Below are 72,089 nucleotides of genomic sequence, written 5' to 3'. Positions count from 1 at the left end.
GTATCTCGGGAACCCTGTTCACATCGTTTGGGGCTGTGAGCGAAACCTCGGCCGGATCTCCTCATGGATGGAACCCGAATAGGCGATAAACCTGGACTAGAGGCTTAGGTGATTAGGTAGGTCGTGGCCGACACCCACGTTGGGCTTCCGCTTGAAGGTTGCCGAGTACATGTCGTGTAAACGACGGTAAGTGGTGAGAGCGTGTATGAAGAAGTACACCCCTGCAGGGTTATCATGATCTATTCGAATAGCCGCGTCCGCGGTAAAGGACTACTTGGTTGCCTATACAGTTCATAGACAAGTAAATGGAAACTACTAAAAGCCTCAAGATAAGTGTGAGTGCCGAGGATGGCTCTTCCGTAGGAAGACGGAGGTGGATCCTCGGTAGTGTATTGAAGTGGTGAGTAGTGGACTCGTGTGCGCAAAACCATTTCAAGTTGGAGTCTCGTAGGATAGCCTAGCCAAGAGTCAAAGCTGGCTTGCTGCAACAACTCCACCAACCCTTCTTGATAATGTGCATGTATGTAGGATCTGATGTAAGTCTTGCTGAGTACCTTTGTACTCATGTTGCTATAATTTACATTTTTACAGAAGACGCTGCAACCCCTTCTGATGGGTTCTTCGTAGACGTTGACATCAATGAGTAGGCTAAGGCCCAGGTGGTGATCCTGAGCTTGTGAAGGACCACGTAGTACAGCTAGGCTTTCCAAGCCTCTTCTATTTTACTAGTTGTCTGTACTCAGACAAGCTACTTCCGCTGCTGGTTTGTATGACTGTATGACTTGAATGCTGGGTCGTGTGACCCGTACCTATGTGTATGTTATGTATGGCTCTCTGAGCCTTAAATAAAGTACTTGTGTCGTAGAGTCATGTTGTGATGCCCTGTTGTATTTGCACATATCGAGCATATTGTGTGTATGTTATTGAAATGCTTGGTATGTGTGGGATCTGACTATCTAGTTGTTTATCTTTAGTAGCCTCTCTTACCGGGAAATGTCTCCTAGTGTTACCGCTGAGCCATGGTAGCCTGCTACTGCTCTGGAACACTTAGCTGGCCGACATGTGTCCTTCTTCGTTCCCGTGTCTGTCCCTTCGGGGAAATGTCACGCATTGAGTACCGGAGTCCTATTAGCCCGCTACAGCCCGGTTTACCGGAGTCCTGCTAGCCCAGTGCTACAGCCCGGACCCACTTGCTGATGACCGACACGTTCGAAGCTGGGTCATGGATGCCTGTCCCTGTAAGTCTGTGCCACTTTGGGTTTACGACTAGTCATGTCAGCCCGGGCTCCTTATCATATGGATGCTAGCGACACTGTCATATACGTGAGACAAAAGGCGCAAACGGTCCCGGGCAAAGGTAAGGCGACACCCGTGGGGATACCGTGCGTGAGGCCGCAAAGTGATATGAGGTGTTACAGGCTAGATCGATGTGACATCGAGTCGGGGTCCTGACACTCCAATATGTTGAGCTTGCCTTTCTGTCTCATGCTAGCCAAATTCTTTGCACCAAGTAGAGATACTACTTGTGCTTCCAAACATCCCTTAAACTAGTTTTGCGATGAGATTCCACCATACCTACCTATGGATTGAGTAAGATCCTTCAAGTAAGTTATCATTGGTGCAAGCAATAAAAATTCTCTCTAAATATGTATGATCTATTAGTGTGAAGAAAATAAGCTTTATACGAATTTGTGATATCGAAGAAATAAAAGCAACGAACTGCATAATAAAGGTCTTTATCACAAGCGGTAATATAAAGTGACATTCTTTTGCATTAAGATTTTGTGCATCCAACCATAAAAGCGCATGAAAACCTTTGCTTCCCTCCGCGAAGGGCCTATCATTTACTTTTATCTTCTACTCTTATACCAGAGTCATGGTGATCATCACCTTTCCTTTTTATACTTTTTCCTTTGGCAAGCACTATGCGTTGGAGAAATCCATATATATATATATATATATCCACTTGGATGTAGGTTTAAGTATTATTGTTGACAGTACACTTGAGGTAAAAGGTTGGGAGGCAAAACTATAAGCCCCTATCTTTCTTTGTGTCCGATTAAAACTTTGAATCCATAAATATCATGTGAGTGTTAGCAATTGTGAAAGACTAAATGATAATTCAGTATGTGGAATTTGCTGAATCAAAGCTCTTACATAGACCCTTCTTGAAAATAAGATGAATTGAAATTGTTTGATGACTCAGAACATGGTTTGTTAGTTTTCAAGAAAGTTTATGGTCTATACCTTAATTTGTGAATAGCTTGTTACTTGATCATGAGAAGTTTTATGATATGAGCTACTGTTTATGCTGAAGAATAATGCTAGACAAAGTTCTTGGAACTTTCATTGATCAAACTTGTGCACTTGATAGCATTCACACTTCATAAACTATTTCTTTTATCATTTACCTACTCGAGGACGAGCAGGAATGAAGCTTGGGGATGCTGATACGTCTCTGACGTATCAATAATTTATGAAGTATCCATGCCATGTTTATAACAATTCTACATGATTTTGGTATGATTTGATTAGAACTGACCCGGACTGACGCCGTTTTCAGCAGAACTACCGTGGCGTTGTTTTTGTGCAGAAATAAAAGTTCTCGGAATGGGCTGAAAATTTACGGAGAATAGTTTTGGAAAATATAAAAAATACTGGAGCAAAAAGATGCCAGAGAAATGTCCCAGGCTGACCACAAGGGTGGGGGCACCCCACCTCCCTGGGGAGCGCCACTCGTCCTTATGATCGCCTCGTGGGGCCTCCTGACGTGAAACTGACGCCAAACGCTCCTTTAAATCCCAAAAACTCCAGAACCAAACCTAGATTGGGAGTTCCGCCGCCGTAAGCCTCTGTAGCCATGAAAAAAATAATCTAGGCCCTCTCTGGCACCCTGCCGGAGGGGGACAACATCACCGGAGGTCATGGAGGAGGAAGCCGGAGGGGTCACCATCGTCATGGAGGCCAAGGACCAGAGGAAGAACCTTTCCCCATCTAAGGGGGAGGCCATGAAGGAGGAAGCACAAAGGGGAGAACCGCTCCCTCTTTCTCTTGGTGGCACCGAGTGCCATCGGGGGAATCATCGCCGCGGTGATCGTCTTCATCAACATCACCATCATCATCACCATCCTCATCTCTTTTACGCGGTCCACTCTCACACACCCCGCTATAATCCCCTACTTGAACTTGGTGCTCTATGCCACATATTATGATCCAATGATGTGTTGCCATCCTATGATGTTCTGAGTAGATTTCTTTTGTATTTTGGGTTGGTTGATGATATAGATTGGGTTGAGTTGTATGTTTTATTTTGGTGTTGTCCTATGGTGCCTTTTGTGATGCGCACACGAGAGGGATGCCTGATGTAGGGTGCCGCAATATGTTCATGATTCGCTTATAGTGGGTTGCTAGAGTGACAGAAGCTTAAACCCGAGTAAGGGGGTTGTTGCGTATGGGATAAAGGGGACTTGATACTTTAATGCTATGGTTGGGTTCTACCTTAATGGTCTTTAGTAGTTGCGGATGCTTGCTAGAGTTCCAATCATAAGTGCATATGATCCAGGGAGAGAAAGTATGTTAGCTTATGCCTCTCCCTCATATAAAATGGCAATGGCGACCACCGATCTTGTTAATAATTGCCTAGGACAATTTCGCACACATATCCATTATTATTCCACACTCGCTATTTATAATATATAGTATTATATTCTAATTTTATAATAACAACATCTACTTTTATATTTTAGTTCTCCGATATCATGCAAAGTTATCCTCTTCATACCCACAACGTAGTTTTATTTCTCGTTTCTAGATGAAAGCAAATGGCCGATGTACGTAGAGTTGTATCGGTGGCAGATAGGACTTGAGAGAATATTGATCTTACCTTTAGCTCCTTGTGGGTTTGACACTCCATACTTATCACTTCCACTTTTGGAAATTGCTACGATGATTCCTTGCACTTGGGGATTATCAGGGGCGCTCCCTCTGTCCTTGTGGCCGCCTCGTGCCTTCTCTGACTTGCACTCCAAGTCCTCTGGATGTCTTCTGGTCCAAGAAAAATCATCGCGAAAGTTTTATTCCATTTGGACTCTGTTTGGTATTCCTTTTCTGCGAAACTCTAAAACAAGGAAAAACAAAAATTGGCACTGGGCTCTACGTTAATAGGTTAGTCCCAAAAATAATGTAAAATAGCATATTAATGCATATAAAACATCCAAAACAGATAATATAATAGCATGGAACAATCAAAAGTTATAGATACGTTGGAGATTGATAACCCACAAGTATAGGGGATCGCAACCGTTTTCGAGGGTAGAGTATTCAACCCAAATTTATAGATTCGACACAAGGGGAGCCAAAGAATATTTGAAGGTATTAGCAGCTGAGCTGTCAGTTCAACCACACCTAGATATTAATTATATGCATCAAAGTGATTATTATTCAAAGTAGTTTGATAGTTTTTATAATAGTGTCAACAACAATGGTAACAATAATCGTGATAGCAGTAGATTGTAGCAAGTGTAACAATGATGATAGCAATAGTAATGCAACAAGATCAATAAGGATAAATTCGTAGGCATTGGATCGGTGACTTCTTGGATGATATTCATCATGAGACAATTATAACCTGGGCGATACGGCACTGGCTCCAGTTCATCGATATAATGTAGGCATGTATTCCGTAAATAGTCATACATGCTTTATTAAAAGAACATGCATGACATCTTTTGTCCTACCCACCCATGGCAGCGGGGTCCATATTGGAAACTAAGGGATATTAAGGCCTCCTTTTAATAGAGAACTGGAACAAAGCATTAACACATAGTGAATACATGAACTCCTAAAACTACTGTCATCACCGGGAGTGGGCCCGGTTGTTGTCACTCCGGGGTTGCCAGATCATTACACGTAGTAGGTGACTATAACTTGCCAGATCGGATCTAGAACATTGATATAATGATGAATTCATAAACGGTTCAGATCTGAAATCATGGAACCCGGGCCCAAAGTGACAAGCATTAAGCATTGCAAAGTCATAGCAACATCAATCTAAGAACATAGTGGATACTAGGGATCAAGCCCTAATGAAACTAACTCGATTACATGATGAATCTCATCCAACTCCTCACCGACTAGTGAGCCTATGAAGGAATTACTCACTCCCGGTGGGGAGCATCATGGAATTGGCGATGGAGAAGGGTTGGTGATGACGAAGAATGAAGACCCCCATCTCCGGAGCCCCAAACAGACTCCAGATCTGCCCTCCCGAGGATGAACAAGGCTTGGCGGTGGCTCCGTCTCATGGATCGCGATAATTCTTTCTCTCTGATTTTTTTCTGGAAATATGTGAATTTATAGTACCAGGGGTCGTCATAAGGGCCACCAGGTGGGTACAACATACCTGGGCACGCCCTGGTGTGTTGCGCCCACCCAGGGACCCCTCTCTGGTGGGTCTTGGCTATAGAAATTCTTATTATTGATATAAAAATCCTCAAAAAGTTCCGTTCCATTCCGAGAACTTTTATTTCTGCACAAAAGCAACACCATGGTAGTTCTGCTGAAAACAGCGTCAGTCAGGGTTAGTTTCAATCAAATCATGCAAATTAGAGTCCAAAACAAGAGGAAAAGCATGAGAAAAAGTAGATACGTTGGAGACGTATCAACTCCCCCAAGCTTAAAACTTTGCTTGTCCTCAAGCAATTCAGTTGATAAACTAAAAGTGAGAAAGAAAAACTTTTACGAACTCTTTTGCTCTTGTTTGCATAAATAAGTTTAAACAACACCCAGGTTTTCAGCCAACATTATAACTAACCATGTCAACAATAACACTTAAAGATTATAATGATTCATATCAATGACATAATCAACTAGCGAGCAATAATAAGATATCTCAAACAGCTACACGTTGTCAAAACAACCATGATACAATATGACAATAGTGGTATCTCGCTAGCCCTTTTTGAGACCGCAAAACATAAATGCAGAGCACCTCCAAAGTTCAAGCAGCGACTAAACATTGTAATTCATGGTAGAAAAGATCCAGTGATGATGCACCCAACATTAGCTACACACAATGCATAAATCATGACCGTTGTGCTCTACTCAGTTTCTGGCGCTTGTTTTAGAAGGTGGTCACACAACATAAAAATAAATAGAAAGTCCCTTCTCAGAGGGAAGCAGTGATTTGCAGAGGTGCTAGAGCTTAGTTTTTAAAACAGAGATAAATGATATTTTGAGACATGCACCCTTCTTATTCACTTCACGACCATCAGTTATCAACATCTTCCATGCTAAGCACGCTAGTGGCGGCTCCCAAGCGGTAAAAGTAAAGGTTTTGACTCCATTGGGAGTTTTTGTTTAATTATTTCAGAGATGAACTCTTTTTCATGTTTGCAGTTTGGGACTGGGCATCCCTATTACCTCCCATTTTCTCGTGCGATGGCGAGTGAATAAACACTCGACCTTAGAATAACCCGCTTAGCATGGAAGATATCGACCACCTCCTGTCGTTCCATGAACGATCCAGGCACACAAAACAAATAATTTTTAGAAGTTTTTAGAGGTGGAACATACAAATTTACTTAGGACGGCAGGGTAATACCGCATATAGGTTGGTATGGTGGACTCATCTGGAATAACTTTGGGTTCAAGGTTTTTGATGTACAAGCAGAATCCCCACTTAGCACAGGCGAAGGCTAGCAATTTAGATTGAGAAGCGGCCAGCTAGAGAGCAACAACGATCATAACCATGCATTATGCATAATTAACATTGGACACTAGCATGAGTACGATATGAACACCATGAACGTAAACATTATGGAGGCTATGTTGGTTTTGATTCAACTACATGCATGAACATGTACCAAGTCAAGCCACTTGAACATTCAGAGGAGGATACCATATCATCATACTACATCAGAATCATTTTAACGCTATGTTGATATCCAAGCTAAATCATTATTAACTCCCAGTACTTATGCAAGGCATGAGAAACTATAATCTCTAATTGTCATTGCAAACATGTTTAATCATAACGGGCTGAATCATGGACGCTAGGTTAAACATATTTACACATACAAGATAAGTCGAGTTCATACAAGTTTCTCTTTGCCACGGCCAGTTCATTGAATGTTGTCATTATTGCCTTTCACTTGCACGACCGAATGATATGAAAATAATAATAGTGCAAGAGTGCCATGGACTAAGCTGGAATCTGCAAACATTTTATTCAACAGGAGAATACAAGGTAAAATGGGCTCTTTATTAGTTCAACAATTATTCACATGAGAGCCACTCAACATTTTCATCATGGTCTCCTCCTCGGTACGACTCGAATAAACAGAAAAAGAAACTCAGAGAAACACACTGAAATATTTTTGGATTTTTTTGGTTTTCTTGAACGAGCAAATAAAAGAGAAAAGCAAAAACGAGAAAAACTATTTACACGGGAAATCTCCCAACAAGCAAAAGAAGAACAAGGAAATCTTTTTGGATTTTCTTTTTAGTACTACTACTTAGCATGCATAGAAATTAAATTAACTACAACTATTTTTTTGGTTTTTCTAAAGTTTTTCAAACACACAAGAAGAAAGTAAGAAAATGAATCTAAGCATGGATGATACAATGAAAAAGTGTGAATACCGACGAATGAAATAAGTAGACATGAATGTAAAGTCGGTGAGAGACACGTACTCCCCCAAGCTTAGGCTTTTGGCCTAACTTGGTAGTTGATCAGTAGCCTGGATAATAGTCGGCGTGGTAGCTCATGGAGGCTCTCGGTGCGGATGCGTCAGCACGCCGTGCCACCACCACTGCCGTGTTATGAGCTCGGGCCTCGCTCTCAAGGACAAAATATCTTTTCTTGCTGTGATAATCAAAGAGAGCAGGCCCATGCAAATATGTGGCCACGACATGTGATTGGTTAAACAACAAATTATAAGTGAAGTTATCAGTCGTTCCCTTGAGAATTTTATGAACTTTCAAAGCATCAAAGTCTAAATACCGAGTGGGTAGGATAGGATCAAAGGGCAAAGGTGAGATACCTAGACCTCGTGCTAAACGTGTGGCATAAATTCCACCATAGAACCAACCAGTTTTAGCATTGTGCTGAAGTCTGTGTGCAACAATCGCTCCAAGGTTATAATTCCTTTCACCAGTGAGAGCGGTGTGAAGGAGGCTCAAGTCTGGCGCACAAAGTATGCTACAGTCTTGCTTGCCTACTATGCATTTCCAGTTAAATAACGCAAAATATTGAATTGTGGGAAAATGAATGCTCTTCATTCTTCCTTGTCTCACTCCCCTATTTTCACCATAGCAAAGGCTAGTCAAGAAAGACTCGTACTCAACCATGGGTAGCTCCTCAAGTGAACCCCAAAATGGCAGTTTGCAATGGTAAGCAAAATTCTCCAATGGGATAGTATAAGGATTATCATAAAGCATAAACGACACCCTAGACTCACGTGGAAAATATTTAAATCCCTTGACAACTGATTCAGTGAGAAGTTGGTGTTGTGCACACTTATTTGATAGGTAGGGACCGAGGCCGGCATTGTGAACATATTGCTCAAATTCCTCCTTAATGCCCACACACACCATATATTCATCGCTAGGCCATAAACATGTCTTGGTGGCAGCATCTTGCGTGGAACTTTCACTTGGTTCAACATAATACCGACGAGCAGAATTGTCACTAGAAGATGCCCCCGGGGATCATCTCCTCGAAGAACTCCTTCCGAATAGGTTCATCCTGTCCGCATACAATTTTCTGAAAATAAAAAAAATTGAGTGACAAAAATTTGTCAACAAAACTTTGTAAGATTGATAGCAACTACTCATAGGGATACATGGAGGCCATAGAAAGCATTCAAACAACTTAGAACACTAAGAATTCAACATGCAAGCACATCTACAACAGCACCAAGAGTAGCTAATTATTCAAAGTATAAGCCACTAAAACAAAAACTAATTGGACAAATGGTGGAGTCACATACCAAGCAACAATCCGCCAAAACAGTTTCGGAAACGGAGGTTCGAGCAAAGAGATCGAAATCCTTGGGTTTGAGCTCAAGAGCACGAGAGAGAGAGAGAGCAATGGGGATTTTTTTCTGGAGGTAAGTGATCATGTGGTATGAAGAGGTAAGTGAGGGGCCCATGTGGGGAACACAACCCACCAGGGCGCGCCAGGGGGTGCTTGCACGCCCAGGTGGGTTGTGCCCACCTGGTGCACCTCCCTCTGATGTTTATTGCACCAAAAATTCTCGAATATTCAGAAAAAAATCGTATTAAATTTTCAGGGCATTCTGAGAACTTTTATTTTTGGCTCATTTTTTATTGCATAGGAAATTCAAAAAATAGACAAAACATGGCATTTTATTTTATTTAACTAATAAAAACAGAGGATAAAAAGTGGGGACAGAAAGTAGAGCTTACTAAATTCATCAACTTCATACTGCTAAAAAATGATCCATTAATAAGGTTGATCAAGTCTTGTTAACAACAACTTCCAATTAGCATGAAACCGAAGAACTTCCGTAAATCACTAAGTTACCTCAATGGGGATATGCATTTCCCCAACAATAAGCATTTCGTATTTCTTTTTGATAGTAGGTAGAGGTATTTGAAAACTTCCAATAGTGATTGTCGGTTTTTCAATAACATCAATACCATTCACTTGGAATTGTTTCTTTGGAAAGTGCACCGTATGCTCATTACCATTAATATGAAAAGTAACCTTGCTTTTATAGCAATCAATAACAACCCCTGTAGTATTCAAGAAGGGTCTACCAAGGATAATCGACATGTTGTCGTCCTCGGGCATCTTAAGTATAACAAAGTCAGTCAAAATAGTAATATTAGCCACAACATGGCACATCCTCTATGACGCCCTCGATTCAATCATACACTAATCATACACTCAAATGTGTACGATCAAGATCAGGGACTCACGGGAAGATATCACAACACAACTCTAGACACAAATTAAAATAATATAAGCTTTGTATTACAAGCTAGGGGCCTCGAGGGCTCGAATACATAAGCTCGAAGACACAAGACTCAGAGGAAGCAACAATAACTAAGTACAGACATAAGTTAAACAAGTTTGCCTTAAGAAGGCTAGCACAAATGCAACATCGATCGAAAAACCTTCCTGGGAGCCTCCTAACTACTCCTGGTCGTCAGTGGCCTCCTAACTACTCCTGGGAGCCTCCTAACTACTCCTGGTCGTCAGCGGCCTCCATGTTGTAGTAAGCACCCTCGTGGTAGTAGTAGTCATTGTTGACAGTGGCGTCTGGCTCCTGGGCTCCACCATCTGGCTGTGACATCCGAGAAGAATGGAAAAGGGAAAAAAAGGGGGAGCAAAGCAAACATGAGTACTCATCTGAAGTACTCAACAAGCAAGGATCTACACTACATATGCAACATTATCAAAGGAAGGCTGTATGTGTGGACTGGGCTGCAGAAATGCCAGAATAGAGTGGAGAGCCTAGTCCTATCGAAGACTAGCATCTTTAGCATCTTCGGCGGTCTTGCAACATTAGAAGAGTGCAGACTAGCATCGAGTAAAGTAGTAGTAGTGTCATCAACCTCGCCTAGAGATCCTTCCTCGACTCCCTGCAAGAAAGCAATCCAAGAGCCATACTACCCATTTCTCATCTCAAGTATCCAGTTCTAGTTGTATCAATTGGGATATAACTCCGAGTGTCCGTTACCGTACGACAGGCTATCGATAGATGTTTTCTTCCCTGCAGGGGTGCACCAACTTACCCACCACGCTTGATTAACTCCGGCCAGACACACCATCAGGTCATGATCGGCCTCGGCCGATCAACACACCGCAGTCCTACCTAGGCTCAACAAAGAGGCCAGCACGCCGGTCTACATCCTAAATGCGAACGGGTCATGGGCCATGGCCCTTTGCAATCCTGCATGTTGTGTACGCGGCCGGTGAGCAGACCTAGCCTCCCTTATACAAGGTGAGGCGTTCCAGTCCAACCCGGCGCGCGCCGCTCCATCGCTGTCATCCGTTGAGCTTTTGGCTGATACATACGACGCAGAGTGCCCATACTTATTCCCACATGATGGTTAGTGCGAAAAAGGCCAGAGGCCCCTCGGATCAAATATCCAAATCGTAGTGGATTAGTAGCACGCGGTAACAAACAGGGACTCACAATCGATGTGACCCCGTCGCCCCGTCTCGAGGACTTGCGGCAAGGGCTAAGAACGCCCGGCCACGCCTCGTAAGTATCTCGCAGGCACCTTGCAGGTCGACCCGACTCCACATCACTCGCAATTAAGCTTGCACGGGTATCCCTCAGGACCGACCCGTCTTTAGTAACATGGTTCAGTGTAAGGTCATAGTAACCATAGTATGTATGTGTCTATCACCGAGGGAACCCTGAGGAACCACCCCCGGTGGATTCCACTCGATGTAATCATCAAGGTGAATGTAAGAGGAACCACCCTCGAGGTTCACACTTGAGGGTTGCACGACAGAGTCGTATCGGAAGTGGTCAAATAGGAATCACCCTTGATGACCATAACCGATAAACTAACCTACAAAGTTGACATCAGAAGTGCTGATGAGGTCTCACCCTCGGCACTCGATAGTAACCCACTAGTGTCGAGCAACTAAGGAGAAAGTGATGTGCGGTGTCAGGGCCTGGACGTCGATCGCGTTGGTTGAGTCATCGAACATAAAGCGGGGCAACTAGCACAAGGTGGGGGTCACTGATGGATCTCTACCCAGCCTATACTAAATAGTTTAGGATAAGCAGGTAGGTAACAACAGCAGGTTACAATAAATAGTCTATGCAGCAGAAATAGGATAACAGTAACAACAGCAACTTCTAATGCAAGCATGAGAGAATGGCATGGGCGATATCGGTAAGATCAAAGGGGGCTTGCCTGGAAGCTCTGCTGCAAAGGAAGAAGGGTCGTCAGTGACGTAGTCGATCACAGGGGCAACATCAGTCTCGGGGTCTACCAGAGAGAAGAGGGGGAAGAAACAGTAAATACGGAGCAATCAGTCTCGGGGTCTACCAGAGAGAAGAGGGGGAGGAAACAGTAAATACGGAGAAAAAGGTGCAGTGCAGGGTTGCCTAAATACATGTCTAAGTTATCTTAATTATTCTAGGCTTAAGGTTGTATTTATTAACCGGTGTATATGCACTATTCATCTACCGGAGTCAGGCTAAAAAGTTGCGGGTTCTCCTAACTAGGGGTTCTGACATGGAAACCGACGGCATGATCAAATTCGTCTCGTCGTTCTGAGCAAGTTTCATGTATAAAGTTTTTCGATCCGAGCTACGGTTTATTTTCTACGATTTTTCAAAGGTTTAGCAATATTCTGAATTTGTTCTAATAACTAAATTCGTCAGAAAATGAATTATGACATCATCCTAGCGTAACCCTGCATCACGGTCAACAGACCAGTTGACTGGTCAACGAGGCCCACCCGGGGCCCACTGGCAGTGACTGGGCGTTGCCTAGTCAGCATCTGATTGGGTCAACGGGACCCAGGGGCCCAATGGTAGAAGCTGTGGCGGGGTCCACGTGGTCAGCCATGTCAGCAATGCTGGAAACGGCATGGGAGTTGTCTCCAGCGACCATATTCAATGGCGGCGCGCTCGAGAATGGTCGGAAATCGGCTACAAGGGGCCGTTCGGCCCCCGCGTAGGCTCGTTTGAGCGAGCATCGAGCCGCGCATCCAACGGTGCTAATGGAAGGGCTCGGGGCGGTCGGAGCATCACCGGCGACGAGCAAGGCGGTGGTGGCGTTCGGTGGCACATGGAGAAGTGGGCTATGGGGGGCTCTTTCGGCGCGGAATCTGGTGCATTCGAACATGGGCATCGCACCGCGTCGAACATTGGTTGTTCAAACGGCCCGCAACGTCGGCTGCGAAGTCTAACTATGGTGGCCGAAGCTCGAGCACGCGTGGAAGCTAACTACGATGCACGGGGAGGAGAAGGGAGAGGGGGGTCGAAGCGGCTGCTCACCAGGCCCTGTAGGTGTGCACAAGTGGGCTCGGGGAAGGCTTGCTGGAGTCAGATTCGTCGGCGAGGTCGACAGCGCCCGAGGAGGAAGAAGAAGGCCGACTAGGCGATGGAGGGGCTTTTGGCTCCTGCTCGTGGGTGTGGACGATGATGCTGACGGCTGTGAAGCTCTGGGACACGCTGAAGAGGGTTGGGAGCAGCGGTCCCTGCGGTGGGCGCCGGTGGGCGGTGACAGGGGGCGCTCGGTGGAGGGGGGATCTGGTGGGGAGTGAGAGAGAGGACGACAGGGGGAAGTGGGCGAGTGGGGAGGGAGCACGAGGCGTCGGGGCTACCCTTATCCCCTTGTCGGCGATGTGGCAGCGCGGGGCACCGCGCCGGGTCCAGCGAGAACGAGCGGGGGTGTCTCGGTCGGTCAAACTTAAGGGGAGGAGGGGATCGAGTGCGGGGAGGAGGTTCTGGGCCGGCTGGCCGAGGTGGGCTGAGGCCCAAGGGGAGCCCAGGGGCTCTGGCCCTTTTCCTCTACTTTTATTTTTCTTTTTTTATTTAATAAACAGAGATGGGTAAGAAAATATTGGGCATCCTACTTACTCTGGAAAAATATGGGAAGTGCCCCTTTATTCCCTGGTGATCTTAGACAGTGTCACAAATATTTTGGAGACCGGAAGAATTCATTTTGTATTTTTTTATAAATAGGATAGCATTTAAAAATGTTGAATTGCTAATGCTCATCTTTGCACAAAAGTGATGTTGTGTTCCTTAACAATTAATTGTTATGGAATTTTTGACAAATGATGACCATTTTTCCAGCAACCTTTGAGCAACTTCAAACTTCACTTGAATTTGAATTGACTGGAATTTCAAATGGGATATTGAACAAAGGTGATTAAGCACTGTTTGGAAAAATGATTAGTTTAATCATAGAGGGTAACTGTAGCATGACGCTGGGGGTGTTACAAATCTCCTCCACTACAAGAAATCTCGTCCCAAGATTTAGGAGGTGGAATAAGGGGGAGAGGTCTGGTTACGAAATTCTAAGGAATCTTCTTGGCCTTGGTTGATCTTCTCCAAGAGGTCGATCCACTACGTTGATGTCTTCATTCCTCTGCTTCAGGTCATCATGATGAAGTCATCATCCTTTCTTCGGAAATTTCATCATACTTATGAAAGGACAAGGGGTAACTTCGGAAGAACGGACCTTACAAGGTTGACTATCTGGCAGATAACTCAGGGAATGTGGTAGAAAGTAATTCTCGAATAGATACTTAAGAAAATATCAACTGTAAAGTAAGAAGGTACCATGAGAAGTTTCCAATGGGCAGGCAATCGTTCAATGGCCTAATCAGAAGGTGAGATGGGTTTAGAGCAACGAGAATAAGTATTGCGTCTGATACCAGAATAGATCACTAGGCCGGTGGCCCGTGAATTATATATGAAGTCAAGCGCGAGGAATAACTTTGACAACAGGGTGTACAGGAGAGTCAGGTTTTGATCCTGTGGAACTGTAGGTTATGGGCCCACCATGTGGGTTAAAAGTAGGAAGGGTGATGATGTCTTGCATGATCATGTAAGCAAGGCATGTCATAGGATATACTATCGGTTATGTCGGCAACAACATCAGTACCAAGGGCGAGGGACGAAGAGAACCATTTTCCTGCTCGTTGAGAAGAGGCGGACCAATAGGCAAGGTTCTCGTCCAGTGGTGGTTACTGGAATGTCATCAACCATAGTAACACGGTCTTACTGATTGAGTAGTACAATGAGGTGCTTACCTAAGCAGGGAATTATCACTGCTCAGCTAAGTCAGATTACAAGAAAGGTTAAACAAACAATGGAAGGAAAATGTGATTAACAGATTAAACAGAACAATGGAAAGGAAAATGTGTTTAAACACATATTTCAAGGGTATATCCTTCCCAAGAGCAAGCAGAGCATGATATCCGTGAGAGGATATACCGTAGAAAACCCTTTAGGAAAGGGGAGAGAATCTTCATGACATTACCCATAGAACGGTGTTTGGATAATTGATCAAGAAAAGAAAAAAATAGCATTGCGCTTCAAATGTTCTTGTGGATGAACGGAGACATTCTTTGAGATAGCATTGACATGGTCACTAGGTAAAGATCAGACTTTGGATACACAAAGGATCCACCAGGAACAACTTATAGAATAAGTCTTACAATTTCCTCATGGACGAATGGCTAACCTTGTAAAAGGATACTATAGCAATAGGTCCTCCGGCCAGGTGTGCTAGGCATGATATCACCTTACTGGGTTATATAAAGACCAATGCTATGACTCCTGCAAAATGTTCCAACCATCATATCTGACCGAGTTTCAGATCTGATTGGTGTCAGGACACCTCAGACTCGGGATGCCTGAGAAGAAAAGGTGCAACAGGAATTGATGAGAAGACATTGTAAGATTATCGAGAAATGAACTATGGAAGCGAGTTACAAAACAAGAGTTCATCATTAAACCAAGGAGAGGATGAGGAGGTGGCTGAGGGACTCAACGACAATCCATCAAAATTTCCAGAAAGATGGATTTTCGCAATCATGTGAACAAGGAGATAACATTAGTTAGATCAAATGATATAATGATGTATGCGCGAAGAAAACATACACAATTAAACATTGGTTGAAAAGGTGCACCCAAAATATGGGCCTAGGTAGCATGATTAATGCTTAGAATGGTGATTCGATAAATGGGCCTAGAAGTTTTGAATTCGCACATCCAAGTTCAATTGTTGGTTTTTTGGTTGGAAACAACATGGGGACCAAGAAGGAATGGTGATGGTGAGAAGTAATACTTGTATCAAGAATTCTCAAGAGGTGGTAAAATTCCCACGACATTCTTGACATAAAAGGTGGTAATATTCCAAGGAAAAGAAGAACAAATGCTGGATAGCAAGGAACTCAAGGTATAACACAAAACACGAACAAGTTTGTGTTGGAGGGAAGGCAATAAAGTGGCCGATGATAACACAAATAATCGAGGGAAAGGATGGTATTTGTCATCATGAATCCGATTGATATGCTGGAAGAGCTCATAAGGTTGATGATGATCGCGACACATTTGTCGAGAGATTTCATGAAGATGTAATCAATCAGAGCCGACATCAGGTCAAAGGAATGATGAAGCGAAGGGTTATTGGAACCAGGGGTACGACACAAACTCAGAATCCAGTTTGTGGTTCGGGGTGAAACGATAAGACGAGGAAATTGACGTAAGCTTAGCTTATTGTCGAAAGATGTGCTCCGGTAATAAGGAACGGGTGGCATAGTTAAAATTTAGCATGATAATGATATAGCCAATCAGGATAGGAATGACTTGAAGGATTATTAAACTCATAAGCCACGAAAATTACTTAGAGTTATTGAATTGGAGTGCTGAATCGATTCACTTATCGGTGTTTTCGAGTGACTATTAACTCATAACCCGGGGGCACTGGAATCGGCGAGAATAATAGTTGATGAAGAACTCATAATAAGTTATGTAGTTCCGTTATATTCTCGAGATACCTGAGGGTATACTTGAAGGTAGAGCAGAATAGAGGTTGGATAGATGTATTGACCTATAGAAGACAAGTACTTCAACTTGTCCGAGAAATGAGATCAAAGAAGAACAATATGGTCGGAACCATAGCTGCAGGGGATCCAATTTAATGACACCGAAAGAATTACCCAAATGATTAAATATTTTGCAAGAAGCTTCCATGATAAGTTCCACATCGTGTCCATGGGCATGAACACAAGTTCAAGGTCGACTCCCACTTATTCAATGTATAACCTTCCATTTACCTCTCGCTTTTCGAAAATGACATTAATTGTTGAAAGTTTTACCTGGTGCAATACCAGATAAGTATGACCCGTGAAATCTTTCAGGTTGACATAGATTAAGTAAGTCATAGGTTCAACCCATCGGGGCATCTTAGGAACATATACCACAAACTTCGGAGTGAATAATACAAGCTCGAAAGTAGAGCATGGTTAATAAAGCAGAGGATACCATTTACCAAAGGCATTATATACCCATGGAAAGGCTCACAAGGTTAATGAATATGAAGGACACTGCCTGATAATAATACAAACAGGGGTCTTATGGTCTACAACAGAGTTGCTGCGAGTATCGTTACTCTATCAGAGGAAGAAGTAATGAAAGGGCATCAGATTAAAGAAACAACTAACTTATTCAAAACTCAAATGCAAAGGAATTATCATTTCCAAATCAAGGGATCTAACACTCTGATAGAGAATGGATAATTTGAGTAGGCTTAGGGGTACAATCGATGGCAATTTGATTGGTCAAGATCCAACTCATGTTTAAAATGACGTCTGAGCCGGAAGGATGAATTCTAGGATCTTGTTGAGGATTGTGAGTATTCACACATATTGAATCAATGGACTCAAAATCATAAAGACAAAGGATGCCAATTAGATTACTAGACTTATGGGATTAATCATAATTGAAGCAAACAAGAATTTCAAGGGAAATAGGTTGTTGATGATTTTCGAAAGATCGAATGGTATTTCGAAGACTTTTGTGAAATACATTAATCAACTGGAGATGAGAGGATACTCAATAAGTGCGAGAAATTATTCGTACGGGTATTCAAGAGACAAAGAACATCAAGGCAGTAGGCACAAAGTATTCTCGAAACAATCGGGAGGATTTTCGAGTATCTTGTAGTAACAAGAGAAATTGGGGACGAATGTAAGAATGGCAAGTTCTGTAGTTATCCAAAGGGGTTGACGGTGGAAGGGAATTGCAAACGCTATGATGACAAGATATTGGGATAACATCGGAGAGTATCTTCGGGGTCTTCTGATGAATCAAGCCATCATCTGGACTGAAGGGGCTGTCTAGGAGGAAGTGGTTATGAGATCCTAGAGTTAGAGTTTGTAAAATCTTTAACCCGAATAGGTGAGAGATCAGAGTCACAGAGTATAGACAAGGCATAAAAAGATCCTAATACCACCCAATGGCGACGTGGGCCCGTAAGACACACGGCCATATTAGTAAAAGTTTTTCATTAACTAGACTCAACTTCGGCCAAGGACTTGTAAAGGGGGCTACCTACAGGCAGTCGGCTCTGATACCAACTTGTGACGCCCCCGATTCAATCGTACACTAATCATACACGCAAATGTGTACGATCAAGATCAGGGACTCACGGGAAGATATCACAACACAACTCTAGACACAAATTAAAATAATACAAGCTTTATATTACAAGCCAGGGGCCTCGAGGGCTCGAATACATAAGCTCGAAGACACAAGAGTCAGCGGAAGCAACAATAACTGAGTACGGACATAAGTTAAACTAGTTCTCCTTAAGAAGGCCAGCACAAAAGCAACATCGATCGAAAAGGCAAGGCCTCCTGCCTGGGAGCCTCCTAACTACTCCTGGTCGTCAGCGGCCTCCACATCGTAGTAAGCACCCTCGTGGTAGTAGTAGTCATCGTCGACAGTGGCGTCTGGCTCCTGGGCTCCACCATCTGGTTGCGACATCCGAGAAGAATGGAAAAGGGGGGAAAAGGGGAGCAAAGCAAACGTGAGTACTCATCTGAAGTACTCAGCAAACAAGGATCTACACTACCTATGCAACATTATCAAAGGAAGGCTGTATATGTGGACTGGGCTGCAGAAATGCCAGAATAGAGTGGAGAGCCTAGTCCTATCAAAGACTAGCATATTTAGCATCTTCATCGGTCTTGCAGCATTAGAAGAGTGCAGACTAGCATAGAGTAAAGTAGTAGTAGTGTCATCAACATCGCCTATAGATCCTTCCTCGACTCCCTACGAGAAAGCAATCCTAGAGCCATAGTATCCATTTCTCATCTCAAGTATCCATTTCTAGTTGTATCGATCGGGATACAACTCCGAGTGTCCATTACCGTAGGATAGGCTATCGATAGATGTTTTCTTCCCTGCAGGGGTGCACCAACTTACCTACCATGCTCGATTAACTCCAGCCGGACACATCATCAGGTCATGACCGGCCTCGCCGATCAACACACCGCAGTCCTACCTAGGCTCAACAGAGAGGCCAGCATGCCGGTCTACATCCTAAATGCTAAGGGGTCATGGGCCATCGCCCTTTGCAATCCTGCACGTTGCGTATGCGGCAGGTGAGCAGACCTAGATTCCCTTATACAGCGCGAGGCGTTCCAATCCAACCCGGCGCACCGCTCCATCGCTGACGTCCATTGAGCTTTGGGCTAATACATACGACGCGGAGTGCCCATACTTATTCCCACGTGGTGGTTAGTGTGAAAAAGGTCAGAGGCCCCTTGGATCAAATATCCAAATCGTAGTGGATGAGGAGCATGCGGTAATGAGCAGAGACTCACAATCGATGTGACCCCATCGCCCTGTCTCGAGGACTTGCGGCAGGGGCTAAGAATTCCCGGCCACGCCTCATAAGTATATCGCGCGCACCTTCTAGGTCAACCCAACTCCACATCACTCGCAATTAAGCTCGCGCGGGTACCCCTCAAGGCCCACCTGTCTTTAGTAACATGCTTCAATGTAAGTTCATAGTAACCATAGTAACTGTGTGTCTATCACCAAGGGAACCCTGAGGAACCACCCTCGGTGGATTCCACTCGATGTAATCATAAAGGTGAACGTAAGAGGAACCACCCTCGAGGTTCACACTTGAGGGGTTGCACGACAGAGTCGTATCGGAAGTGGTTAAAGAGGAATCACCCTCGATGACCATAACCGATAAACTAACCTACAAAGTTAACATCAGAAGTGCTCATGAGGTCTCACCCTCAGCACTCGATAGTAACCCAGTAGTGTTGAGCAACTAAGGGGAAAGTGATGTGCGGTGTCGGCGCCTAGACATCAATCGCATTGATCGAGTCATCGAACATAAAGCGGGGCGACTGGGACAAGGTGGGGGTCACTGATGGATCTCTACCCAGCCTATACTAAACAGTTTAGGATAAGCAAGTAGGTAACAACAGCAGGTTACAATAAACAGGCTATGCACCAGAAATAGGACAACAGTAACAACATCAACTTCTAATGCAAGCATGAGAGAATGGAATGGGCGATATCAGGATGATCAAAGGGGGGGCTTGCCTAGAAGCTCAGCTGCAATGGAAGAAGGGTCGTCGGTGACGTAGTCGATCACAGGGGCAGCTGATACGTCCATTTTGCATCATGCTTTTATATCGATATTTATTGCATTATGGGCTATTATTACACATTATGTCACAATACTTATGCCTATTCTCTCTTATTTTACAAGGTTTACATGAAGAGGGAGAATGCCAACAACTGGGATTCTAGGCTGGAAAAGGAGCAAATATTAGAGACATATTCTACACAGCTCCAAACGTCCTGAAACTTCACGGAAGCTATTTCCAGAATATATAAAAAATACTGAGCGCAAGAAGTTCCAGAGGGGGGCCACACCCTGGCCACAAGGGTAGGGCGTGACCCCTGCCTCGTGGGCCCCCTGGTGGCCCTCTGATGCCCATCTTTTGCTATATGGAGTCTTTCATCGAGGGGAAAATCTTAAGCAAGCTTTCGGGACAAGACTCTGCCGCCACGAGGCGGAACCTTGGCGGAACCAATCTAGGGCTCCGGCGGAGCTGTTCTGCCGGGGAAACTTCCCTATGGGAGGGGGAAATCATCACCACCGTCATCACCAATGATCCTCTCATCTAGAAGGGGTCAATCTCCATCAACATATTCACCAACACCATCTCATTTCAAACCCTAGTTCATCTCTTGTATCCAATCTTTGTATCCAAACCTCAGATTGGTACCTGTGGGTTGCTAGTAGTGTTGATTACTCCTTGTAGTTGATGGTAGTTGGTTTACTTGGTGGAAGATCATATGTTCAGATCCATTATGCATATTAATACCCCTTTGATTATGAACATGAATATGCTTTGTGAGTAGTTATGTTTGTTCCTGAGGACATGGGAGAAGACTTGCTATTAGTAGTCATGTGAACTTGGTATTCGTTCGATATTTTGATGAGATGTATGTTGTCATCCCTCTAGTGGTATCATGTGAACATCGACTACATGACACTTCACCATTGTTTGGGCCTAGAATGAGGCATTGTGAAGTAATAAGTAGATGATGGGTTTCTAGAGTGACAAAAGCTTAAACCCTAGTTTATGCGTTGCTTGTAAGGGGCTGATTTGAATCCATATATTTCATGCTATGGTTAGGTTTACCTTAATACTTCTATTGTAGTTGCGGATGCTTGCAATGGGGGTTAATAATTAGTGGGATGCTTTTCCAAGTAAGGACAGCACCCAAGCACCGGTCCACCCACATATCAAATTATCAAAGTACCAAACGCGAATAATATGATCGTGATGAAAACTAGCTTGACGATAATTCCCGTGTGTCCTCGGGAGCGCTTTACTTCATATAAGAGTTTGTCCAGGATTGTCCTTTGCTATAAAAAGGATTGGGCCATCTTGCTGCACCTTATTTACTTTTATTACTTGCTACTCGTTACAAATTACCTTATCACAAAACTATCTGTTACCGATAATTTCAGTGCTTGCAGAGAATACCTTGCTGAAAACTGCTTATCATTTCCTTCTGCTCCTCGTTGGGTTCGACACTCTTACTTATTGAAAAGGCTATGATAGATCCCCTATACTTGTGGGTCATCAGCAGCATCGCTCTCGGGGTCTACCAGAGAGAAGAGGGGGAAGAAACAGTAAATACAGAGCAAACAGATGCAACGGTTAGGTTTCCATGCCATGCTACGGTGCAGTGCAGTGTTGCCTAAAGATATGTCTAAGTCATTTTAATTATTCTAGGCTTAAGGTTGTATATATTTACCAGTGTATATGCACTATTCATCTACCGTAGTCAGGCTAAAAAGTTGCGGGTTCTCCTACGTAGGGGGTTCCGTCATGGAAACAGACGACATGATCAGATTCGTCTCATCGTTCTGAGCAACTTTGATGTATAAAGTTTTTTGATCCGAGCTACGATTTATTTTCTTCCATTTTTTAAAGGTTTAGCAATATTCTGAATTTATTATAATTACTAAATTCGTCAGAAAATGAATTATGACGTCATCCTGGCGTCAGCCCTGCATCAGCGGTCAACAGACCGGTTGATTGGTCAACGGGGCCCACGCGGGGCCCATTGGCAGTGACTGGGCATTACATCTGACCGGGTCAACGGGACCCAGGGGCCCAATGGTAGCGGCTATGGGGGGGGGGTCCACGTGGTCAGCCACGTCAGCAACATCGGAAACGGCGTCAGAGTTGTCTCCGGCGACCATATTCAACGGCGACGCACTCGAGAATAGCCAGAAATCGGCTACAAGGGGCCGTTTGGCCTGCGCGTAGGCTCATTTGAGCGAGCGTCGAGCCGCGCATCCAACGGTGTTGATGGGAGGGCTCGGGGGCGGTCGGAGCATCACCGACGACGAGCAAGGCGGCGGTGGCGTTCGGTGGGGCAAGGAGAAGTGGGCTGTGGGGGGTTCTTTCGGCGCGGAATCTGGTGCATTCGAACGCGGGCATCGCACTGCGTCGAACGGTGGCAATGGTGGCCGTTGAAACGGCCCGCATCGTCGGCTACGAATTCTAACGACGATGGTTGGAGCTCGAGCATGCATGGAAGCTAACTACGGTGCACGGGGAGGAGAAGGGGGAGGGGGTCGAAGCGGCTGCTCATCGGGCCCTGCAGGTGTGCACAAGTGGGCTCGGGGAAGGCTTGCTGGAGTCAAATTCATTGGCAAGGTCGACAGCGCTCGAGGAGGAAGAAGATGGCCAACTCGGTGATGGAGGGGCTTCTGGCTCCTGCTCGTGGACGTGGACGACGGTGCTGACGGCCGTGAAGCTCAGGGACGCGCTGAAGAGGGTTGGGAGTAGCGGTCAACGTGGTGGGCGCCGGTGGGCGACGATAGGGGGGGCTCGGTGGAGGGGAGATCTGGTGGGGAGTGAGAGAGAGGAGGACAGGGGAAGTGGACGAGTGGGGAGGGAGCCCGAGGTGTTGGGGCTACCCTTATCCCCTCGCCGGCGATGTGGCAGTGCGGGGCGCCACGCCGGGTCTGGCGGGAATAAGCGGGGGTGTCTCGGTCGATCGAACAGAAGGGGAGGAGGGAATCGAGTGCGGGGAGGAGGATCTGGGCCGGCTGGCCGAGGTGGGCTGAGGCCCAAGGGGAGGCCAGGGGCTCTGGCCCTTTTCCTCTATTTTTCTTTTTCTTTTTTATTTAATAAACAGAGATGGGTACGAAAATATTGGGCATGCTACTTACTCTGGAAAAATATGGGAAGTGCCCCTTTTATTCCCTGGTGATCTTAGACAGTGTCACAAATATTTTGGAGATGGGAAGAATTCATTTGGTATTTTTTTATAAATAGGACAACGTTTAAAAATGCTGAATTGGTGCTGTTATAATTGCTAATGCTCATCTTTGCACAAAAGTGATGTTGTGTTCCTTAACAATTAATTGTTACGGAATTTTTGACAAATGATGAACATTTTTCCAGCAACTTTTGAGCAACTTCAAACTTCACTTGAATTTGAATTGACTGGAATTTCAAATGGGACATTGAACAAAGGTGATTAAGCACTGTTTGGAAAAATGATTAGTTTAATCACAGAGGGTTACTATAGCATGACGCTGGGGGTGTTACATCCTCACAGATACCGATAGGTATGGGAGTTGATTTGTAAGCCATTTGCAAAAATATTTCAGTAGGTGTGAGTTTATTCAAGTCAAGTCTTTTATATAAAGAGCAAGGCATAACACTAACACCAGCTCCTAAATCACACAAAGCAATTTTGACATAATTCTTTTTGATAGAGCAAGGTATAGTTGGTATTCCTGGATCTTCAAGTTTTTTAGGTACTCCATCTTTAAAAGTGTAATTAGCAAGCATAGTGGAGATTTCAGCTTCCAGTATTTTTCTCTTATTTGTGATGATGTCTTTCATATACTTTGCATAAGGAGGCATTTTTTGGATATTAGTCAAGCGAGTATGCAAAAAGACTGGCCTCAGCATTTCAGCAAAACGTTCAAATTCTTCTTGATCATTCTTTTTAGTTGACTTGGGTGGAAAAGGCATAGGTTTTCGAACCCACGGTTCTCTTTCTTTACCGTGTTTTCTAGCAACAAAGTCTCTTTTGTCATATCTTTTTTTAGCTTGTGGGTTACCAAGATCAAGAGGTGGTTCTATCTCAACATCATTATCTGGTTCTTTATCATTGGTTGGTTGAGAGTCTTCATGAACCTCATCATTATCTTTTTCATTATCATTAGGTGAATGCTCATTACCAGATTGAGTTTCAGCATTAGAGATAGAGATTGCATTACCATTATCAGGAGGTTTCTCTATTTCAGGTTCAGCAGAGGCATGCAAAGTCCTATCATTTTTCCTTCTCCTTTTCATTTTAGAAGAACTAGGTGCACTGGTGTCAGCTCTTTGTGAATCTTGTTCAATTCTTTTAGGGTCTCCCTCAGGATAAAGTGGTTCAGGGGTCATTTTACCTCCCCTAGTTGCAACTCTAACAACAAAGTCATGCATATTATGATTCATTTCATCAAGTAATTCTCTTTGTGATTTAGCAACTTGTTCTAACTGAGTTTGAACCATAGAAGTATGTTTTCCAACACCTCTAACATAATTTGATATTCCAAATAACAAGTCACTCAAGCGAGCAATCATATCAGAATTATATTTCAATTCACTACTGCAGGATGCTGCTAACGCGACACTTCGATCATAGACACTTCGAGAAACTGTGTGCGATGCCATAATCGCAAACGGTGCTGTATGAAAACTGTCAGAAATGTATAAAACGTTTGCAATGACGGATGCATCAAACACGGTTCAGGTTTTAGTTGCGTGTGCGATGAAGGGCATACGGTTTAGTTCAATTAACTGTTTGCGATGAGGAGGAACAAAAGAAACGGGCAGCCAGATGAAGGCGTGTGCGATACACAGCATACGGTTCACTCAGATGAATTGTTTGTGATTAGGCAACACAAAAGAAACAGGCAGCCAGATGAAGTTGTGTGTGATATACAACATACGGTTCACTCGGATGAACTGTTTGTGATTAGGCAACACAAAAGAAACGGTCAGCCAGATCAAGGTGTGTGGGATATACGACGCGGTTCACTCTGATGAACTGTTTGCGTTGACACAAGAGTATAGAAACGGTTCTACTTAACAATACGTGTGTGTTGTGCGATGCGATTGCATGCGGTTCACTCGGCCCTTGTCGTCAGTGTGTGACCTCTGTGGCAACCGTTCGCTCCCCAGGTGCCTCTTCGTGTACCGTGGCAACCGTCCACCGACTCTTCGCCTTTCCCTCTGGATTTGAAACTGATGTCGCACGCTAAATCTTCCTCCATCCTCCATTTTCCTTCACCCCTCCTTGTGCCATTGTTTGATCTTCTTCTCCATGGAGGGAACAAGCCAAAAATGACCCCGTTATTCTTGCCCCGATTTGAATGATGACGCGGTGGAGGAGCTCATTGATCGGTGCAATGTCATCACCTCGGCTAGCATGGTAGGTTCGTTCAAGACCATTCTTGACTCAACTAATAACATCATTACAAGGAACCCAAGGGTTCATGAGCAGTTTGATCTCCCCTATCTTCTTCGTCGTGACCCTGCTGACTGGTGCGGGGATGAGGGAAGCCTCACCTTGTGTAAGTTGATGCCGCTTGATAATGATACGTATGATGTTAAGATGCCATCGCTTGAGGGCAAGGCTTGGGTAGGTGCAAATGGAGATTGGGTTGTTTATATTGGGTACAACTGTGAGTGGGAACTTGTGAATGTTAGGGAACGTAGTAATTTCAAAAAAATCTTACGCGCATGCAGGATCATGGTGATGCATAGCAACGAGAGGGGAGAGTGTGTCCACGTGTCCTCGTGGACCGAAAGCGGAAGCGTTAGCACAACGCAGTTGATGTAGTCGTACGTCTTCACGATCCGACCGATCCAAGTACCGAACACACGACACCTCCGAGTTCAGCACACGTTCAGCTCGATGACGTCCCACGAACTCCGATCCAGCAAAGCTTCGAGGGAGAGTTCCGTCAGCACGACGGCGTGATGACGGGGATGATGATGCTACCGAAGCAGGACTTCACCTAAGCACCGCTACGATATGACCGAGGTGGACTATGGTGGAGGGGGGCACTGCACACGGCTAAAAGATCAAGGAAAGAGGGGGACATCACCCAAAGCCCTAAACCAATTTGGTTTGGGCCTAGGGTGCGCAACCCACACTTCCTTGCTGCCCTCTATTTCCACAAAAGCCCACGAAGGCCCATTGACCTTCTCGGTGAATTCCCGTAACTCTCCGGTACTCCGAAAAATACCCGAATCACTTGGAACCTTTCTGATGTCTGAATATAGTCGTACAATATATCGATCTTTATGTCTCGACCATTTCGAGACTCGTCATGTCCCCGATCTCATCCGGGACTCTGAACTACCTTCGGTACATCAAAACACAAAAACTCATAATACCGATCTTCACAAAACTTTAAGCATACGGACCCTACGGGTAATAGAACTATGTAGACATGACGGAGACACGTCTCCGATCAATAACGAATAGCAGAAACTAGATGCTCATATTGGCTCCCACATATTCTACGAAGATCTTTATCGGTCAAACCGCACAACAACATATGTTGTTCCCTTTGTCATCGGTATGTTACTTGCCCGAGATTCGATCGTCGGTATCTCAATACCTAGTTCAATCTCGTTACCTCTTTACTCGTCCCGAAATACATCATCCCGCAACTAACTCATTAGTTACAATGCTTGCAAGGATTATAGTGATGTGTATTACCGAGTGGGCCCAGAGATACCTCTCCGCCAATCGGAGTGACAAATCCTAATCTCGAAATATGCCAACTCAACAAGTACCTTCGAAGACACCTATAGAGCACCTTTATAATCCCAGTTACATTGTGATGGTAGCACACAAAGTGTTCCTCCGATAAACGGGAGTTGCATAATCTCATAGTCATAGGAACATGTATATGTCATGAAGAAAGCAATAGCAACATACTGAACGATCAAGTGCTAAGCTAATGGAATGGGTCAAGTAAATCACATCATTATTCTATTGATGTGATACCGTTAATCAAATTACAACTCATGTCTATGGCTAGGAAACATAACTATCTTTGATCAACGAGCTAGTCAAGTAGAGGCATACTAGTGACACTCTGTTTGTCTATGTATTTACACATGTATCATGTTTCCGGTTAATACAATCCTAGCATGAATAATAAACATTTATCATGATATAAGGAAATAAATAATAACTTTATTATTGCCTCTAGGGCATATTTCCTTCAGTCTCCCACTTGCACTATAGTCAATAATCTAGTTCACATCTTTATGTGATTGGTTCACATCTCCATGTGACTAATACCCAAAGGGTTTACTAGAGTCAATAATCTAGTTCACATCGCTATGTGATTAACACCCAAAGAGTGATCATGTTTTGCTTGTGAGAGAAGTTTAGCCTACGGGTCTGCAACATTCAGATCCGTATGTATTTCGCAAATTTTTATGTCTACAATGCTCTGCACGGAGCTACTCTAGCTAATAGCTCCCACTTTCAATATGTATCCAGACCGAGACTTAGAGTCATCTAGATCGATGTAAAAAGCTTGCATCGATGTAACTCTTTACGACGAACTCTTTTTATCACCTCCATAACCGAGAAATATTTCCTTAGTCCTCTAAGGATAATTTTGACCACTGTCCAGTGATCTACTCCTAGATCACTATTGTACTCCCTTGCCATAAAGATGCTAAGGTATACAATAGGACCGGTAAACAGCATAACATACTTTATAGAACCTATGACTGACGCATAGGGAATGACTTTTCATTCTCTTTCTATTTTCTACTATGGTCGGGTTTTGAGTCTTTACTCAACTTCACACCTTGCAACACAGGCAAGAACTCCTTCTTTTACTTTTCCATTTTGAACTGCTTCAAAATCTTGTCAAGGTATGTACTCATTGAAAATATATCAAGCGTCTTGATCTATCTCGATAGATCTTGATGCTCAATATGTAAGCAGCTTCATCAAGGTCTTTCTTTAAAAAAAACTCTTTCCAAACATTCCTTTATGCTTTCCAGAAAATTCTACATTATTTCCTATCAACAATATGTTATTCACATATACTTATCAGAATGCTGTAGTGCTCCCACTCACTTGTAAATATAGGCTTCACCGCAAGTCTGTACAAAACCATATGCTTTGATTACTTTATCAAAGCATATATTCCAACTCCGAGATGCTTGCACCAGTCCATAGATGGATCGCTGGAGCTTGCTCACTTTGTTAGCACCTTTAGGATCGACAAAACCTTATGGTTGCATCATATACAACTCTTCTTTAAGAAATCCATGAAGGAATACAATTTTGACATCCATTTGCCAGATTTCATAAAATATGACAACTGCTAATATGATTCGGAAAGACTTTTAAGCATCGATATGAGTGAGAAAATCTCATCGTAGTCAACACCTTGAACTCGTCGAAAACATTTTGCGACAATTCGAGCTTTGTAGATAGTAACACTACTATCAGCGTCCGTCTTCCTCTTGAAGATCCATTTATTATTAATGACTCGCAGATCATCAGGCATGTCAATCAAAGTCCATACTTTGTTCTCATACATGGATCCCTTCTCAAATTTCATGGCCTCAAGCCATTTCGCGGAATCTGGGCTCATCATCGCTTCCTCATAGTTCATAGTTTCGTCATGGTCAAGTAACATGACATCCAGAATAGGATTACCGTACCACTCTACAACATGGCAGATAGTGGTGTTTTCTGTAGCTCCTGCTGCTACTGCAGAGGTGGAGGACCATTACAAGGATGAGGTTGATCAAAATCAGAACTATGTGCAACCACCAGCACCACCACCACCAGGTCATCCTCATGCATATCATCGCAATGGTAGGGCTGCACCACCACCTGAGGTACGAGATCATGACCATGTTCCTAAACTGAAATTGAATATTCCACCATTTGAGGGTAGATATGTTCCTGATATATATCTTACTTGGGAGTTAGAAACTGAACAACGTTTTACATGTTTACAATATCCTGAGGAGAGACGTGTTCCTGCTGCTGTTTGTGCTTTCACTAGTTTTGCATGTATTTGGTGGTCTGAACATTGTAGATTATATCCCATTCCAGCTACTTGGGCTGCTTTGAAAGCTGCTATGCGTACTCGTTGGGTTCCACCTTATTATCAACGTGAATTACTCCAAAAATTGCAACACTTAAGACAAGGAATTTTTTTTGTAGAAGAATATTATCAGGAATTACAAACTGGCATGATTAGATGTGGTATTGTTGAGGAGAATGAAGCTATGCTTGCACATTTTATGGGTGGATTAAATAGAGAGATTCAGACCATTCTAGAGTATAAGGAGTATACTAATATCACTCGTTTATTCCATCTTGCATGTAAAGCTGAAAGTGAAGTGCAGGATCGACAGGCATTGGTGCGAACTAACTTTTCTGCAGGTCAATCTTCATCATGGACAGCACGTGCATCCTCTACTTCTGCTGCACCAGCATCTCCATCATGTGCCACCTCCAGCCGTGATACAAGAAAGCAGGCACAACCACCACTATCTACCAAGAGCACACCTGCCGGGCCTGCGCAGAGCTCTTCTTCTTCCATGGCATCAACAGGGCACACAAGTGATATTATTTGTCGTCGTTGTAAGGGAAGAGGAGATTTTGTGAGAGAATGCAAATCTTAGCGTGTGATGATTGCTACTGAGGATGGTCGGTATGCGTCCGCTAGTGACTATGATGAGGAGACTTTGGCTCTTATTACACATGAAGAACACGATGGAGAGGATTCTGATCACGAGACACAATACATGGCTGCTGAAGATGCTGACAGGTATGAATGTTTAGTTGCTCAACGTGTTTTGAGTGTGCAGGTTACACAAGCTGAGCAAAATCAGAGACATAATTTGTTCCATACAAAGGGAGTTGTGAAGGAACGTTCTGTTCGTGTCATCATAGATGGAGGGAGCTGCAACAACTTGGCTAGCATGGAGATGGTGGAGAAGCTATCTCTCACCACATGACCACATCCACATCCTTACTACATCCAATGGTTCAACAACATCGGCAAGGTTAAGGTAACATGTACTGTTCGTGTGCATTTTAGTATCTCTACATATGATGATTATGTTGATTGTGATGTGGTACCCATGCAAGCATGTTCCTTATTACTTGGTAGACCATGGCAATTTGATAAAAATTCTGTACACCATGGTTGAAATAATCAGCATACTCTTGTTCATAAGGATAGCCATATTACTTTGCTTCCTATGACTCCTGAATCCATTTTGAAAGATGATATTAATAGAGCTAATAAAGTAAAACAGGAGAAAAAAATAGTGAAAATCAGATTGTGGCAGAAGTATTTGAGCAACAAATGAAACCTAATAATAAACCATCTAGTGTTGCTTCTGAAATTAAATTGAAACGTGCATGTTTACTTGCCACAAAATCTGATATTGATGAGCTAGATTTCAGCAAATTTGTTTGCTATGCTTTTGTGTGCAAAGAGGCATTATTTTCATTCGAGGACGTGGCTTCCTCTTTGCCCCCTGCTGTCACTAACATTTTGCAGGAGTTCGCTGACGTCTTCCCACAAGACATGCCACCGGGATTACCACCTATTCGAGGGATTGAGCATCAAATTGACTTAATTCCCGGTGCATCGCTACCCAACCATGCACCATACCGTACCAATCCAGAGGAGACGAAGGAGATTATGCGTCAAGTACAAGAGCTGCTCGACAAAGGTTACATACGTGAATCTCTTAGTCCTTGTGTTGTTCCTATTATACTAGTGCCTAAAAAGGATGGTACGTCGCGTAGGTGTGTTGATTGTAGAGGCATTAATAATATTAGTATTCGTTATCGTCATCCTATTCCTAGGCTAGATGATATGCTTGATGAATTGAGTGGCTCTACAATTTTCTCCAAAGTTGATTTGTGTAGTGGATACCATCAAATTCGTATGAAATTGGGAGAAGAATGGAAGACAACAATTAAAACTAGGTTTGGTTTATATGAGTGGTTAGTCAATAGAACATTGTCTACTATGCTTAGGGCTGTTTTGAAGAATAATAAGAAAATGTGGGAAGAATGCTTGACTCATAATGAATTTGCTTATAATCGTTCATTGCATTCTACTACTAAGATGTGCCCTTTTGAAATTGTGTATGGTTTCCTACCTCGTGCACCTATTGATTTGTTGCCTCTTCCATCTTCGGAGATGGTTAATTTTGATGCTAAAGAACGTGTTGAATTGATTTTAAAAATGCATGAGTTAACTAAGGAAAACATTGAGCGTATGAATGCTAAGTATAAAATTGTTGGAGATAAGGGTAAAAAACATGTTGTTTTTGCACCTGGAGATCTTGTTTGGTTACATTTGCGTAAGGATAGATTTCCTAATTTGCGCAAATCAAAGCTAATGCCACGTGCTGATGGTCCTTTTATGGTGTTAGAGAAAATAAATGATAATGCATATAAACTTGAGCTGCCTGCAGATTTTGGGGTTAGTCCCACTTTTAACATTGCAGATTTGAAGCCCTATTTGGGTGAGGAAGATGAGCTTTCGTCGAGGACGACTTCATTTCAAGAAGGGGATGATGATGAGGACATCAATCCCATTGTTACACCTACAACCCTTGCTGCTATACATAATGGACCAATTACTAGAGCATGGAAGAAAGATGAACCTTGGAGCAAGTTCAAGCATGGAGATGATGGCATGCGCAAGGGGATCAAGAACGGAGTTACAAGTGATGATTTCAGTACTTTGAAGCCACCATAAGGAGTGCATGAAGCCTTGGACGAAATATACAAGATGCCACTTCATAAATATCGTCCAGCAGCTATTCTAGGCACTGCATCACCTTATTATTGGGCCAGGCCCATGTATTTTCGAAATACTAAAGTATATGCTATTTTTAGAGTTTGTATGTGTGGGGAAACAAGAGTTAGGGTTGGTTTCGGACCCCTCCTCCAAGGGCCACGAAATCCCCCCTCTTCCTCCATATATATAGCCCTTAGGGCGTCGTTTAGACTTTAGGTTTTGTTTAGATAAAAGTTAGCCATAGCTGCAACTTCACGTACTTCGTTTGTGTTCAACGACTAGACAAAGGCGTCACAGAACCCCACCTTGATCAATAAAGCTTTCCTCTTATATTCGCAATATCCAGATTGCAATCTCAGTTTCTTGCTTGTTCTTCATTTACCTATAGGAAACAGACCTTCATGGTCAGGTTGATCGTGCTCTGGCGTGGTCAATAACCTCTCAGAGTTGGTTTAGCGATTGCTAAGGCGCGACATCCTCGCATGTTCGTAGTCGGATCATCAAAGTCGACTCATGATAGCCACCATCTTATCGAAAGACGGGACACCTTTGCCTCTATCATGCATCTAGGACAGCATAATAGGGCCATTCCGCTTCACCTTGTTCAGCAACTGGAATGTCTGTCACCTCTTTCTTTACCATCTGTAATAGTACAAGTATAGAACCCTGGTACATCATTCTTTATTTGGTGCTTCTGTAATTCTTAAACATATGTACCTGTCAATCAAATAATGCATTGGTTGTTTGAACCTGATGGATATGAATAAAGCTATAGCCTACTTTCAAGTTTAAATTAGGTACAATTTTAAATAGCAACAATTAAATTAGGGCAAAATTACGTTGTGCAGGTTATTACGGCACACACATTTGGTAAAGCACAAACGTTTGCGATATACACCATAATCCGAGATGGTTCATGCAGAGGAAACGTGTGCAAGCATGCACATAGTTGCCATTCGCAAAGCGTGTGTGATGTCAGGCACTATCACATACGGTGCCGGAAAACTAAATGTGTGTGATTGTCTACCTATCGTACACAGTTTATAATCATGAATTGTTTGTGATGTGCCAGGCATCGTAAATCTCCCATGCCTGGAGTCTGCCTAGAATCTGCCTGGAAAGCTCTCGTGCCTAGAATCTGCCTGGTTTTAGGCAGAACCACAAAACTTCGACTGCGATGGCAATGTGAGCACAAACGAGTAGCAAGGATGAAGCATTTGGGATATTCGAGATATCGGAAATGGTTATACAGGGACGACTGTATGCATCAAGGCTCCCTATCCCCGACGGTTTCTGGGTCATGTGGGAAGGACCCCCCTATCGCCCACACTCACTTGGAGACGGTTCATATGCCGTCGCGGAAAGGGGTTAAAAACCGTTTGTTTAGGACCGACGCGCACAAGTGATTGTTTCATAACATTTGCATTGAAGTGATCTTGTTTCCTAATGTAGTTTTCAAACTCATAAAGGCATTGACTAGGATGCATATTGTGAGGATTATCACTATCATTAAACTTCATAAGAGAATTTCCCTCTACTACCTTAGGTAGTGGTGGTGTATTAAGCCTATGTATTTCTTTAATAGGAGGTAAATTTTTAACATCCTCAACTTTAATACCTTTTTTCCTTCATGGATTTCTTTGCCTCTTGCATATCTTCGGGACTGAGATATAATATACCCCTCTTCTTCAGAGTGGGTTTAGGCGGTGGTTCAGGAATAGTCCAATCATTATAATTTTTCAATATGTTATTGAATATTTCTTCAGCTTGTCCAACAGTTCGTTCGCTGAAAACACAACCAACACAACTACCTAGGAAGTCCCTAGAAGCATCAGTTAGTCCATTATAGAAGATATCAAGTATTTCATTTTTCTTAAGAGGATGATCAGGAAAAGCATTAAGTAACTGGCAAAGCCTCCCCCAAGCTTGTGGGAGACTCTCTTCTTTAGTTTGCACAAAGTTTAATATTTCCTGTAAGGCAACTTGTTTCATATGAGCAGGAGAATATTTTTCAGAGAAGTAATAAATCATATCCTGGGGACTATGCACACAACGAGGAGCAAGAGTATTGTACCAAGATTTAGCATCACCCTTTAATGAGAAAGGAAATAATTTGAGAACAAATTAATAGCGAGTTTTCTCATCATGAGTAAAAAGGGTAGCTATGTCATTCAACTTAGTAAGATGTGCCACAACAGTTTTAGTTTCATAACCATGGAAAGGATCATATTCAACCAAAGTAATTAACTCTGGGTCAATAGAGAATTCATAATCCTTATCATCAATAAAGATAGGTGAAGTAGCAAACTTAGGATCACATTTCATTCTAGCATTCAGAGATTTTTCTTTATACTTGTGTAATAATTTCTCTAGATCATCTCTATCATTACAAGCAAGAATATATCTAGTTGCTTCGTTACTCATAACATAACCTGCTGGTACCTTAGGCAATTCATATCTAGGAAGGCTAGTTCTAGCAGGTGTTTCAGGACATTCAGTTTCAAGCTCATCATCAGATTCAACAACATCATGTTGTATAACTCTAGAAATTTGTTTATCAAGAAATTCACCAGGTGGCACATCATCATTATCAAGCAAGGTCTAGCATCATCATAAGCATCATTCATAGTAGAAGTAGCATCATCAGTAACTTGCGACATATCAAAATTAATAGCATGTGGTGTTGTTGCAAGTTTACTTATAACAGAAGGTGAATCTAAAGCAGAATTGGATGGCAGTTCCTTACCTCCCCTCCTCTTTGAGGGAAATATCTTAGTCTTAGCATCCTTCAGATTCTTCATAGTGATAATATGAATAATCCCAAGTGACTCAACAAATATAGCTATGCTCCCCGGCGACGGCACCAGAAAAAGGTCTTGATAACCCACAAGTATAGGGGATCGCAACAGTTTTCGAGGGTAGAGTATTCAACCCAAATTTATAGATTTGACACAAGGGGAGCCAAAGAATATTTGAAGGTATTAGTAGCTGAGTAGTCAGTTCAACCATATGTGGGGATTAATTATTTGCAGCAAAGTGATCAGTAGCAAAGTAGTTCGATATTTTTGATAATAGTGATAGCAGCAACGGTAACAGTAACAGTGATTGTAGTAGTTTGTAGCAAGTGTAACAGTGATGATAGCAATAGTAACGCAGCAAGATCAATAAGGATAAATTCGTAGGCATTAGATCGGTGACTTGTTGGATGATATTCATCATGAGACAGCTATAACCTAGGGCGATACGGCACTAGCTCCAGTTCATCGATATAATGTAGGCATGTATTTCGTAAATTGTCATACGTGCTTTATTAAAAGCACTTGCATGACATCTTTTGTCCTACCCTCCCGTGGCAGCGGGGTCCATATTGGAAACTAAGTGATATTAAGGCCTCCTTTTAATAGAGAACCGGAACAAAGCATTAACACATAGTGAATACATGAACTCCTCAAACTACGGTCATCACCGGGAGTGGGCCCGGTTGTTGTCACTCCGGGGTTGCCGGATCATAACACGTAGTAGGTGACCATAACTTGCAAGATCGGATCTAGAACATGGATATAATGATGAATTCATAAACGGTTTAGATCTAAAATCATGGCACCCGGGCCCAAAGTGACAAGCATTAAGCATAGCAAAGTCATAGCAACATCAATCTAAGAACATAGTGGATACTGGGGATCATGATGAATCTCATCCAACTCCTCACCAACCAGCGAGCCTTCAAAGGAATTACTCACTCCCGATGGGGAGCATCATGGAATTGGCGATGGAGAAGGGTTGGTGATGACGAAGAACGAAGATCCCCCTCTACGAAGCCCCAAACGTACTCCAGATCTGCCCTCCCGAGGAAGAACAGGGCTTGGCGGTGGCTCCGTCTCATGCATCATGATAATTCTTTCCCTCTGATTTTTTATGGAAATATGTGAATTTATAGTATCAGGGGGGTCGTCATCGGGGCCACCAGGTGGGTCCAACCCACCTGGGCGCGCCCTGGTGGTTGTGCCCACCCAGGGGCTCCTCTCTGGTGGGTCTTGGCTCCAGAAATTCTTATTATTGATATAAAAAATCCTCAAAAAGTTTTGTTCCATTCCGTGAACTTTTATTTCTGCACAAAAACAACACCATGGTGGTTTTGCTGAAAACAGCGTCAGTCCGGGGTTAGTTTCATTCAAATCATGCAAATTAGAGTCCAAAACAAGAGGAAAAGCGTGAGAAAAAGTAGATACGTTGGAGATGTATCAACTCCCCCAAGCTTAAAACTTTGTTTGTCCTCAAGCAATTCAGTTGATAAACTGAAAGTGAGAAAGAAAAACTTGATATCTTATTATCTCAAATGCGCTGGCCTTCATGTGTCCCATCAACTCATCGAACAAGGAGAAGCTTGCTTACTACGTCTCTCCCTCGCCCACATGTGTGGTGGCTCGCAGGACGAGGAGAGGGTTTTGACTATAGCACGCTCTCCGTCTCCCTCTCGCTTGCCCTCGCCCTCGTGGTGGACGTGCAACAGTTCATTCGGTGTCAGATTGCCAGAAGCATGTTGTACTGTAGTATCATCATTGTTGGACCTTCCGAAGAGGCGAAGAGCCAAGTGCAAGGTTCACATGAGTATGAACTGTTGAACCTCCCGAAGAGGCAAAGAGCTAAGTGCAAGGTTTCATAGGAGTTGTCGTCCTAGTAGGAGTATGCTACAACTATAGCGAACGATGCTACTATATGATGCTGCCACGTCACCTATATACAAAGTTGTTCCACCTTTTTTTCTCAAAGAGCGTGTTGGAGCCCGTGCAACAACCACACAAGTTGCACGTACACATAACACATTTACTAGTAATAAATTCTAAAGGACAAATGCCAGTATGCCACACAAGTTCATCTCCAATTCATGTGATAAATGATAGAGGCGAGGGTTCCGATCTTTTGATGAGATGATAACTATCGATTTGGTGGAGACGACTTTGACGATCTGACTACAAACATGCATGACGTTGCGCCTTAGCAATCGCTAAACCAATCTCCTGAGGTTACTGACGATGCCGGAAGCACGGTCAGCCTAACCATGAAGGTCTATTCCTGCAAGACATCGAAGAACGAGCAGGAATATAATAAAGCAATCTGAATATTGCGAATATATATGAAGTATTGGTAATGGTGGGGATCCGTAAGCGGTCTTGGTCTGGTCGTTGGACACAATCGAAGTACACGAAGTTGCAATGGCTAAATTTTAACTAAACAAACCCCAAGGAAAAACTACTAGATGGATATACTTATATAGGAGCAAGGGGTGGCGGCCAAGGAGGTGGGAGGACGTCCCAAGGCAGCCAAAAACTAACCCTAGGTCGTACAAGGCTCATGGGTCCAAGTGGAGGTGATGCAACACCTTTGGGCTTGTAGTTTGACTCGGATTCTGCTGCAACGTCATATTGTTTCATCCATAACTCAACGCTCAGGATGAATTTGAAGATGAATCTAGTTGTGCTAGAAAGAGCACAAAATCTACTTTCAAACAAAATAGAATCACCCAATTCGAAGTCCGTATGAAAAAGTTGTTGGCGTTTTGAGTCAGGTATGTCTGTGAAGTCTGGATCTGAATCCAGAACGTGAAAGACTTGGACTCTATCTTCTCTTGGCCCAAAAGTAACATGAGAGGACTTATTGAACAACACCTAAACTTCTCGTTTTCCCTTATCTTCATATGTGGATTGTACAAATGTCCCATACACCTGCAATTAGACATGGCTCAAAAGTCTCTAAAGTATTTTTGTCCTGAATGACATAAATAAATTATTGCATAGTTTGCACTAGAAATCACCTCACAAATATACATGTATGCAATATTTTTGGTCGTACCCAAGGTAGTCATGTCCTCATCATCCTCCCCTTCTTGAAAATAAAGCCGTCCTCGGCGTTGCTTAATCTGAATGTGGCTAACAAAAGAGACAAGGTGTACATGTTGTATATGTATATGTCATGCATTTTTACTTCCCTTGATTTTTGCACATATGACACATGTATACATGAGTAACTTTCATAGTTCATAAAATCGAAAGCCAAAAAATTATCACAAGAAGTAGAAGGCATGAAAATATTGCAACTCAGTTTGCACATATAAGTGAAGCTCTTATTCATTTCAAAAGATTGACAATGTTCATCATTAAACCATCCCAACATTGGTGAATAAACCTTAGTTGCATCAAATTTACATGCTACAACATGCTTAAATAAGAAAACATGCAATAAGTCATTGTACACAGAATCATCACCAAGATTAGAGGTCATATCAAAATGATTAAACATTGGTTCTTTTGCATCAACAGTTAATTCAATGGGTGCACTCAATATTGTTGGTATTTTGGCTGTCTGGTCACATTACGCATTCATGACAGCAACAAGATTCTCTAAAATAGGTGGTGTTCTCAAATCAACAGGTAACTCAACACATGATGCATTCAAGTTAACTAGGCATGCATCATTCTTATGTAAAGTTATATCATGAATCCCTTTACTGTTACCTTGTCGCAAAGACGTAGCTGATGTAGGTATGGACATTGACATTGTACCATACTCTTGAGATGATGTCGCGCTTGCAATCCGAGGTGGGGATGCTCTAGTAGGTGCAACGGTGGAGGAACCAACCGGCGGTGGTGAGCATGAACTGGAATAGTAGTCATTGTAGTCACCCAATGCATCCTCCTGTATCTGTCTCTCAAAGGTACAGGCGCGAACATACATACCAGTAATGCAATGAGGAATATACGGAAATCTTACACGGATATCATGGTTCAAACCACCAAAAAATCTATTCATTGTATCATCCTCATATTCTTCTATGTCACAATGATGCATATAAGATTTGAACTCTTGGTAGTAAGCATGAACAGTGTTACTGCCTTGTTTTAATTGTTCCAATTTACGAAGCAATTCACAACGATAGTAAGGAGGAAAAAATTGTTGTCTCATTACAACTTTTAGAACTTTCCAAGTTGTGGGTTGGTTATCAATGTTTTTCTTACAATGTACACTCCACCAAAAAGAAGCAAAACCAGTAAATGCTCTAGTGGTAGCTCGTACTCTCTCAAGTTCAGAAAAATCATGGTGACTAAAACTTGTTCTACTTCAAGCTCCCAAGCTAGATAAATAGCAGGATTAAATATACCCTCAAATGATGGTAAAGAGATAACCTGACCATATTCTTGTGTGTGTTGTCCCACCTCTCGTGATGGTGAAGATGTATCCGTCGTCCAAGAACTTCTATCTTTGGACCCTGTCATGATTAGTAGAAACAAGACACAAAATTCAAGAATAATGTTCCTATGAACTAATAGGGTGTGGTGGTAAAGCGCTCACTGTAAAGCAAATATCAATATCTTACAAGTTCTTACCAAGCAGCAGGTGGTGACAGGCAACCAGCGGTGTCAAATAACTCTAAAGATTGATTAAAGCGATTGCTAGGGGAAAGTATGTATACACGGTGTAGAAATATGTGGATCTTGGAAGGCTTAAATATATGGTAGCAAAAGATTAGCAATAATCAATTCAGAGATGCAATGTTGCATAAACGCTCAACGACGTTACTATGCTGGTCCTAGGCTAGACCGAACTAGAGACGCGAGCCTAGAACACTAATGAGGTCATGTCGTAGCACAACTAGCATCAATAAAGGATATGAAGTAGCTCTGGACAGCAAAATATAAGTGAAGATTGCAATAGCCGTAAAGATAATGATGTGAAACAACAGCCAAGCAGGATATATTAACAACTTTCTCTCCAACTTTCCTCTAGAAAAGTTTGCGCCAATTTTTTGATAATTTTTTTCAAGAATGGTGTTGACTCAAGCTTTCAGACGCAAGAATCACTCAATTCCGAGTTGATATGAGGAGTCAAAAAATTCTAAAACAGGAATAAGTTGTGCTCGCAAACTTTAGAGGGTAGAAAGACCTATTTAGAAGCCGATTTTGAGGTGCCAATATTGAACTATCTTCTACAACTATTTAGATGCAGCTCATCGCTAGCTTTCATTTGAGTACTCGTGAAGCGAAAATCGACTCCGTATGAGGAAGTTATGTTTGTTTTACTGAACAGTGCACCAAACAATTCCAATCCGAATTCAACTACGAGATTGAGTCTAGATATATCCGAATTTTGTTTTTTCTTCTCTTTTTTTTCCTGACACTTTTTTATTTTTCTTTCTCTCTTTTTTTTCTCTGACTTTTTTTTTACTTTTTTCTCTCTTTTTTTCTCTGTCTTTTTTTCTCTCTCCCTCTTTCCAAAACAAACTAGATAAGATGCAGATTGGATCAATCGAAGATGTGAACGATCTCAACTATGGTTATGACAATGAACGGTGGTAGCACAAGGTGGAAATTAATGGATGGGTGGTGGACAGCGGAAGGGATAACGATGCAGCGGCGGCGTGACTAATGTGAACAGAACTCAAAACTCTAAACGAACTAGACACTAAGACTAGCAACTCGACACGATGATGCAATCGATAATTCAACTATGCAAGCAATGAAAAGAAAATTGCAAAGGCTCAGACTGGCTTGGACAAAGAATGAATAGATCTAACTTTTTTGTGGCTTTTTGTTGGACAATAGGTAAGAAAATAAATCTAATCTAGGAAAAACTGGAAATTCTCACCGAGCAACCTGAAAACTGATACCACTTGATAGAGGCGAGGGTCCCAATATTTCGATGAGATGATAACTATCTATTTGGTGGAGATGACTTTGACGATCCGACTACAAATGTGCATGACGTTGCGCCTTAGCAATCGCTAAACCAATCTCCTGAGGTTACTGACGATGCTGGAAGCACGGTCAGCCTGGCCATGAAGGTCTATTCCTGCAAGCAATCGAAGAACAAGCAAGAATATGATAAAGCATCTGAATATTGCGAATATATATGAAGTATTGATAATGGTGGGGATCCCAAAGCGGTCTTGGTCTGGTCGTTGGACACAAACGAAGTACACGAAGTTGCAATGGCTAACTTTTAACTAAACAAATCCCAAGGAAAAAACTACTAGATGGATCTACTTATATAGGAGCAAGGGGTGGCAGCCAAGAAGGTGGGAGGACGTCCCAAGGCAGCCAAAAACTAACCCTAGGTCGTACAAGGCTCATGGGCCCAAGTGGAGGTGATGCAACACCTTTGGGCTTGTAGTTTGACTCGGATTCTGCTGCAACGTCAAATTGTTTCGTCCATAACTCAACGCTCCGGATGAATTTGAAGATGAATCTAGTTGTGCTGGAAAGAGCACAAAATCTACTTTCAAACAAAATAGAATCACCCAATTCGGAGTCCGTATGAAAAAGTTGTTGGCGTTTTGAGTCAGGTATGTCTGTGAAGTCCGAATCTGAATCCATAACATGAAGGACTTGGACTCTATCTTCTCTTGGCCCAAAAGTGACGTGAGAGGACTTATTGAACAGCACCTAAACTTCTCGTTTTCCCTTATCTTCATATGTGGATTGTACAAATGTCCCTTACACCTGCAATTAGACATGGCACAAAAGTCTCTGAAGTATTTTTGTCCTGAAAGACATAAACAAATTATTGCATAGTTTGCATTAGAAATCACCTCACAAATATACATGTATGCAATATTTTTGGTCGTATCCAAGGTAGTCATGTCCTCATCAATAAATTTGTGCACGACTAGTCTATATATATTAACAGCGCTACCATTCACAATTTACCATACCCCACTTACACGTGATATATGGGCTACATGCCCTCCTCTAGGTTCCAGTCCCAGGAGTTCTTCATGGATGGCACGATCCATAGCGGTGGGCAATGGGAATCATTGTCGCAGCTTTCTAGTCCGGTTCCACATGATGGAGACTCATCCAAGCTGAGGCGGCATAAACAAGGGATAGCGTGCCCCAGCATGTCGTTCATCCGGCGGTGTGCACCGAAGACACAACCATGCTTCATGAACGGCAGGCCCTCGGTGTCGTGCATGAAAGGTGGCATCTGCTTCACAATGGGGTAGTTGTCCCCAATGAAAAGCGAGTACTCTCCAAGAGTGTTCCTCGGCACCCACGTAGCATCATGGGGGTCGAACTCGGGGCCGTTCATCTGGTACACGCGGCATCTCAGATCTGGACACATGGTGACATACACAATTAAGGTTCATGCATAATAATGTTGTACTCAAATATGGCGGTCAGTAACACTGTGCAGCAAATAGTACTACTCCGGTATAGAGGAAGTAAAATAACTGGCTTATTATATATAGCCACTCTTGGCTACATGGATGAGATAGTAAGACATGGAAAAACAAAAATGGTGGCAGCTAGTGGGTTCAAGTCTTCAAGGGCCTAGCTTAGCTATACGCGTCCTCCAAGGTAAAAAGTACTCCTACTAGTTCTAGTAAGTAGTACAACAACGAAAGAGAAGGCGAGAGGGTTAAAAAATATAATACTAAATGGAATACCTGGGTAGATGGTGACGGTCCGATCGTGGTAGATTGTGTGACCATGTTGCACATCAGTGGTACCATGGGTAATGACTGCTAAGATAGTTGATCCCAATATGCCAAAGTCAGCTACAAGGTTCCAGGTTAGACCGAATCGCGGATGCAAATGCACATCCAGGATTAGTGGTCTTATTGTGATCGGGGGATGACTGGTCCCTGCAAAATAATGGAGTACCGTTAGGGATGCAAATGATGGTTTGTGCATTCTGTTTGTAATCTCCCGTACCGTAGGATGGCAACCAGATGAAACAAGTCCCCTGGCTTGTCACCGCGAAGATGTGGCCTAGATGGCGCACGACGTCTTTGAACATGTAGGGGTACAAATCTGCCACGACCAACATGCACCAGCCTCTGCCATTACTGCGTCTTGCATTGATGGCAATCCTTATGTCGAACACCGCGATGAGATAGTAATAGTCATAGCCGCGTCGCTTTGTCGACGGGTCCGCAATTGCTATCTTCTTCAATCTCATGTAGGCATCATCATACATATTCAAGCCCAGCCAGTCCGGAAAGCCGATCCCAATGGTGGAGAAGGGGTCTACAGGAATGCCCGCACTGCTATGGATGTTGTGCAAAATGATGGTGGTATCCGGCCGAAGGTATGCAAGCCAATCTTCATTGGCACCGACCCTGACCTATATATAAGACGGTGGGCAGCGGAGAAATTACGGGATGGAAATGGAATAACTAAGTACTACATGATCAAACTCCATGACTGACCTGCTCATCGGACAAAATCCGACTACCTCTCAACATCGGCAACTCTAGCGGAGTCAACGTGCAACCATGACCAGGGAGCGGTGGAATGTTCGAAGGATTGTCCCATAGAAGAACCTTCTCCTCGAGGACGCATGGAAGACCAACAAGCATGGCCTTTTCCCTAGACTGTTTAAGCACCGTCTTGAAAATTTTGGTGCAGGAAGCACCGAGTCTTACACCAGTGAGGACGTCAGAGCGGCATGTGATTTCTCTCAGAGGATCATTGTCCAAGGTCTCCCAGCCCCGACGAGGAGGAGAACCGCCTGGCGAATCCATGGGAGCAGCAATGAACTGCCTTCTCTGGGGGGAGGGGAACTGGCGAGTGCTACGTCTTGATCTTGCGTTGGTTTTCCCCGAAGAGGAAGGGATGATGCAGCAGAGTAGCGTAAGTATTTCCCTTAGTTTTTGAGAACCAAGGTATCAATCCAGTAGGAGGCCATGCTCAAGTCCCTCGTACCTGCACAAAGTGATAGCTAGTCTCAACCAACGCGATTAGGGGTTGTCAATCCCTTCACGGTCACTTACGAGAGTGAGATCTGATAGATACAATATTTTTGGTATTTTTGGTATAAAGATGCAAAGTAAAAAGTAAAAGCAAAGTAAAAAGCAAAGCAAGATTAAAGTGATGGAGATTGATATGATGAGAATAGACCCGGGGGCCATAGGTTTCACTAGTGGCTTCTCTTGAGAGCATAATTATTCTACGGTGGGTGAACAAATTACCGTTGAGCAATTGACAGAATTGAGCATAGTTATGAGAATATCTAGGCATGATCATGTATATAGGCATCACGTCCGTGACAAGTAGATCGAAACGATTCTGCATCTACTACTATTACTCCACTCATTGACTGCTATCCAGCATGCATCTAGAGTATTAAGTTAAAAACAGAGTAACGCCTTAAGCAAGATGACATGATGTAGAGAGATAAATTCATGCAATATGAAATAAACCCCATCTTGTTATCCTCGATGGCAACGATACAATACGTGCCTTGCTGCCCCTTCTGTCACTGGGTAAGGACACCGCAAGATCGAACCCAAAGCTAAGCACTTCTCCCATGGCAAGAACTGCCAATCTAGTTGGCCAAACCAAACGGATAATTCGAAGAGACTTGCAAAGATAACCAATCATACATAAAAGAATTTAGAGAAGATTCAAATATTATTCATAGATAGACTTGATCATAAACCCACAATTCATCGATCTCAACAAACACACCGCAAAAAGAAGATTACATCGAATAGATCTCCACAAGAGAGGGGGAGAACTTTGTATTGAGATTCAAATAGAGAGAAGAAGCCATCTAGCTACTAACTATGGACTCGAAGGTCTGAGGTAAACTACTCAGACTTCACCGGAGGGGCTAGGATGATGTAGAAGCCCTCCGTGATGACGGCCCTCTTCCGGCGGAGCTCCGGAACAGGCCCCAAGATGGGATCTCGTGGATACAGAAAGTTGCGGTGGTGGAATTAGGTTTTTGGCTCCTCTTCTGATCGTTTGGGGGTACGTGTGTATATATAGGAGGAAGAAGTACGCCGGAGGAGCAACGAGGGGCCCACGTGGCAGGGGGCGCGCCCTAGGGGGGGGCCACCCTCGTGACCGCCTCTTTTGTTTCTTGGAGCAGGGTCCAAGTCTCCTGGATCACGTTCGGTGAGAAAATCACGTTCCCGAAGATTTTATTCCATTTGGACTCCGTTTGATATTCCGTTTATTCGAAACACTAAAATAGGCAAAAAAAACAGCAATTCTGGGCTGGGCCTCCGGTTAATAGGTTAGTCCCAAAAATAATATAAAAGTGGAAAATAAAGCCCAATATAGTCCAAAACAGTAGATAATATAGCATGGAGCAATCAAAAATTATAGATACGTTGGAGACGTATCAGGCATCCCCAAGCTTAATTCCTGCTCGTCCTCGAGTAGGTAAATGATAAAAAGCGAATTTTTGATGCGGAGTGCTACTTGGCATAATTTCAATGCAAATCTTCTTAATTGTGGTATGAATATTCAGATTAGAAAGATTCAAGACAAAAGTTTATATTGACATAAAAATAATAATACTTCAAGCATACTAATAAAGCAATTATGTCTTCTCAAAATAACATGGCCAAAGAAAGTTATCCCTACAAAATCATATAGTCTGGCTATGCTCCATCTTCACCACACAAAGTATTTGAATCATGCACAACCCCGATGACAAGCCAAGCAAATGTTTCATACTCTAACTTTTTCAAATCTTTTTCGATCTTCATGCAATACATGAGCGTGAGCCATGGATATAGCACTATAGGTGGAATAGAATGGTGGTTGTGGAGAAGACAAAAAGGAGGGGAAGATAGTCTCACATCAACTAGGCGTATCAACGGGCTATGGAGATGCCCATCAATAGATATCAATGTGAGTGAGTAGGGATTGCCATGCAACAGATGCACTAGAGCTATAAATGTATGAAAGCTCAACAAAAGAAACTAAGTGGGTGTGCATCCAACTTGCTTGCTCACGAAGACCTAGGGCAATTTTGAGGAAGCCCGTCATTGGAATATACAAGCCAAGTTCTATAATGTGAAATTCCCACTAGTATATGAAAGTGACAACATATGAGACTCTCTATATGAAGAACATGGTGCTACTTTGAAGCACAATATATGAGACTCGCTATATCATGGTGCTACATTGAAGCACAAGTGTGGTAAAAGGATAGTAGCATTGCCCCTTTTTTTGGGCCTTATTTTTTTCTTTGGCCTTTCTCTTTTTTTTTATTGGGACAATGCTCTATTGAATGATGATCGTCATACTTTTATTTATTTACAACTCAATGATAACAACTCGATTCTAAAACAAAGTATGACTCTATATGGATGCCTCCGGCGGTGTACCGGGATATGCAATGAATCAAGAGTGACAAGTATGAAGAAATTGTGAATGGTGGCTTTGCCACAAATACTATGTCAACTACATGATCATGCTAAGCAATATGACAATTATGAATGTGTCATGATGAACTAGATGGTGGAAAGTTGCATGGCAATATATCTCGGAATGGCTATGGAAATGCCATAATAGGTAGGTATGGTGGCTGTTTTGAGGAAGGTATATGGTAGGTGTATGATACCGGCAAAAGGTGCGCGGTATTAGAGAGGCTAGCAAAGGTGGAAGGGTGAGAGTGCATATAATCCATGGACTCAACATTAGTCATAAAGAACTCATATACTTATTGCAAAAATCTAGAAGTTATCAAAGCAAAGTATTACGTACATGCTCCTAGGGGGATAGATTGGTAGGAAAAGACCATCGCTCGTCCCCGACCGCCACTCATAAGGAATACAATCAATAAATAAATCATGCTCCGACTTCGTCACATAACGGTTCACGATACGTGCATGCTACGGGAATCACAAACTTTAACACAAGTATTCTTTAAATTCACAACTACTCAACTAGCATGACTTTAATATTATCACCTCCATATCTCAAAAAAATTATCATGCTTCAATCTTTTCTTAGTATTCAACACACTCAAAAGAAAGTTTCACAAATCTTGAATACCAAGCATATTATTATTAAGCAAATTACCATGCTATTAAGAGACTCTCAAAATAATTTAAGTGAAGCATGAGAGATCAATAGTTTCTTTAAAACAAATCCACCACCATGCTCTAAAAGATCTAAGTGAAGCACATAGAGAAAAATTATAACGCTCAAAAGATATAAGTGAAGCACATAGAGCAAAATTATCTAGCTCAAAAGATAAAAGTGAAGCACATAGAGCAAAACTACTTAGCTCAAAAGATATAAGTGAAGCACATAGAGTATTCTATCAAATTTTAATTCATGTATGGCTCTCTCAAAAGGTGTGTACAGCAAGGATGATTGTGGCATACTAAGACACAAAGACACAAATAATACAAGACGCTCCAAGCAAAACATATATCATGTTGGTGAATAAAAATATAGCTCCAAGTAAATTACCGAAGGAAGTGGACAAAAGAGGGGATACCTTCCGGGGCATCCCCAAGCTTTGACTTTTTGGTGTCCTTGTATTATATTGGGGGTGCTATGGGAATCCCCAAGCTTAGTCTCGTGCCACTCCTTGTTCCATGATCCATCAAAAGAATTCACCCAAAACTTGAAAACTTCACAACACAAAACTCAAAATAGAAAACTCGTGAGCTCCGTTAGCGAAAGAAAACAAAAGCCCACTTCAAGGTACTGTAATGAACTCATTCTTTATTTATATTGGTTTTAAACCTACTGTATTCCAACTTCTCTATGGATTATAAACTATTTTACTAGCCATAGATTCATCAAAATAAGCAAACAACACACGAAAAACAGAATCTGTCAAAAACAGAACAGTCTGTAGTAATCTGTGGCTAGAGCAAGATATGGAATCCCAAAAGTTCTAAAATAAATTTTTGGACGTGAGGAATTTATCTATTAATCATCTGCAAAAATAATTAACTAAATATCACTCTTAAAATAAAAAAGACAGCAGTTCTCGTGAGCGCTAAAGTTTCTGTTTTTTACAGGAAGTTCAACAAGACTTTCCCCAAGTCTTCCCAACGTTTCTACTTGGCACAAACACTAATTAAACACAAAAAACAGAACCAAAACAGAGGATAAATAATTTATTTATTACTAATCAGGAGCAAAAAGCAAGGAATAAAAATAAAATTGGGTTGCCTCCCAACAACCGCTATCGTTTAACGCCCCTAGCTAGGCATAAAAGCGAGGATAGATCTAGGTATTGCCATCTTTGGTAGGCAATTCTTCGATGAGGCATCTGTTTCCCTTAGGAATTTCTTTCTTTCTAGTGATTATTAAACTTTTAGGCACAAGATCAAAAAATTCATGTGTAGCAATTGGTTCCTTAATGATATCAAAAAGATTGGGATGAATACTTATAGATTTAAGATCCGCAGTTTCCTTAGATGATTCACCCTTATTTTTAGGAACATACATAAGCTTGGCAATTTTAGTAGGATGACTTGGATTATTCTTTACAGAAGAAAAAGCGGTTCCCAAGTTTGTAATGATACCCTCAAGTTTATCAATTCTAGTAGAATCTAAGTTCATTTTCTCATTAACTATGGGTTCTTTTTCCTTAATATTTTTCAAAGTCATTCCTACCTTAGATCCATATTGAGTAATTTGATTGTGGATCTTTTTATCTAGATTTTCAATTTATTGAATAGTAGCAACTTTATTTTCAATAATTTCAAGTCTTTGCATAACATGCTCCAAAGTTAACATGGTTCCATTAACCAAAAGAGGTGGTGAGCCAAATAAATTTAGCATATCATTATAAGAATCAAAAGTATGTCTACCCAAGAAGTTCCCTCCGGTAATGGTATCGAGGATATATCTATACCAAGGATTAACACCTACATAAAAATTACGGAGAAGAACTGAGGTAGATTGCTTCCTGGTAGATCTATTTTGAGCATTGCAAATTCTATACCAAGCATCTTTTAGATTTTCTCCCTCCCTTTGTTTAAAATTTAGAACTTCACTCTCCGGAGGCAACAGAGAAGATATGAGACTAGCCATGGAGACAAGCAAACAAACTAACACACAAGCAAACAAGAGGCAAATAGAGAGGGAGGATAGAGAGAGAGGGCGAATAAAACGGCAAGGGTGAATAGGGGGAGAGGAAAACGAGAGGCAAATGGCAAATAATGTAATGCAAGAGATAGGGATTGTGATGGGTACTTGGTATGTTGACTTTTTGCGTATACTCCCCGGCAACGGCGCTAGAAATGGCTCGTTGTCAGGAGTCAAATCTTGACTTGCGCGAACCTCCCCGGCAACGGCACCAGAAATCCTTCTTGCTACGTCTTGAGCTTGCGCTGGTTTTCCCCGAAGAGGAAGGGATGATACAGCAGAGTAGCATAAGTATTTCCCTCAGTTTTTGAGAACCAAGGTATCAATCCAGTAGGAGGCCACGCTCAAGTCCCTCGTACCTGCACAAAGCGATAGCTACTCGCAACCAACGTGATTAGGGGTTGTCAATCCCTTCACGGTCACTGACGAGAGTGAGATTTGATAGATATAATATTTTTGGTATTTTTGGTATAAAGATGCAAAGTAAAAAGTAAAAGCAAAGTAAAAAAGCAAAGCAAGATTAAAGTGATGGAGATTGATATGATGAGAATAGACCCGGGGGCCATAGGTTTCACTAGTGGCATCTCTCGAGAGCATAATTATTCTACGGTGGCTGAACAAATTACTGTTGAGCAATTGACAGAATTGAGCATAGTTATGAGAATATCTAGGCCTGATCATGTATATAGGCATCACGTCTGTGACAAGTAGATCGAAACGATTCTGCATCTACTACTATTACTCCACTCATCGACTGCTGTCCAGCATGCATCTAGAGTATTAAGTTAAAAACAGAGTAACACCTTAAGCAAGATGACATGATGTAGAGAGATAAATTCATGCAATATGAAATAAACCCCATCTTGTTATCCTCGATGGCAATGATACAATACGTGCCTTGCTGCCCCTTCTGTCACTGGGTAAGGACACCGCAAGATTAAACCCAAAGCTAAGCACTTCTCCCATGGCAAGAACTACCAATCTAGTTGGCCAAACCAAATGGATAATTCGAAGAGACTTGCAAATATAACCAATCATACATAAAAGAATTCAAAGAAGATTCAGATATTATTCATAGATAGACTTGATCATAAACCCACAATTCATCGGTCTCAACAAACACACCGCAAAAAAAAGATTACATCGAATAGATCTCCACAAGAGAGGGGGAGAACTTTGTATTGAGATTCAAAGAGAGAGAAGAAGCCATCTAGCTACTAACTATGGACCCGAAGGTCTGAGGTAAACTACTCACACTAAACCGGAGGGGCTAGGATGATGTAGAAGCCCTCCGTGATGACGGCCCTCTTCCGGCGGAGCTCCAGAACAGGCCCCAAGATTGGATCTCGTGGATACAAAAAGTTGCAGTGGTGGAATTAGGTTTTTGGCTCCTCTTCTAATCGTTTGGGGGTACGTGTGTATATATAGGAGGAAGAAGTACGCCGGAGGAGCAACGATGGGCCCACGAGGCAGGGGGCGCGCCCTAGGGGGGGCCCACCCTTGTGACCGCCTCTTTTGTTTCTTGGAGTAGGGTCCAAGTCTCCTGGATCACATTCGGTGAGAAAATCATGTTCCCGAAGATTTTATTCTGTTTGGACTCCGTTTGATATTCCGTTTATTCGAAAAACTAAAATAGGCAAAAAACAACAATTCTGGGCTGGGCCTCCGGTTAATAGGTTAGTCCCGAAAATAATATAAAAGTGGAAAATAAAGCCCAATATAGTCCAAAACAGTAGATAATATAGCATGGAGCAATCAAAAATTATAGATACGTTGGAGACGTATCAGCCATCCCCAAGCTTAATTCCTGCTCATGCTCGAGTAGGTAAATGATAAAAAGAGAATTTTTGATGCGGAGTGCTACTTGGCATAATTTCAATGCAAATCTTCTTAATTGTGGTATGAATATTCAGATTAGAAAGATTCAAGACAAAAGTTTATATTGACATAAAAATAATAATACTTCAAGCATACTAATAAAGCAATTATGTCTTCTCAAAATAACATGGCCAAAGAAAGTTATCCCTACAAAATCATATAGTCTGGCTATGCTCCATCTTCACCACACAAAGTATTTAAATCATGCACAACCCCGATGACAAGCCAAGCAATTGTTTCATATTCTAACTTTTTCAAAACTTTTTCAATCTTCACACAATACATGAGTGTGAGCCATGGATATAGCACTATAGGTGGAATAGAATGGTGGTTGTGGAGAAGACAAAAAGGAGGGGAAGATAGTCTCACATCAACTAGGCGTATCAACGGGCTATGGAGATGCCCATCAATAGATATCAATGTGAGTGAGTAGGGATTGCCATGCAACGGATGCACTAGAGCTATAAATGTATGAAAGCTCAACAAAAGAAACTAAGTGGGTGTGCATCCAACTTGCTTGCTCACGAGGACCTAGGGCAATTTTGAGGAAGCCCGTCATTGGAATATACAAGCCAAGTTCTATAATGTAAAATTCCCACTAGTATATGAAAGTGACAACATATGAGACTCTCTATATGAAGAACATGGTGCTACTTTGAAGCACAATATATGAGACTCGCTATATCATGGTGCTACATTGAAGCACAAGTGTGGTAAAAGGATAGTAGCATTGCCCCTTTTTTTGGGCCTTCTTTTTTCTTTGGCCTTTCTCTTTTTTTATTGGGACAATGCTCTATTGAATGATGATCATCACACTTTTATTTATTTACAACTCAATGATAACAATTCGATTCTAAAACAAAGTATAACTCTATATGGATGCCTCCGGCGGTGTACCGGGATATGCAATGAATCAAGAGTGACAAGTATGAAGAAATTATGAATGGTGGCTTTGCCACAAAGACTATGTCAACTACATGATCATGCTAAGCAATATGACAATTATGAATGTGTCATGATGAACTAGATGGTGGAAAGTTGCATGGCAATATATCTCGGAATGGCTATGGAAATGCCATAATAGGTAGGTATGGTGGCTGTTTTGAGGAAAGTATATGGTAGGTGTATGATACCGGCGAAAGGTGCGCGGTATTAGAGAGGCTAGCAAAGGTGGAAGGGTGAGAGTGCGTATAATCCATGGACTCAACATTAGTCATAAAGAACTCATATACTTATTGCAAAAATCTAGAAGTTATCAAAGCAAAGTATTACGCACATGCTCCTAGGGGGATAGATTGGTAGGAAAAGACCATCGCTCATCCCCGACCACCACTCATAAGGAAGACAATCAATAAATAAATCATGCTCCGACATCGTCACATAATGGTTCACCATACATGCATGCTATGGGAATCACAAACTTTAACACAAGTATTCTTTAAATTCAGAACTACTCATCTAGCATGACTTTAATATTATCACCTCCATATCTCAAAACAATTATCATGCTTCAATCTTTTCTTAGTATTCAACACACTCAAAAGAAAGTTTCACAAATCTTGAATACCAAGCATATTATTATTAAGCAAATTACCATGCTATTAAGAGACTCTCAAAATAATTTAAGTGAAGCATGAGAGATCAATAGTTTCTTTAAAACAAATCCACCACCGTGCTCTAAAAGATCTAAGTGAAGCACATAGAGCAAAATTATAACGCTCAAAAGATATAAGTGAAGCACATAGAGCAAAATTATCTAGCTCAAAAGATAAAAGTGAAGCACATAGAGCAAAACTACTTAGCTCAAAAGATATAAGTGAAGCAGATAGAGTATTCTATCAAATTTTAATTCATGTATGGCTCTCTCAAAAGGTTTGTACAGCAAGGATGATTGTGGCATACTAAAGGCCTGTTCGGAATTCCACCAGCTCCACGAAATTCCAGGAGTTGTGGAGTCAGGAAATAGCTGCTCCACAGTTTTCAACTACAACTCCACCAACTCCGGGAGTGGAGTTGTGGAGTGGAGGCTTTCCGAACAGGGCTTAAGACACAAAGACACAAATAATACAAGGCGCTCCAAGCAAAACACATATCATGTTGGTGAATAAAAATATAGCTCCAAGTAAATTATCGATGGAAGTGGACGAAAGAGGGGATGCCTTCCGGGGCATCCCCAAGCTTTGACTTTTTGGTGTCCTTGGATTATCTTGGGGGTGCCATGGGCATCCCCAAGCTTAGGCTCTTCACACTCCTTGTTCCATGATCCATCAAAAGAATTCACCCAAAACTTGAAAACTTCACAACACAAAACTCAAAATAGAAAACTCGTGAGCTCCATTAGCAAAAGAAAACAAAAGACCACTTCAAGGTACTGTAATGAACTCATTCTTTATTTATATTGGTGTTAAACCTACTGTATTCCAACTTCTCTATGGATGATAAACTATTTTACTAGCCATAGATTCATCAAAATAAGCAAACAACACATGAAAAACAGAATCTGTCAAAAACAGAACAGTCTGTAGTAATCTGTATCTAGAGCAAGATATGGAATCCCAAAAATTCTAAAATAAATTGCTGGACGTGAGGAATTTATCTATTAATCATCTTCAGAATGAATTAACTAAATATCACTCCTCAAAAAAAATGACAGTAGTTCTCGTGAGCGCTAAAGTTTTTGTTTTTTACAGCAAGTTCAACAAGACGTTCCCCAAGTCTTCCCAACGGTTCTACTTGGCACAAACACTAATTAAACACAAAAAACACAACCAAAACAGAGTCTAAATAATTAATTTATTACTAACCAGGAGCAAAAAGCAAGGAATAAAAATAAAATTGGGTTGCCTCCCAACAACCGCTATCGTTTAACGCCCCTAGCTAGGCATAAAAGCAAGGATATATCTAGGTATTGCCATCTTTGGTAGGCAATTCTTTGATGAGGCATATGTTTCCCTTAGGAATTTCTTTCTTTCTAGTGATTATTAAACTTTTAGGCACAAGATCAAAAAATTCATGTGTAGCAATTGGTTCCTTAATGATATCAAAAAGATTGGGATGAATACTTATATATTTAAGATCCGCAGTTTCCTTAGATGATTCACCCTTATTTTTAGGAACATACATAAGCTTGGCAATTTTAGTAGGAGGACTTGGAGTATTCTTTACGGAAGAAAAAGCGGTTCCCAAGTTTGTAATGATACCCTCAAGTTTATCAATTCTAGTAAAATCTAAGTTCATTTTCTCATTAACTATGGGTTCTTTTTCCTTAATATTTTCCAATTCATTCCTACCTTAGATCCATATTGAGTAATTTGATTGTGGATCTTTTTATCTAGATTTTCAATTTATTCAATAGTAGCAACTTTATTTTCAATAATTTCAAGTCTTTGCATAACATGCTCCAAAGTTAACATGGTTCCATTAACCAAAAGAGGTGGTGAGCCAAATAAATTTAGCATATCATTATAAGAATCAAAAGTATGGCTACCCAAGAAGTTCCCTCCGGTAATGGTATCGAGGATATATCTATACCAAGGATTAACACCTACATAAAAATTACGGAGAAGAACTGAGGTAGATTGCTTCCTGGTAGATCTATTTTGAGCATTGTAAATTCTATACCAAGCATCTTTTAGATTTTCTCCCTCCCTTTGTTTAAAATTTAGAACTTCACTCTCGGGAGACAACAGAGAAGATATGAGACTAGCCATGGAGACAAGCAAACAAACTAACACACAAGCAAACAAGAGGCAAATAGAGAGGGAGGATAGAGAGAGAGGGCGAATAAAATGGCAAGGGTGAATAGTGGGGAGAGGAAAACGAGAGGCAAATGGCAAATAATGTAATGCGAGAGATAGGGATTGTGATGGGTACTTGGTATGTTGACTTTTTGCGTAGACTCCCCGGCAACGGCGCCAGAAATGGCTCGTTGTCGGGAGTCAAATCTTGACTTGCGCGAACCTCCCCGGCAACGGCACCAGAAATCCTTCTTGCTACGTCTTGAGCTTGCGTTGGTTTTCCCCGAAGAGGAAGGGATGATACAGCAGAGTAGCGTAAGTATTTCCCTCAGTTTTTGAGAACCAAGGTATCAATCCAGTAGGAGGCCACGCTCAAGTCCCTCGTACCTGCACAAAGCGATAGCAACTCGCAACCAACGCGATTAGGGGTTGTCAATCCCTTCACGGTCACTTACGAGAGTGAGAGCTGATAGATATAATATTTTTGGTATTTTTGGTATAAAGATGCAAAGTAAAAACTAAAAGCAAAGTAAAAAAGCAAAGCAAGATTAAAGTGATGGAGATTGATATGATGAGAATAGACCCGGGGGCCATAGGTTTCACTAGTGGTTTCTCTCAAGAGCATAAGTATTCTACGGTGGGTGAACAAATTACTGTTGAGCAATTGACAGAATTGAGCATAGTTATGAGAATATCTAGGCATGATCATGTATATAGGCATCACGTCCATGACAAGTAATCGAAACGATTCTGCATCTACTACTATTACTCCACTCATCGACCGCTATCCAACATGCATCTAGAGTATTAAGTTAAAAACAGAGTAACGCCTTAAGCAAGATGACATGATGTAGAGAGATAAATTCATGCAATATGAAATAAACCCCATCTTGTTATCCTCGATGGCAATGATACAATATGTGCCTTGCTGCCCCTTCTATCACTAGGTAAGGACACCGCAAGATCGAACCCAAAGCTAAGCACTTCTCCCATGGCAAGAACTACCAATCTAGTTGACCGAACCAAACGGATAATTCGAAGAGACTTGCAAAGATAACCAATCATACATAAGAGAATTTAGAGAAGATTCAAATATTATTCATAGATAGACTTGATCATAAACCCACAATTTATCGGTCTCAACAAACACACCGCAAAAAGAAGATTACATCGAATAGATCTCCACAAGAGATGGGGAGAACTTTGTATTGAGATTCAAAGAGAGAGAAGAAGCCGTCTAGCTACTAACTATGGACCCGAAGGTCTGAGGTAAACTACTCACACTTCATCGGATGGGCTAGGATGATGTAGAAGCCCTCCGTGATGACGGCCCTCTTCCGGTGGAGCTCCGGAACAGGCCCCAAGATGGGATCTCATGGATACAGAAAGTTGCGGTTGTGGAATTTGGTTTTTGGCTCCTCTTTTGATCATTTGGGGTACGTGTGTATATATAGGAGGAAGAAGTACGCCGGAGGAGCAACGAGGGGCCCACGAGGCAGGGGGCGCGCCCTATGGGGGGCGCTCCCACCCTCGTGACCACCTCTTTTGTTCCTTGGAGCAGGGTCCAAGTCTCCTTGATCACGTTTGGTGAGAAAATCACGTTCCCGAAGATTTTATTCTGTTTGGACTCCGTTTGATATTCCGTTTATTCGATACACTGAAATAGGCAAAAAAACAACAATTCTAGGCTGGGCCTCCGGTTAATAGGTTAGTCCGAAAAACAATATAAAAGTGGAAAATAAAGCCCAATATAATCCAAAACAGTAGATAATATAGCATGGATCAATCAAAAATTATAGATACGTTGGAGACGTATCAGCGAGGAGGAGATAAGAGCGTAGTAACCGCAGGGCCTCGTCCCTTCCAACTGTAGCTCCTAGATAGCGAAGTGGTGAGGCTATTATTTACTACGTACTTGTACTGTAGCAGTACTAGTACTACTTTCCCAACTAGTAGTGGGACGTACTGTACTTCTAGTATAGTTCACCAGTTTTGAACTCTTGAATCTCAGGGCCAAGGAGCTACAATTGGAAGTGGAGGGTAGTACTGTTCTCTAGAACCATCGCTGTACTATCAATGCAGGGAAAGTACACCTGCGTAGTGGGTACTCTCGGTGCTCTATTCAAGCGCGTAGCTAGCCTACTCAGCCGCTCCTCTCACGCACACACTAGCAGCCTGTTTATCAGTGATGGTTACTGCGAGGGCAGAACATTTGAGTCATTTTATACAGCGAGACTAGGCTTTTCGCTTCCATTTGTGGAGGTGTATTGGATCTCGTCGAACTTTGTTAGTAGTTCCTTCTTTATGAATGAGATGAGGCAAAGCTTTTGCCTCCATTTCAAAACAAAAAAATCACGTCAAGAGGAATTTCTTTTATAGAGCCGATAATGGAGTGAAGTCCATGCGTGCAACGCCACAAGCTACAGAGTAGTAGAGTACTAGCACTTTACGTATAGAGCCATATTGCAAAGTTCCCAATGTCGCCCCAGGCTTTTCTGGCTCCTCGGGCTTAATTGGGAGGCGCTAGCTTAAATATGCTAGTACTAGCTGATGAGGAAGCTGCAAGCAAGGTGAGGCTAGGGCGAGCACGCGAGCCACAAGATGATGGCAAGGAAAACCCGTTCACGTGGCTGAGCTATCCAGTGCACCCAGATTGTGGTGCAACATGTCCGTTCGACTTCAAAACTCAAACTACCTCGTTTTGTGGAGTACTATTTAAAAAAGGCTACCATGCGTTCGGCCGGGATCAAACCCACAAAACAAGGTATACACTTCCGCGACCACCAGTAGTACTCGTTGGAGTACAACGCAACCTAGAATTGTTCCTTACAAGAAACCACTAATAATGCCAAGAAACTACTACCACCTGCATACGTGATAGAGTTAAGATAAGATTACCTTATCAACCATTGTACATGCCCTTACCAACCAGCCCTACCAAGAAACGACTACTCTACAAAGTGTTGTTATAGGCACGTTTCAACCCATGTCGCCCCTTAGGTCAACACCTTCTATTCGACCAGCAAGTTAGGCATTATGACTTGTGGGACCTACATGTCAATCTGCAGAAAAATCCCCGAGTGACCTCCTACCTCCAGCCCATCCACCTAGTCATCCTCGGCCATGGGATGCAGCTACCGCCGCCGGTAGAAGGTGAGGTCAAAACCGTCGGCAATGCGGAGCCAATCTTGCGGCAGCCTGGATGCCAGCTCCGTTCGGCGCTCACGGCCGCTAGCTAGCCAAGATAGCTCCGTCCAGCTGCTTGTCTGCAAGGTTTGCTAGCTAGATTGGCAAGGTGGCACGGCGGCTTGCTCGCATGCGCCGCGCTAAGGCCAGCCATCTGGCTCGAGTGAAGGCCAACGCGGCGTCTTGCTCGCGCGTGAGTCATGCTCAGGCCAGCCTGCCAACCCATGTGGAGGCCAGCGCGGCATCCGGCCCGTCTGGCGGAGCGGCGTCCAACTCGCTCATCACCGGCGCCACCCACGAACATGCATCAGTATTGTTTGAAGTAATGTTCAGGAAAAATAATGATTTGAGGGGGAATATAACATGATAGAAGGTCAGATCTGGGTCCCTCATGTCAATGGTCAAACAAAATGTGTTGGTTTAAGATGTCTCGTCAGCACGGGCGTGTGGGCCAACCCTGTCATAAACAGGTTTAAACGAACCTAATCGGCACTAGGTAGTAGTTTTTGGCACGGATTAAGAAATTTTGGGTATGTTTTTGCTATTTTTTTGTACAATAGTTTCTTCCTAGGGTTGGTTGAAAGTGGTAGTTTTTTGTCAAATACTCTACATATTGTAAGTAGGAGTGAAAGTTAAGCTTTGGAAGCCAATAAGCAAGGCTAGTTACATAGTGCCTATGTGTACGTGATTGAAAGTAAATATCAACCATGAGTGACTAATATCTTGATGGAAAACTCGAAACTATGGAAATACTAGCATTTTTACATGGTTGGAAATACTAGCAATGTTCACGTGCGTTGCAAGGGGTCATAATTAGAATAATACTTATTCACAAACTTGATACAAAACACTCTAATTTTGATACATATATCACTAGAGATATATTATGTTTCAATTAGAATTCCTTGGGCTGTTTTGGTGAGGTGGGGGAGGAGTGTGGTTGGTTTTAAGATACTAATTATTGATTTTTCTGCAAATTAGTAGAGAAGTGGGATGTTGGTGAGAAAAGGCAACAACTTACCTCACAGTCAATAGATGTAGATCTAATGGTCAGAAATGACGGATGGCAGACACACCATCATCACCAACTTAGTCTTCTGTAGGAGTACTAGCAAGATGTCCGTGCATTGTACGGAACATCAAGAGGCATTTTTTTGTAAAACACTTGTTGTAATTGATAGAGGTGAAGGTGTCCCGATGTTTCGATGAGATGATGGCTATCGATTTCGGTGGGAGTCGACCTTGACGATCCGACTACGAACGTGCGAGACGTCGCACCTTAGCAATCGCTAAACCAACTTCCGAGGGTTATTGACCACGTCGGAGGATGATCGACCTGACCATGAGGGTCTGTTTCCTGCGAGAAAACAAACAACAAGCAAGAAACTAAGATTGCAATATGGATATTGCGAATATAATAGGAAAGCTTTATTAATGAAGGTGGGTTCTGTGACGCCTTTGTCTAGTCGTTGAACACAAACAAAGTATGCGAAGTTGCAGCTATGGCGAACTTGAATCTAAACAAAACACAAAGTCTAAACGACGCCCTAAGGGCTGTATATATGGAGGAAGAGGGGGGGGGGATTTCGTGGCCCTTGGAGGAGGGGTCCGAAACCAACCCTAACTCTTGTTTCCCCACACATATGGGCTCTAAAAACAGCCTATACTTAAGTATTTCAAAAATACATGGGCCTGGCCCAATAATAAGGTGAAGCGGCACCTAGAATAGCCTCTGGACGAAATTTATGAAGTGACATCTTGTATATTTCGTCCAAGGCTTCATGCACTCCTTATAGTGGCTTCAAAGTCTTGAAATCATCACTTGTAAGTCTGTTCTTGATCCCCTTGCGCATGCCATCATCTCCATGCTTGGTCTTGGTCCAGTGTTCATCCCTCTTATCCATGCCAGGCCCTTCATTTGTAAGCAAAACAAATGTATCCAATTTAGGCAACATCATATTCTCATGAACATTAGAATCATTACCAAGAAACGAAAGTACATGATAATTTAATTGGCGTGCGCGAGATCTAGTAATTGGTCCAGTATATGTAGTAGTAGGGGTTGTGGGTGTAACAATGGTATTGATGTCCTCATCATCCTCCCCTTCTTGAAATGAAGTCATCCTCGATGGAAGCTCATCTTCCTCGCCCAAATAAGGCTTCAAATCTGCAATGTTAAAAGTGGGACTAACCCCAAAATCTGCAGGCAACTCAAGTTTATATGTGTAAGTGCATCTAGTGCCACCCCTAGTTGGTTTTGGAGTATTGACGAAAAACCTAGTTGAGGGACTAATGTGTTTGTGAGAATTGCAGGATAACATAGGTAGAAGTCCCTCATTGATTCGGTTTTCCTACCAGAGATGACCCCTAAAAATGTATGAAGACATTGAAGTCAAAGGTGGTATGTGAAGACATTCACATTGAAGACTATGACAAGAGAAGACATCGTGTGAAGACTATGGAGCGCGAAGACTTAGCAGTTTCGGCGTTCTATGTTTTTCTTTTGTTGAGTCATAGGAACCACCGTACTGTTAAGTGGGGTCCAAGAAAACCAGTCAGAATGACTGAAGTGATGCTTAACCAAAATCCTATGTCTTCGAGTGAAGACTATGAGAGCAAATCTTGTCCAGAGTTGGATAAGTCAGCTTTGCTTGTAGCCCAAGTAAAGTTGCCGTGTGTGTTTGAAATCTGACCGTTGGAACACGTGTCAGTTCCTTAGTGACCCAGGGTCATTTCGGACAAATCAGGTCGGGTTGCCTAGTGGCTATAAATAGCCCACCCCCTACAACCATAAACGGTTGGCTGCTCAGAGTTAAAGCACGGCTTTTGTCGTTTGAGAGCAACCCACCTCGAAGCTTTTGAGAGAGAATTGCTTGAGAGGATAAAGCCCTAAGCACCCAGAGCCAAAGAGTGTTAGGCATCACTTAAGTCTTCTTGTCTGTGTGATCTGAAGACTTATTACACTTGAGGACTGTGAATCCTCCAGCCGGTTAGGCGTCGCGTTCTGAGCATCCAAGAGTAATTGTGGATCGCCGGTGAACGAAGTCTGTGAAGGTTTGGAAGTCTACCTTAAAGACTTACCAGAGGGATTGGGCGAGGTCTGTGTGACCTTAGCTCAAGGGGAATACGGTGAGGACTAAGTGTCCTGAGCTGCGTGTTCAGGACTAGGTGTCCGGGACTGAGTGTCCTCAGGTTTAAATACCTATCCGCCCTAACCAAACGTACAACTGTCACCGCAGTTGGAACTGGTCTACCAAACCTTTGTCTTCATCACGCACACTGGTTCTATCCTTCCCATCTCCTTTTATTTACAGTTGGCTCTTGTGAAGTCAGTGCCTATTTGAATTATCCATTTGTCTTCACTGTGTACCTGATCTTTACTGCCTAGCTGCTATTAGTCATTGTGCTTTCACTTCATTGAATACTTGACTATGGTCTGCCTAGTGTAGTCTACCTTCCGCTGCATGGTAATAGGTTCATTTCTATCATTTGTCTTCGAAACTTCCATGTTTTGAAGACTTTCGTAAATATCGCCTATTCACCCCCCCCTCTAGTCGATCACTAGCACTTTCAATTGGTATCAAAGCAAGGTACTCCCTTGTTCTGTGTGATTCGGTTTAACCACCTGGAGTTTTAGCTATGTCGACTGCAGGGATAATTAAAGTCTCCGCTGCGTGCCCCGTCTTCGATAGAACTGAATATCCCTACTAGAAGAATAAGATGCGCATGCATCTTGAAGCCATTGATGTCGACCTATGGTATGTCATCAAGAACGGTGTTCCCAAGGCTGGAGAAGGTGTCACTGCTGCTGATGTCAAGAAGTTCGTTCAACTGGACTCTACTACAAAGAATATCATCTATGGTCATCTGACCAAAGGACAGTATGGCCGCGTGAGTGCTTTGGAGACATCTAAGCTAGTCTGGGACTGGCTCTCCAAGGTCAACGAAGGCGTCTCAACCCAGAGAGATCAGAGAATCAGTGTCCTTCGCAACCTCTTCAACCTCTTCAAGAGAAATGACAATGAGAATGTCCAGCTCACGTTTGATCGACTCACTGACATCACAAATGAGCTTCAAGCCCTCGGCGCTACTGAGATCACCAAGCATGAAGTCGTCAAGACACTCCTGAGATCACTTGACAGTTCGTTTGACACCCTAGCCCTGATGATTCAAGAACGTCCTGATTTCAAGACACTCGATCCGTCTGACATACTTGAGAGGCTCAACACACACGAGTTTTAGCTTTCTGAGAAAAGAGACATCTACGGTCCCAACTATGGGCGAACTCGTGCCTTGAAGGCAAAAGCTGTCTCCTCATCTGAAGAAGAGTCTGACAGCAGTTCTGATGATCCTGAAGACATTGGAAAGGAGCTCGCTATGCTTGTGAAGAAGTTCCAAAAATTCACCAAGAAGAAAGGCTTCAGAAAGTCTTCACAATCAAGCTCAAGGAATGATGAAGCTTCTGCTCATGACTACAAGAAGAGAACATGTCACAAGTGCAAGAAACCTAGCCACTACATCTCTGAGTGTCCACAGTGGGACAATGAGAACAACAAGAAGAAGAAGAGCAAGGAGTATGACTCTGACGACAAGAAGAAGAAGAAATACTCAAGGTCTTCTTCCAAGTCTTCCTCAAGGTCTTCATCACACAAGAAGAGCTCATCTGGCAAGGCACGTGCGTTTGTTGGCAAGGAAATGGATTCTGAGGAGGAGTTTGCTTCTGAGGAGGCGGAGGTGGAGTCTAAGGAGGAGTCTGATTCTGGCGTTGCGAGTCTGGCTACAGCATACGTTGCCAAGTCCATCTTCAACACTGAAGACAATGACTTCATCACCGACACCGATGCAAATGACAAGGACTACTCCGCTCCTTCCTACTGCTTCATGGCACGCGGTGCCAAGGTAAACACACGCAATACTCACTATCAAACATCTAATGACGATGACTCTGATTGTGGTTCCAAACCCAGCTACAACACACTTGCTAAAATTGCAACTGAACAACAGAAAGCTATGGAACACATTCAAAAACTGTTAGACAAAAGCGATGATCTGTTAGACGCTGAAATGACTCGATCTCAGTCCTTAATTGAAGACATAAAAAATCTTCATGTTAAGTATGAGGAACTTGAAAGTCGTCATGAAACGCTCTCAACAACTCATGAAAAGCTTTCCTATGATTATCTTCAAAGGAAGCAAGATCTCGAGAAATTGAGAGCGGCTCATGAAGATCTTCAAAAGGAAAATGAGTCACTTCGCGCTGAACAGATCAGTCCCGCTCGAGAAGGATTTGGACCACCATGTCTTAAATGCCTTGAGCATGATAACGCTACTTCTGTTGCTAAATGTTCTACTGCTGCTACTGTTGCAATATCTTCAACTGTTGATGTGGTAACTAACCCCTCTGCTGAGGATACCACTGCTATTGCTGATGACAATGCTAGGTTGAAGACATTGCTTGAAACAGGGATGTACAAAAGTCTCAAAGGGCATCAGACACTTTGTGATGTCCTCAAAAGGCAGATCCTGAACCGAAACCCTAGGAAAGAGGGTGTTGGGTTCGAAAGGAAAATGAATGCTGATGGCTCTTACTAGAAACCTGAGCAGTACCCCAAAACCACATGGGTTCCTGCAAAGGAACCTTCAGCAGATCCATCCACCCTATCTGGCTTCACTTGTGCTAATCCCATTGTTATTGATGAATCCTTTGATGCAAACTATAAACTGTTTAAGAATCAGAATGGTGAAGTGTTTGCCAGGTATATTGGTACTAACTGCAGGAATGGACCGCCTATGAAGAAGATCTGGGTGCCAAAAAGGTGTTTGGAGAATCTTCCTGTGAATGTCATCTTGACACCACAGGTGAAGAAGACAAACCCCAGACCACAGGCTTCATACGGTCCAAAGGCTTCATACAGACAGAGGACTCACCTGAGTCGCACTAACGCAAATGTTTTGCAGGGAAACCATACTCAGGCCTGTGAATATGAGTGTGTTTCATCAAATCGCCATGTTCATAAGACCAAGAACTATTCTGCTTATTCTTATGAGTACTATTGTCCACCTGCAAGACTTTTTGCTAGGGCTCCAAATCCAACGTTCTCAGATGCTGCACTTAGACTCATTGCTTCGAAGCCACCCTTGAAGATGTGGGTGGCTAAGAAAGCTTAATTCTCTTTTGCAGGGAAAGGTCTCCAGCAACCAAAATTGTCTGACACTATTGCTGGGGATCTTAAACATCTTGTAGGGTGCAAGATCAAATGCCCAAATGGTCTTATTATGTACTTTGTTCCTAAATCGCTTGCTACTTGCCCTATCAGTCCTAATCTCGATCTAAGCTTTAATAATCCACTGGTTCGTCAAATGTTTTTGTTTCACAATTCTCTTTGTGAAGCCTATCCCCCTAACTGCACTGTAGGGTACGACACCAGCTGCTTAAGAATGGATTATTGATAGTGGGTGTACAAATCACATGACTGGCAAGCGAAGCCTTCTCATGGACTCAACTTTACGTCCATCTGACAAAAGTCACATCACATTTGCTGACACTGGTAAAAGAAAGGTATTGGGTCTAGGTAGAGTTGCAATCTCAAAGGATCAACACATGGATAAAGTCATGCTTGTTGAATCCCTTGGTTTCAACTTAATGTATGTCTCAATGCTTTGTGATTTAAACATTATTGTGATGTTTGGAAAATATCGTTGCCTTGTACTGATGGAATCTGACAAGTCTCTAGTGTTTGACGAGTATCGGAAAGATGATTTGTACGTGGTAGATTTCTCAGCAGGACCACAACTTGCAGTATGTCTTCTAGCAAAAGCTTCTGAATGCCTACTCTGGCATCGAAGGCTAGGGCATGCTGGCATGAGGAACCTCCACACCCTTGCAAGGAAGAAGCATATCATAGGCATCGAGGGCGTCAAGTTCAAGAAGGATCACTTATGCGGTGCCTGTGAAGCAGGAAAGATGACGAGGGCCAAGCATCCCTCGAAGACAATCATGACAACGACTCAACCCTTCGAACTGCTGCACATGGATCTTTTCGGTCCCACTCATTACTCAACCCTTACTACTACTGCTTGTCTCTATGGCTTTGTCATTGTTGATGCTTATTCAAGATATACTTGGGTGCATATAATCCTCTACAAGACTGAAGTGCAGGATGTCTTCAGACGCTTCGCCAGTCGAGCAATGAACAACTATGGCGCCAAGATAAAGCACATCAGAAGTGACAATGGCATTGAATTCAAGAACACTGGCCTAGATACATATCTTGATACCTTAGGCATCACACATGAATTCTCAGCTCCGTACACGCCACAGCAGAATGGCGTCGTCGAACGCAAGAACAGAACACTTATTGAGATGGCCCAGACGATGCTTGATGAATACAAGACTCCAAGAAAGTTCTGGCCTGAAGCCATTGATACTGCATGCCATATCATCAACCGTGTTTATCTTCACAAGCTTCTAAACAAGACATCCTATGAGCTCCTTACTGGCAAGAAGCCAAACGTCAGTTACTTCAGAGTATTTGGCGCCAGGTGCTGGATCAAGGATCCACATCACACTTCAAAATTTGCACCAAAAGCACACGAGGGTTTTATGCTTGGATATGGAAAGGATTCGCACTCCTACGGAGTCTTGAACCTTTTTCACTATAAAGTGGTTGAAATAGTGGATGTGCGGTTTGATGAGATGAACAGCTCACAAAGAGAGCACCTGCCAAATGTGCTAGATGAAGTTCCATCCAGTGAATCAATCAAACTTAAGGGAACTGGTTAAGCGTCCTGATCCTCGCAAGCACAATATAATAGGCACCAAATGGATATATCGCAACAAGCAAGATAAGCATGCTCAAGTTGTCAGAAACAAAGCTCGTCTCGTTGCTCAAGGATACACTCAAGTTGAAGGGATTGACTTCGATGAAACATTTGCTCCTGTGGCTAGACTTGAAGCCATACGCATACTGCTGGCCTATGCAAATCATCATAACATACTTCTATATCAAATGGATGTGAAGAGCGCTTTTCTCAATGGCAAGATTGAAGAAGTGTATGTTGCACAACCGCCTGGCTTTGAAGATCCAAAACATCCTGACATGGTGTACAAGCTCAACAAGGCACTGTATGGCCTCAAACAAGCCCCTCGGGCTTGGTATGACACACTCAAATACTTCCTGAAGAGAAAAGGCTTCAAATCTGGTTCCCTCGACCCCACTCTCTTCACGAAGACATATGATGGTGAACTATTTGTGTGCCAAATATATGTGGATGACATTATCTTCGGCTGCACCAATCAGAAATACAGTGAAGAGTTTGGATATATGATGCAAGAGCAATATCAGATGTCCATGATGGGTGAGCTGAAGTTCTTCCTTGGTCTTCAAATACGTCAGCAACGCAACGGCATCTTCATATCTCAAGAGAAGTACCTCAAAGATTTCCTGAGGAAATTTGGGATGCAAGACTACAAAGGCTTCACAACTCCAATGCCAGCCAAACATCATCTGGGTCCCGACGACAATGGTAAAGAGTTTGATCAAAAGGTATATCGCTCCATGATTGGGTCTTTACTTTATCTATGTGCATCTAGGCCGGATATTATGCTTAGTGTTTGCATGTCTGCTCGATTCCAAGCGGCACCAAAGGAATCGCATCACTTAGCTGTGAAGCGAATTCTTCGATATTTGGCTCACACCCCAACATTAGGATTATGGTATCCCAAGGGCTCAGAGTTTGATCTGGTTGGATTCTCGGATGCTGATTATGCTGGTGACAAGGTGGATCACAAGTCTACATCAGGCACATGTCATTTTCTGGGACGTTCACTTGTATGTTGGTCTTCAAAGAAGCAGAACTGTGTATCTCTCTCCACTGCTGAATCTGAATACATTGCTGCTGGATCTTGCTGCACTCAGCTTCTGTTGATGAAGCAAACACTCAAAGACTATGGCATTCATCTGAAGCAAGTGCCACTCTGCCGCGACAATGAAAGCGCCATCAAGATTGCCAACAACCCAGTTCAGCACTCGAACACAAAGCACATTGAAATTCGTCATCACTTTCTTAGAGATCATGTTGTGAAGGAAGATATTGATATCATACACGTCAACACTGAAGAGCAATTGGCAGATATCTTCACCAAGCCCTTGGATGAGAAGAGTTTTTGCAAGTTACGATGTGAGCTAAATATCTTGGAATCCTCAAATGTCCTGTGATCAGGCACACATCATAACACTTATGCATATTAATGACTTAGATGTGCAACACACGAAGTAAAGTATATCTTCAATCAATGAAGACATACATTCTAAGTGTGAATACATTAATGTGGAATTTGACTTCAGAGCGCCACGATAATTGTGCGCCATGTCTAGGTCTAATACTTCCTATACGATGGGTAACGCCACCACCAAATTCTTCTGTTTGAAGTGTTTTACCCATGGCGTTACATTTGCTATGTCTTCACATTTTGTTTGTCTTCATTCTCAACTTGTCTTCATGATTATCTTCACTATGTTGGTTTGATTGTCTTTCTCACACATATATATATATATATATATATATATATATATATATATATATATGCATATACTAGTGTTCTGTCCTCTACAGCATTCACTTATAGCTATGTCTTCTTGTTGAATCTTTTGAACTAAGTGAATGTGATCGGACCCTAACCTCTCTATGCTTTCTATCTCAACTCTATCTCTCCAAATCATATGCATTCTCTTGAAACTGTCGAATGTCTTCTCTGCGTCCTTGTCAGCAGAAGATACAGAGACAAACATTAAGTCTGCTTTCAATGCTAATTCCTTCACCTGAAACCCGGAGAAGTGGGAACGACCACCCGACAATCCAGGCGTGCGTGGGAACGTGGAACAACCTCCGATATGTTGCATGATGGCCATGTGTCCTTCAGATGTGAATCGCCAGGGGCACTTGTGTAATAACACTGTGTCGTCCCTGTCCCTATAAATACACGCCTCACCACAATCATTATCCTTTCTTCCACTCCGCACGAACCCTAGTGCCACCGCTAGCCCTCGACGACGCCGGCGATGAAGCGCTTAGCTGCCGCGACCTCTCTGACGCCGTCTTCACGCCGGCCGCGGACATCGTCTTCTCCGCTGTCGCCGTAGGTGTCCTCCGTCGCCAAGTTAGGGCATGGACGATCGAACTGCTTGGCCTCCTCTTCCACTCCGTCTAGAAGTTCTTCGTGTGGTAAATAAAACTTCCTTTTTACGGCCCCTTTGATCCTATAGATTCATCACTTTCTTCCACAAGAAGTTTCTATTCACACAAGTTGGATCTATTTCATACTGCATCTCATAATATGCCTAGTATGTTCACCTATGCTTCACAAAGTAGTTACATTCCTCACTTGTACTGATCCGTGGATTCGTACAAATCTGGAACCAACTCCTTATCTATGAGTGAATGTCTTCGCACGATGAGGTCAATGTCTTCTAAACTGATTTATCTTCAAAATCTTTTGAGAATGCATATGACCTCTTCCCCTTCCCTCGCACCTTAATGCTGTCACAGGTGCATGTCTGTGGGAGAATCCCTTGGTTCTCATAGTCTGCATTCATTTGCAGAATTCTTACAGCATCATATAAATTCTCCCGAAGCCAGTTCCTATTTGTCCAGCAAGCGAAAGCCTTTGAACGTGTTGAAGCCATTCAGTTTAAAGTTCATGGCTGCAGAGAAATCAGTAAGGAAGGGTGGCAGAAAGCGTCGAGGTGAAACATCAAGAGATCTGCCCAATGACCTCTCAGAGTTGTACAAGACAGATCCAGAAGAGGATTACAATCAGCGCCAGACCCGAATCCAATGGATTCGAAGATATTGGGCAGAACAATGGTTCAAGTACCGGTTTGTGACCAAGGAATATGCTGAGAAGAAAGCCATCAAGCAACCATGGGGAGACATCCTATACCGAAATCTTCAACCCAGGTCCAGAGATGAAGCCATTGAACAAGGCTTCTATCCCTGCATGGTCCGTGGACCACAACCTGCGGATGTTGACCCATCATCATTGCTATGGTGTCGTGACGACAATCTGTTCAAGCGCAACTTCCAGTTTGCCCAGAATTCGGCGAAGCAGAACAAGAAGTCATTGGGACTAGACTTCAACCCTGGTCCCTCTGCTCCCCGTGCCGATGGCACCCGCGAAGCTGAACCCAATCTTGTTGGGCCCTTCTACAACCTGGAAGGTCTCATCACTCATATCATGGTTCAAGGGACAGCCGGGGATGAGCCTGCAGATGAAGCTGAATCTGATGAAGCGCCTGCACCGCCGAAGCCAAAGAAACTGAAGCAGCCTAAAGCTTCAAAGCCTGCCTCAGCACCTAAAATCTCACGAGCGAAGCCACTGGCTACTGCACCTCCTGAAGACAGTGTGCAATCTGAAGATTTGTCACGCATCTCCAAGCCCTCGAAAGTAAAGATGCCTTTGCAACACACCAGCCAAGAACTGGCTGCTGCTGCTATTCTGCGCAACGACGCCATTGATCTGTCCAGCGATGAAGATCTTGCAGATGACGCTCTTGAGCAACTGATCAAGAGCAAAGAAGAAGCAGAAATCTTCAATGATTTGCCTCTTTTGACATGGCAATCATCCACAACTTCATTGATGAGTGGTTTGACACGCCCAACCTCAGCTTTGAAGATCTGCAACTTCCAATTGGCCTCAGTGTCGCCTTCCATGGTGCCATTGCTTCAGAGCTAGCTATAGCTCAGCACATCATTGAACTGAAGCAAAAGATCGACTTTGAGAAAGCTCAGTTCAAGAAGCACATGGCCAAGCTCAGCGTTCAAGAGGTCAAAAATTTCAAGATCATGCTGCACGAGCTCAAAGAAGCCTTTCTCAAGAAGCATGAAGAAGCTCAAGGTTCTCGTGAGCGCATGAAGAGCCTGGTTGACAAGTGTGTGCAGGCCTACAATGAGGCTGAGAAGCGCAAGGCCCTTGGTCGTCCTGGCATCGATCCCAGGATGGCCGCAAAGAAGAAGAAGAAGCCAGTTGTGGCCGAACCCGAAGCACCAAGGCAGGAAGCACATCCCATTGTCTTCCCAGCCAGCACGACTGGCTCGAAGCCAAAGGTCAGGTCAACCACTTCAGAACTGAAGAAGACGAGGACTACTGAGGCTAAAGCGAGAAACAGGAAACATCCTGAAGCCTCTGCTGCTGCTCCCTCCAAGAAGAAGCGCAAGACCAAGAAGGATCGGGCTGCTCCCACACATCCCTTAGTTGTTGAACCTATCTCCATGGTTCGTCCTGCCGCTGAACAGCAAGAGCGCCAACTGACTGTCCATGAGCCCGCTTCCATAGAGGCTCATGCAGCTGAAGACATTCCAGCAGCTAATCTCACCGCTACTGAAGACATTGGTCACCATGACAATGTTGAAGATGATGTAGTTCTTCCTCAGATCGAGCACCAACAGGTATCATCGCCTGTGCTTACGCACAGCGAACTCATTAGCATTGGTCGTCCTCTGACGCCAATTTCTTAGGATGCATCATGGGCTGATCACCCACAACAACAAGTCACACCACCCCGGCAAGAAGAAGAAGATGACTTTGAGGCCCAGCCAACTCCGTCTCCAGAGGAGTCGCCAGCGTTACGCAGTCTTCACAAAGGACCAAGGTCTCAAGTCCCTCTTTCGAGCGTTCCAGAAGGATAAGTGCCCCACCAATCTGTTGCACGTCAAGTGTTTCCAAATGCCACTCCTACTGTGAATGTCTCCGAGTCGGAGGCTAAAGCTGTTGAAGACATTCCGGCTGCATCAGCCGACGACACACAAGAAGAAGAACGTGTCCCTACTCCCCCCATTACTGAAGAAGCTATTCTCGAGGAGAACGTGTCTGTGCCCGACCCTCCAGCTCATCAAGTGGAGGTTGAGAATCTTGAGGCTGCCACCACCAACACAAATGAAGCCAATGACATTGTCATGGCTGAAGCAAATGTGGAGCCTGCACAACCAATGTGCCAGAAGTCAGTGAAGCCAATGATGCTACTGCTCCTGCGCCTGCTGCTGGTCCTCAGTTTGACTATCACTTTGAGCACATGCCTCAGGTACAGAAGCCAATGCCAAGGTTACCCAGGTTTCCAGGTCCTGCATCAGCACCCGGATCCTTTAATGTCAATGGCTTCAAAGCAGACAACACCTTCTTCAATAGCGCCAAGAACCCCTACTCAAGGGAAAGAATATCTTCTGATCAGTTTTGGAGCTATCCGCAGCGAAGTTATTACTCATGCATTCTGTACAATCAAGGTCGCATTTTCCCTCATATGCGTCTTGACACTGAAGCCATAACTGGTCTGCCCTGCTTGGAAGAAGCTCTGGATTGCTTCAAAGAGTCTGGACTATTGCCTTTCGTCACCGACCAAGAGCACTGGAACGAAGAGTTGTTGCTCCAGTTCTATGCCACTCTTCACATTCGTGGCTACAACAGAGATCCGAAGACTTGGGTCCTTGAGTGGATGACCGGCAATGTTCATCACGAAGCCAAAGCCTTTGATATCATTGAGCTCACTGGTCTGCCCACTCCTGGAGATCTTTATGAACCTGGTTGTCAGCTTCACAGTGCAGCTATGGAGAGCATCTTTCAGAAACCTGAACCGAACATGAGTCAGATGCTTAGCATGATGAAGACTTTGCCTCCAGATGCTGCATATCCTAAGGAGTTCTTTGTTGAAGACCTTAAGTATCTGCCACGCACTATCTATCACATTATCAGGCGAACTCTCTGGCCCATCAAAGGGCATTCTCCACATGCAAAGCTGGAAGGTGCAATGAAGACTTTGGTCTTTTATATTCTTCACGGCAAATGCTTCAATGCACAAGACTTCTTCATCCGCCAACTTGCTGCATCAGGATCTGATCTTTTTGGCTCGAAGTTTTACGCTCCATGGATGATGCGGCTGATCAAACTACACTCAGCTGTCTCATATCAGCCCTCTGCTCGCAATCATCGGATCTTTTTGCCTGACGTTGATATGTCCATTTAAGCCATCTATCCAGAGCCTGCCAAGGAGCCTGTTAGTCTTCAGAATGCTGAGCATCAAAGCTTCTCTCAAAACATTGAAGGAGTTGAAGCAGTCACTCATGTTTATCCTCTGGCTGGTACTACACGTGCACCTCATCGTGCCCTCACTGAAGACACTGAAAGCACTATTTCCCAACGGCCCAAGAAGCGATCTCGTGTTCTCAATGACCGAGAGCTTCTGGTTGCCCTTCATCAAAAACAGGATAGGCATCATGACTGGCTGAAGCACCAAATGCAAAGCCTCTTGGTGGATGTCAACCGCATTCGCAATCTTGCCACCAAGAATGCCTTTGTTGCCCATGAAACCTGTCGGCGTCTGTGAAGGTTTGACGCTTATGTGTTCTGAAGATGATCTTCAAGAGGATGGCTTCTCTGAACATTTCAAGTTTGACTCCACACCTCCAAGAAGGACTGTACTGCGACGAACTCCGTCTCTTGAAGACTCTGAGTTCTCTTCCTTCGCGGCAACTTTGAATG

This window comes from Triticum aestivum, chromosome 1A (assembly GCF_018294505.1).
Source record: "Triticum aestivum cultivar Chinese Spring chromosome 1A, IWGSC CS RefSeq v2.1, whole genome shotgun sequence".
Lineage (NCBI taxonomy): Eukaryota > Viridiplantae > Streptophyta > Magnoliopsida > Poales > Poaceae > Triticum > Triticum aestivum.
The sequence above is the reverse complement of the archived record's forward strand: the minus strand, read 5'-3'. Positions refer to the sequence as shown.